This window comes from Balearica regulorum, chromosome 12, assembly GCF_011004875.1.
Source record: "Balearica regulorum gibbericeps isolate bBalReg1 chromosome 12, bBalReg1.pri, whole genome shotgun sequence".
NCBI lineage: Eukaryota > Metazoa > Chordata > Aves > Gruiformes > Gruidae > Balearica > Balearica regulorum.
Window position 1 is genome coordinate 7,656,772 of NC_046195.1, and position 68,813 is coordinate 7,725,584.

The following is a 68,813-nucleotide window of genomic DNA, read 5'->3' on the forward strand; positions in this document are numbered from 1 at the left end:
CCTTGTGGAATATTTGCTGCCTTTTCCACTATTTCAAAGAGTGTTGCTAATCATCTTGATTAAGGCTAGCTTCATCTTCATATATGCTGGCAAAAAAGAGTTATCTACTTTGCTTCTGACCCCTTAGTGGTAATGGCTGATGGCACACATTTTTGAGTAAGGAATAATTCACAGGCTGGCTGCCTTTAATTGTGTTTTGATGATATGGTGAAATTCCCAGAAGCGTAGTGATGAGATTGAGATATGAGAACATTTTAGGGATGTGGTGAGTATGAATGCATTCGTGTTTGTGAGGTGTTACTACCCTGTGGTGCTGGAAACCATACTAAGTCAAATGATACATTGGTATTCATAGTTTCATTATTTAATCTTTTTATTTTGACATATTTACAGAGAATTGGGGATATATTGGAATACCGATGGTCATAAATCAGTCAAGGAAATGTTGGGATTCTGTTGTATTTAATATGTGATTAAGTTATTCTTGAGCTTCTGCATTTTCTGAGGCTCTTGCATTTGAATTTTGTGGTTTTTTAAAGGCAACAAATCAATGTGAAGCTGAAGTGTACTCTATTTTATTTTTCCTATTTCTTTCTATATTTTTAAAGGTCTTTTTCTTTCTTCCATTGATTAGTGTACCCAATGGCAGATTTTGCCAGTAGCCTGCAGTTTGATCAAGTTGTTTCACTTTGTAAACAGAAAAGTCCTTCTACTCATGTTGTCTGTTTAGTCTTAGTGAGAATTATGTAAGATTTAGGTACCCTTGCAAGATGAAATGCCAGACCTCGCTTACAAGTCAGCTCTTTATCATAATTAAAGGAAGAAACTGTATCATACTGTTTTATGAAGACATTTTGAATGCTAAGTAAAGAAAGCTTCAATTGTTTTACTTTTTAATTACATTGTAGCATGGAGGTTAAATTAGAGAAATTTTAAAATTCCTATGCTTATACTTAACATTTCAGTTACATATATTCCAGTTTATACGACTATTTAATGATGACAAGTTTGTATATATTCATATATTCCTTTTTATATATATACATACACATACACAGATCCATCAATAACGTATGACAGTTAAAACATTCAGCTTTATGATCTGTGGGAAATCTGTTGCTTCACTGTTGGCAGCCTTGTAATAAATGACTCAATTGTTTATAGTTGACACTGCTGTGTGCTGTAAAGCATACAAATATATGCATTATGTTACATCAAGTGATTTAGCAATTTTTCTTTCTGAGCTTTAGTCTTAGAAGGAGTCTAGCATCTCAGGGACTGCATTTGTGAATATACTCCTGCAACCTCTCACCATGAAATGGGAAATGCTTCACTTTTCTTTTTCATAGTTTCTTTTCAACTAGCACAAAAAGTGTTATCTGTAGTCCCAGTGAGTGAGAAGAATCTTCAGTCTCCTTGTGTAACTTCTGCAAAGTAAATCAGTGCTTCAGCTATCTGTTTCAGATTGAGGGAAGTGAGATGGGGAAGATATTTAGCTAATTCAAAGATTATTTTATTGCTAATTTTACCTAAATATAAATATTTAGCAAGTCATGCATTACTTATTAAGAATGAGATCGTTTGTTTTGTGTGTAATTTTTAACTTTAATACAATTAATCATCACACACAATATAGAGATCATTAAGAATAAAATAAGTGTGAATTCTTCAGTATTGGTATGGGAGGCTAACAGTAGTTGCTTTAGCATTCAGCAAGAGAAAGAGTAAGATTGTTGGAGATGCTTGATGATTTGTTTCGAAAATGAGGGAGAAATCTCAACTGGTTTCAGACATACCAAGAGAAGCATATTTTTTCCTGTTTTTCTTCACCAGAGAGTAGTCTAAAAGGTACTTATAATGACCACTTGGAAAGTTTCCTGTCACTTTTGTATTTGTAACAATTATATTCTATCCTTGCATCCCAGGTTATCCTTTATGCTGACTATAAAAATTAATTTCATTCAAGTCCAGATGCTTCTATGGGGAACCATAATGTAGGAGAGGAAAGAAAAACTTGATTTCCAATTAAGGCTGCAGAGAGAATTTAGGTAGACAGAATGTAATTATACAGATTGGAATGTGTCCAGTGTTCCAGGTCTAACAGCTCTATAATGAAATAAAATTCTTTTGTTTACAAATATTTTATTCTCGTGAGCGCATCCTACACTCACTTCCAATCAATTTCAGTATTACCCAAAAGAAGCAAATGACAGCTTGGTGCTGTGAGTAGGGGTTGCATTGTAGGGGCTCTCTTTTATTGATTTGTTCTAGGCTTTTTACCTCCTGAACCATGAGATCTAATTTATCAAATTTCATTTTTCTGTTTTTTCATATTCATCCCTATAGTAGATGAAATCTTACTCTGCTGATCAAAAACAGTTCGTTCATTACAAGGAAGACAGGTCTGAATTATTTTAATTTTTTTTTTTTTCTCTCTCTCTCTCATAGGGGGTATTAGGAAGACAGAAATACCACCAGTTTGGTCTTTGCCTTCTGTTGCAATAAACTAGTCTTGATTTAAATCCATTTCTCATTCCTTACTGAGTTTCCCAAAAACTAATCCTGAAGGTCACTCTGTTTCACCTGTTGAAATATTTCTGGTTAGGATATGGGGATCTTTATCTGGAAAAGTAAGTGCAGTGTGGGGTTTTGGGGCAGAAGTAAGAAATTAATTAGTCATCATTATGTTTTAATGAGCTCAATCTGTTCTTGAGGGAGATTCTTTCTTGTATATTCTTGTACACATGACAATGGGGGTTGGGGGGAGAAGTGTTTACTATAGTGATAGGGTGATAAGAGTCCTATGACTGTTGATACCCATTGAGTAAATAGCTTGATTATCCAGATAGCATTTGTGATGGATGTGAACCCACTCTCAGTGCTTGAGATTAACTTAGTCTGAAGTGCTGTGCCCAGATAGATCTTACTTCAAGGAAACTTGCACTCAGATTTGAAGATGATGATTAGTGTAGCTCACCCTTGAAATGGTCCAAACAAGAACACTGTGTCTTTATTATTTTGCACTGTGAATACTTTGTTTAGGCAGCATTTTTGAAAAGTGCTTAAGTAAGCCAGACACCAAAAATTCATTGACCTTTAGTAGCAAAGAAACATCTAATTCTTTTAGGCAGATATAAAAATCAGTTTACAACAAGCCGTTGCAAAAATGAAATGTATTTCTAACCTAGGCAACTAAAACCAAAGCTTCAGCCTTGGAATATCAGCAACTAAGTTTTATTTGGGGAAAAAACACCCCACCAAAACCCACAAACTGTGGATTTGATGCTTACAGCTTATGCCTTCCCATATTTTCCTTCCTGCAGATAAGCTATATGGCATCTTATCCATAACCAAAGGCAAATATTAGCTGATTTCTACAGTTGGTAAAAATTCACAATAACAAAAGTGTACAGAGTAATACATTTTCTTTGCACTTCATTTACCCATTTGGGAAGCTCTCCATTTTCTGGATATATCTTGCCCAAACACAAGTTACTGTCTTCAATGCAAAGTTTCCTGGACAAAATATTCATGGACTGTGACATACAGAAGGTAAGGCTGTGTGGTCAGGTGACCCGTATGGCCTTAAACACTGTGACTTGGAGCCTATCACTCTGATACTGCCATTATAATCCTGAGTTGTGTTTTTACCACACTTGATATGAATCATGTGTGTTTAAAAAATACAAAGCACAAATAAATCTTCCTATCTACAGTTCCTTATCTACCTCTAAAAGGAAAATGCAAGCAAACTTGTTTGTACTGCTGAAAATCCATTAATTTCAGCCATACCTTTATCTACCCAATTACAAGAAAATTGCAGCTTACTGAACAACTGCTGCAGAGAAGAGCTAGAGTCTGTTAAATATTTAAGTACCTGAAAAGAATCTTTTGCTGAAAATTATTCCATGGCTATAAAATGCATCATTTTTAATTTTCCATAGTAAGAAGTAGTCATGCAACAGATTCCTCTCATTTTTTACTGCAGGCACTTGAGATTTTAAAAAAAGGTAGTGTAGAAGATTAAAAGGTATCAGTAACTCAGCTCTATAGCAATGATCCTTGGAAAAGAAAGTCCACACATTGTGGCCCAAGCAAAGACTGTGCTGTTTTAGAGGGTGCTGAGATGCAGAATTCCACACTCAGTTAACTCTTGAAACACTTGATGATTGGCTGCTTCTCTGATGGTGATACATCACTCCTTTAGGAAAGAAACACTTGCAGTGGAAAAAGGGTTAAGAGAGTGTGTGTGGGTGTTTTCTTTTGAAAAAATAACTGCAGCATAGCATATCTGCACTTAGGAGATTGCCACATCAATTTATCTACATTAATACAGCCTGCCTTCACCTTGCGCTCTGTGTCCTCAAGAGAGTCTTCATAGAACTCCATCATCTATGTATGAGTAGGAACTTGAAAGCATTGACTTTTGCTTCTGCTCAGGACAGACACAGACAGGCTGGATCTGGAACTTGGGAGCTGTAAGAACTTTTCCATGGTTAACAGGCTTATGAAGAGGGGAGCAGAGCCTGTTACTGTGGTGTCTTTTTGATTATCCCTGATTTTGCTTTGTTGATTCAGACAAAAGGATGTTGTAATTTAAAGCATATGATTATTATTAGTATTTCTTTCTCAAGTCTTTTGAATATATTTCATAAATGTACTTAATAATGAGTCTCCATAACATACTCTTCTATGTTTAGTATCCAAAAAGGTAAGGTCTTTTCTTCATTTGTGTGGAGCCTGGGTCTTCACAAACTGTTGGCATTGCTGGTATAAGAAGGAGAAAACAAATGTGACCCAAAAGCATACCCCATGATGCCAAGTCTCCAGTGGTAACTATTGGCTGGTTTCCCATGCTCCATTTATGCATTTAGATTATCAAGCCAGTAAACACAGCAGTAGGAAAGCAGCAGGCACAGGTAGGCTTCTTATCCATTTCTGCCTGAGGAAATTATCTTTATATGAAACTGACAAAAAAAAAAAAAAGTCTCATACATGGCTATACACCTTCAAATAATTCTTCTTAATTCTTCTTAATAATTCTGTAAATTCTTCTGTAAATAATTAATCTCCCCAAGCTTCCAGGAGTCATGGAATAACTATAAAATGAAGGTGGTGTTACATCATCATTAATTTATATTTCCCTAATCACAAAAATTTGTATCTGTAGATGGTGGCTTAGTTAATTATATCTGATGATTATTGTACGAGCTTTATATTATTTGGGAATAGTGTATAACCACGTAGACAAGTAGGTTGATGATCTTTGTAACTTTTCTCATGATTAGTTATAGCTGTGGTGGTGGTGATGGTTTTGTCTTTTTTTAATGTACCATTAAATGTCATCTTGAACATACATTCAAAGGTTATTTTCCTGAAGGCATGATAGGTGTGGATGTTTCTGTGAAGTTAATACCTGGATCCACCCTTTTACTTTTATTTCATTCAGTAGCATATATTCAGCCTGACTGAGATTTCTGTAGATCTGCAGAATTCAGATCCTGGGGTTTCAGTAGGATGTCACTCCCTTGTGTGTTCTTTCTTATTCTCTCTTTTTCTCGTGTTTCCTTCTTCTAGTCCCTTAGTGTAGAAATTAAGTCTAAATGAAGTACTCCTTCGTAAGACCTTTTCAGAGGAATGTTATCACATATCCTTCCTTCCTTCCTGCTTGGAAGACTGACAGAAAGAGAAGTAGCGAGGAAAACAAAGACATCACCCAAACTCTGACGCATGTGCGTAATAGGAAGATGGCAACAGAAAGCATTAAGCCTATGCTTAGTCATTCATAGGATCTCCACAGTAGATGTGCAATTGAATTAAATTTTTTTTCTGCCTACCAAACATAAAAATCTGATCAAGCTGCATACTTTCTTGTTCATGTTCTCCACAGCAACTGCTGCATGAACTGACATTATGAGCCAACTTTTGTCATCTTACAAATGGCTCCAATGGTTTGAACCATTGCATGCACTCAGAATGAAGTTGTTGTGTAATAAGTTACCTTTTCTTACACAGAGATGGATCCAAACACCATTCGACTCAACAGGAGCCTAATGCTAAATGCATTAATAGCTTTAGCAAATTTCATCTCAAACCCATAGTCAATTTTATAACGCTACTGCAGTTTAAGTTCTGTCTTGTGCCCTCTAATCCTTTTACCAGTTTTATTCCTCATCTTTGAACTAACTTCCTTCTTCAAAATAGGTCTGTCACTTCAGAGCCACTACACATTTTGTTTAAGCTGCTTGCAAAATTTTTAATTAGGAAAGTATAAGAACCAAATCCCTCCACAGATTTTTACTTGGCTTGCTTTTTTCATCTGTTATTTAAGATTATGCAATTTTCCAGGGAAATACCCTTTTGAAAGACAGAATGAGGTTAGCAATACAAACTTCGTAGTGGGTTTGGAGAACATCTAAAAAATAAATTTCCAAAAAAGTCTCAAGATAATACTACTTTATACTCCTTGTAGTACCCATCATGAGTTTGAAAGAAGGTAATTATTTTGTCTAGAAAGTTCCTATGATGATACTGAAAATATGATAAAATTATGCCATTTTAATGGGAAAATGCACATGTATATAGCTATAGTCAGTCAATATATAAGCTATAAAGTGAATTGAATGCATTTTCAGAACTATATTTACAAATTTACAGAGCAGTGTGTAATACTGTTTTTTCAAAGTGACCACATAAGTCTCTTTCTAATTTATTTTCTCAATAGTAATGGTTTTAAAGAAATTAAAGACCTGCATCATTATCTTCTTGCTGTTCCTAAGTGCAGACCGTTTCCAGGCTTAAGGCTTTTCTTGTCAAGGCATTTTTAAACTGACACATTTAATATAAATATATATCCCTTCTTTTCCAATTGCCTGGAAAGCTTCAGAAACAGAACTTCTCAGATAACCTAAAGAAGTTGAAGTCCATAGACAGATACTGTGTTTTCACTGAGTTTTGGAATGAATTCTGAATTCTTTAATGGATCCTGAGGATGGGAACTTGTGATAAACTGCAAGCATTGGGTGCTTACAAACTGATAATTTTAATCCCAAAGACACAAATTTTGGAAGGGGAAAACTTTTACATCCAAGGAATTTTGCATTTCACTAATTACAAAATCCAGATATTACTCTGCTGTAAATACTACAGGCATGGATACAAGAGGAGTATGTTAGAAATTTGCAAAACATATAAAAGCTTGTTCAGGATGATCTAAAAAGCTTCTGTAAACTATGGAATTATGTGAATAGATTTGTACCTTGGAAATGTTCACTGTATTTTTCTTACGTGAGGAAAATAATAACAATGGGAGGTTTTAAGTTGCCAGGTCACATAGGTACCATTTAACCAACTGTTAAATTGCCAGAACAGAAAACTGTCATTAAGACAGCAATGAAATGAACAGGACTGTGGACAGAATAATAGTGGCTTTTTTGAAGACCTGCTGACTTCACAAGTTAAATTATTTATCACTGTCTTGTTGATTTGAGATAATTACTGGAACAGCAGGGAGGGTTGGTTGGGGGCAAAGGGTTTCATAGTAAGCTTGACAACCTACCCAAGAAGATTGTCTCCCTTATCTGTTGGTATCTCTCAGTCTTAACGTTTGAGATCCTGTGGTTAAGTTTTTAATCAAAGACCTATACTAACATCTTAATCCTGCTCCACAATTCTTTCACAGTTGAAGTTTTGTCATTAATTTTAGTAGAGAACCCTGATGTTTTCTTGGAAGGCACAATGATAGATATAGTAATAGGACTCAGCTAAGTCATAAGAAAATTCCTGCAATGAGAAAATAAGGAAAAGGAGAATTATGGGAGCAGATTGGGTCATATTATAGTGTTTAGTCTGTCATTTAATTTGAAATTCATGTACTTTCCCACCCATTTTTTTAAACATCCTTCATAACTTCAGCACACTGGCTCCAGGCATGTCTTGTTATATGCTGCCTATTTGGTTGTGCAATTCTTTTCTGAGAGCTGAAAGCTGAATCTGCCATTTCACTTGCTTCGGTACTAGGGGTGCTTCACAGATGTATTACTCCAACAAGGACTGCCGGCAGCTGTGAATCATAAAAATGGATAATGCAGCTGTAGGTGCAGGCAGAATTGTAAGCAGAGTGTTAAAATAATAGTTATTTATTAAAATAAAATTTGTATGTGCATAGTAACAACTTTTTCTATACTATAAATAATTCGTATGTTGACAAAAACCAGTTCTATAGGTTTTAAGTATCTTCTTGATGCTAATATTTCAGATACATAGTTCACAGGCATTTTCAGGTTAATAACGCCATACTGCACCACCCTTGTGATGTTTCTTTTGCGTGCAGCGTATGGCATTCCACTTGGAAATGGTACAATGGCATCATTTTTTAATGCACAGTCTGTATTTTTACTCGAAGGTATTTCAGAATATGGAGCACCTCTCCTATGAGGACAGGCTGGGAGAGTTGGGATTGTTCAGCCTGGAGAAAAGGGGGCTCCGGCGAGATCTAATTGCAGCTTACCAGTACCTGAAGGGGGGCGACAGGAAAGATGGTGAGGGACTGTTTGTCAGGGAGTGTAGGGACAGGACAAGGGGTGATGGGTTCAAGCTGAAGGAGGGTCGATTTAGATGAGATGTTAGAAAGAAATTCTTTACTGTGAGGGTGGTGAGGCACTGGAACAGGTTGCCCAGAGCGGTTGTGGAGGCCCCATCCCTGGAAGTGTTTAAGATCAGGTTGGATGGGGCTTTGGGCAACGTGGTGTAGTGGAGGGTATCCCTGCCTGCAGCAGGGGGGTTGGACCTAGATGATCTTTGAGGTCCCTTCCAACCCAAACCATTCTATGATTCTAATACCCCCAATCTGCATCTTTTCCTGGTGAAATCAGATGGTTTCCCCAAATTTTTTTTAACTGAGTAAATTTCAGGCATATGTCAATTTAGCTTACAGTAATAAATTACTATCATAAAAACAGCTATTTAGAATGCAGTAGCATCTGGAAGCCAGTCAGTATCTCTGCTAAATGTATTATACTGTATCTCTTCTCTGGAAGCAAGAGCACTCCTACTCACTTACTCTTCCTGTAAACAACGTGCTTAGAGTTACAAGAGCCTTACATGAAGTCAAACTCAATCCCTTTCTTTTGTATGATGGTATAGACACTCTAGTTTTATTAGTACACATAATATATTTTATTAGGCTATTATCAGAGATTAAAAGTGTTTTCCCAGAGAGAAAGTAGGAGGTTGGATAGCCCAGCAGCTGCTATTTTAAATATAGATGCCAGTAACTCGTACAAGAAATATGAGGAGCTAATAAATACCACCAGGAACCATTTGTGGGTTTCTTACAAACCTGTAAGTACCAATCATGTTAGGTTATATAAGGCAATCAATTGCTGTGAAGCCACAGGAGGAAGAGGAGGTATGCCAGGTTAGAGGATGAATCCTTATCACTTGTGAAAAAGATCTTGTCTGTGCTCACTGCAGGACTGTAAGGAGGGACAGGATGTATCTCTTCCCCAAAACCCACCAACACAGGCACTGACAATAATTCTTTACAAACCGATAGCAAGTGTTGCTCAGGCTTGTAGGACTTTTTCTCCCTAAGCATATCCTCCATCCAGTAGGACATTTGTCATCATACTGATTTGTGGCCTCTGCAGAATCAGCAGCCTGTCACTTTGCCTTGCAAGTTAGACAAGCTTTTCAGTAAAATGAGAAAGAATAGCTTATTTAATGAGTTTTAGGCACAGTCATATGGGCAATAATTGAAACAAATGTTGTGAATAAAACCCAAAAAGACCTTCTGATAGTTTCAGGGATTTTTTTTCCAAAAATGTTGTGCTTATTTTCATGGGGCAATCCTGTCTTTCTATTCACAAGCTCAATTGTAACTCTTCAGCAAGTTGTGATCATCAAGGTTGTTGGCTGAACATTTTTGCAGATACAGTATTTCAGGAGGTGGCATATCTGTTTCTAAAACCCCCCTCTTTACCGTACTCCTTCATTATCTTTCTCCCCTTCTCCTTCCTACTAAGATGAACTCTTGGAAACCTATTGAAATCTAGAAATCCATCATGTGCTCTTGAAAGTTTGACCCTTAATTGGACATCAGTTTTGTTAAACTTGTGGTCTTCACAGTATTGGGAACTTTTGACAGAAACTATGTATAAGTACTATATCCATGTAAGTTAAAAAACTCCAGATATCATACAGGCCACTGGTCCTGCTGTTTCTAAGGCCAGGCTGTCTACACCATAGTCAGTTCTCATATATCTAACTTCTGAGGGCTTCTAAGTCACTCTTCATGTCCCCTGCAAAGTCACTTGTCTTTCCCAATGAGCACCACCCCATTTCCCTCTTTCCCCGTTCTTTAGAGCAAAACACACCCATTCTGGTCTTGACCAGCTAGTTTTTAGGCTTTCTTCATTTCAGAGCAGCTCACAAGAATAAGCAGCCTCATGATGAGCAGCTTTTTAAAGCAAAGCTTTTTTTTTTTTTCATCTGCAGTAGTCTGGGGTCTCTTTAGGGTAATTCAAGCGATGTGTGTACATTATGTAAATAATAGCTAGTCTTCCTCTCTGCTCTACTTCATATTCATTCTACTTCATATTTAAAGCCAGCATCATGACCCTGAAGACTGATCTTTATTCTGGGACATAGTGTGAGTGGATCAAGTGAGAAGCAAGGTAGAAATGTAGCAGGACAAAGCTGAGGTAGAAAGCGGTGTGTTTCAAATAGGTGCCAAATGCCACAGGTTCTGCCTGTATTTTGAACTCAGGAAAGATGGCACTCTCTTAACATGCGTGTCGTCTCCTGAAACCAAAAAGGTACACATAGAAGCACAGAGTCATTTAGGTTGGAAAAAATGCTTAAGATCATAGAGTCCAACCATAAATGTGACACTGCACAAATGACAATTGAGTGACAGGGCTGTTGGGAGAGTGGCTTATTTAGGGTTTTGTTGCTGGGTTTGTTAAAACTTTTATAGTTTAGACAAAAAAATTAACAAAATCAACAAAACCAAAAAAAAAGGAGAAAGATTTTGTTCAATATTTAGGTTGTATTTAGTAACAGAAATTGAATGGCTAAATTTGCCTTGGCTCTGGTTCTTGCCCTAGACTCTACAGCCAGTGAATTACAGGTAAACAAAATTTGCTCACATCTTATCTAGAATATTTCCTTTTTCTGGCATGGTTGTATGTGCATGTTTCCCTTTACTCCAAATAAATAAATAAAAATTGTACATAAAGCTTTACAAATACACAATGATAGAGTATTCTTCATCTGTGTTGACAGTCTTGTTAGCTGGATAGGCAAAGAGGAACAACTCTTGGAGAAAGGGTTGAACTTCTTCCCTGTGAAGTTTTGCCTTTGCTAAAGTTCTGCCTAGTCTTTTCCACTTCCTTGCAGATTATTGGCTTGTATCACATGGCAATATGAATCACTTTGTGTGCGTGCAGACCAGCATTTCTACGCTCACACATCTTCAGCAGCTTTCTGACTCAGCAAGAGCTCGTGCTCTGCTCTGTAACAGAATAGCAGACAGTCCTCTGCAATGTGGGAATTGAAAACTTACTGCCTTGCAGTTTCCTTTGAACTACTCTTGCGCTGAAAAATACATCTCACTTCACCAGCTTCTTTAAGTACATCTGCTTTTCTAGCTTTGGTCTGCTGTCACATATGTTGGGTTCTAGCTACTCACTACTAAGTGATTTCATCACTTAGGCTAGAGGAGAGTTTAAAAATAAAAAAATCCTGTAACACTTTGGGCTATAATCTATTGCATTCACTCATGCTACCAAAGTTAAGCAAAGAATATATGCTTGGGGGCATAGGTGTGTGTATCAGGTAACATGAAGGAAGAGTTTCATTCTTAAAGTGTTTTATTTTTTGTCAAGCGAATGGGAAAATGAATGCTGCTACTGTCTGTAGAGCAGTAGTATGGAGTACTTGTAACCTCATGATGCTCCCTAACACAGATCATTTTTTCGATTCAGTTATGCAGTTTATGGCGTTATGGAAAGACTATTGAAGTTTCCATACTAACTCTGTTCAAGAGAAAACATTCACCACTCTCACTGGAGATGAAGGTCCTTTATGAAAATTGTCAGTAATGAAAGCTCTTTGACCAAACACACTGCATACTAATGAGAAAACTGAGACATGAAAAGTTCCATCTCTGATATCTCAAAGAACTGGAGAATAAATTATGTTATTTTGGAGCCCAAATGGTCTAATTAGGTGTATGTATCAAAGGTGACAAATATTGTAATTCAGAAAGTGTTCTGGTTTTATGCAAAAAGTTCTGACATAGTTTAGCACTGAGAAAACATCTTTCTGTTGCTGTTATTACTCTGCCTGCTGTGCAAAGACATGATACCACTATTCCTGAGGCCTTTGGAGCAAGGGGCAGAAGAGTTTGAACTTGCAGAAGTTGCAAAACGAAGGTGTGTTTTGTGTATGATATTGGGATAAATCTCCTGTCATTTACACTGATGTAGGGTTACTGTTAAAATATAAAGCCAGTGCCTGGAGACGTAAAACTCAGAATTTGCACTGTGCAGATTTTGTATTGCTGCAAGTAGACAGGACATTTTCCAGTGTGCTAGGGAAAGTGCATGAGAATAATGGGCTTTTATTACTGTATTTAGTGGGCATGAATCCAGTCTTTCAGAACTGAGGTTGGACACTTTAGATCTCTGCAGTGCCATTCATTACACCTTGGTTCCCGTTGGGCGCACAGAACAACCCATTAAATGATTGCAAATGAGCAGTGAGCTTTTTTAAAAGACAGGCTGTAGTGTGCTAGGGATAAAAGCTGTGCTGGCCATAGGAGTTTTCACTTATACCCCATTCAGCCCACACAGCTTGCTTCAAAATTTCAGCAAGAATGTTGTTACCCCCTTCCTATTTATCAACTGGCATACGAAAAGCCCTCGCATATTACTGCAGCTGAAAAACTACTGGAAAGCTATGAATTCCAGGGTATTTTTAGCAATAGAAAGCATACTGGTTTTGAGCTAACATACTCATTTTCACTGCATACATTTTTCAGAATATTTTGCAAGTGTTTATTTACATCTTTGAGTATGTTTTGTTTGAACACTGTCTCCCTGAAGAAATAGACTTTGTATGTACATGTAGAAATAAGGCGGAAGGCAGTGAGATGTTCTCTGAGTTAGATAAAAGGGACAAGAGGGCTTCAAGCTATGAACAGGTCTAGACCTCTGCATATGTATGTCATTAAAAGCAGTGCAGTTCAGATCAGTTGTCACAAATGACAACCGCACGTGTATGTTAAGGACCAAAACTGAGTGTGTCCATCTGTGACTGGTCTGTCCCCAGTCAGTGTGGGCCTGCCCTCTCTCAGCCCACATCTGGCACAAGCAGCACAGGCTGTCACTCAGCTGCCAGCGGTCAAAGAAATTTTCCTATGGCTGTCTGGGCTTTGGTGTATGGGTTTGGTACTGATGATGTATGTCACAGCTCTCTGTTGATGATAATATCAAACCTGCCCCCCCTTATTCTCTGCCAGTCCTTCATATGTGATGGAGCATATTCCTTCTAGGGTGCAACTTGGCACAATAATGTCAACTTCTGTAACTAGAGTCTCTCTTGAGTCAAGAGTTAAATGTACATATTCTTCCTGAATATTTCCTGTAACATTTCTTCTGATCAAAATAGTCTGCTAATTAGGTTTTACTTGGCCAGAAATTGGAAGGAGGACAGGAAGCAACGAATGTGTGGTGTCAGCAAAAGCAGTCTCAAACAGGAATTCTTGTACAGTAACAAAGTTGTTATGGAAATGTTTCACAGCTGTATGTAATCCATGTGTACAGAGAGGTAAGATAGTATTGTCTGAGGGATGTTGTACTTATCTTGCTCTGGGATGGAGATTTTTGGCTTCTAAACCTAATGCAAATTTACTATAAGTATTTAATATTTGGCTTATTCTTAATTCATTTGCACGCCTACCATGAACCAGAGTAATACATAAATGATAACTGTGAGGTTTTTTTTGGACTGAATGTGGTCCCGGTCCCAGACTTCTGGACTCAATAGAAAGACTTCTCTGCTTTTACAGGCACTGAGGCACTGGGTTATAGCCTGAACTGTTTAGTTAAGAGGAAAACCTCTATGGATAGTATTCTCATATATGCATTATATCATGTTATGGCTGTTAAATTTGTGTTGGGTTTTGGTTTTGGATTTTTTAAAGGTAAAAATATGCAGATAGTTCAAATTATTTTGGAGTTTAAACTGCTATTCCTGCATAGCTTTATTACAGGGACAAGTCACTGCAGCTCTGCAAACCCAGTGATTTACTAGTGATATCTTTACAGTGAGGGTATAGATAAGACATTGATGCTAAGTTTTGGACTTCAAAACTTTCATGTTCTGTTAATAAACTGCAATTTTGAATGTGTTCATTGGAGCGTGGGAGATTGTTGTTAATTTTCTCTCTATGCCATCATCTGCAAATTGCTTAATAGCACAAATAAATGTTACATAAACATTAAGGTTTTCTTTTAAGCAGCAGAAGCAATGTCAAAAAAGGTAATTATGAAAGGCTTTCATTTGTGGTTGTAGTCCTGTTAAGATCCTGTTTGATTACCAGATGTGCTGTAATGTGCAGATTCTGTTCACAGCCTTTTAAGATTTACTGCTATTTTAATATCATGAGGTTAGACTAAGAAATCAGTTTTGTTGAAGCAAAAACATATTCTGATGATTCTTACAGGATTAAAACTGAATGGCTGATACTGTTCCTCTCTATAGCCACAAGACCTAGTACTCTGATGGACATTGCAACCCACAGGGCAAGGACATTGGATCCGTTCATGTATAAACTCCTAAACCATAGCAGCTTTCAGTCTGGATATTAACCAACCAGCTGCCTGAGAGTGGTAGCAGAGAGCAGTCCAATTTTAATCCTCATTCACAAGCACTTCAGACATGGAAAGCTTACACACAGTGCCAGGAAACTGCCTGGTGTGTGCTGAAACCTGTCTGACCGTGTTGAAGTGTAACAGTAAGTCCGAGGTACTATGTCCCGCTTCTCAGCACTCTAGAAGAGAGAGTAGGCATGTTGGCTTGGCAGAGTAGGCAGCCATCACCGTGAACCTCACCTGAATATCTGATACTGTGACCTCTGGCATCTCTTAACCAAAGAGAGTAACAATTACATGCTTGTATGACTTGGTGTGTTGACCTTGACCAAACTGGTCTTCACCAGCTTGTGGAAGCAATAAGAGAATAGTCTTGTGTTCAGCAACCCTTGATTTTTACTACTGGCACATTCTCAGCAGAATGTTGTAAAGCTAGAAGGCTTTTCAGGAAGCTGTTTCAGCATGCGGGCAGTACAACTCATCTGTCTGCAAAAAACTACACTGACATGTTTTTTCCCCATCTGGGGGATATTCTGCTGAGAGTAGCCAACAAACAAAATTTGCAGCTGGCAAAACAACAGTTTATTCAGCTGGTATGTATTTGTTTTTTCTCTCTTGTTTCTCTCTTCTGTGTTAAACTTCAAGAAGTAAATTAATACTGGCATTGAGGCTAGTCCAAGACTTGTATGGTATTTCAGTCCTACTCGATTAATTTTGATTGCTTATGTAAGGCTGAAGTAATGTATGTTTGGTGTGGGACTGGTTTGCTAGGAGGATATGAATGTATTTTTAATTATCAAAGACCTTTATCATTCCAGACTGATATATCCAAAGACATTTTTCTTTCTTTTGCAGCTATTTGTGTTTTCTACTGCTTGTGTTTGTTTCCGTCTTAGCAAAATGAGAAAGAATCAAAAGTTTATTGATCTAAATCTTTTATTTGTACTGGACTGAAAAGGTATTGAATTGCTTATATGACAATCAGTACCTGACAGATGTAACATCTCTTTCTAATGCCCTTTATGCAATGTTTCTTAATGTAAAAAATAGTATAACAAAAGGAAAGAAAATCTGGAACTTTGGTTTACCTTCTTTTCTTGTTAAAGAAGGTGAAAAGTTGAATTGTCACCCGTGAACTGAGTTACATCTGGAAGCTAGCGAAAATGTAGAGAATTTAAAGAAACCTTTAAAGAAAAGTCTTACATAGTATTATCAATTCCTATATAAAATAATTTAATATTTTAAATACTGTTTAAATAATTTATCTGTATTTAAAACTAATCCTTTAAAATTTTGTGTCTGGAACTTTTTTTGGCGCTAACACTTAAATATTTTTTTTTAAATATTAAAAAGTCTTTTAAATATTCAATACAATTCAATATAAAAACAGAAAAAGTAATATACATTGTTCACACATAGTATTGTACATGACAGCTGAGCTCTAGAGTGAGCTTTTGAATTTGTCAGACAAGTCATAGCTTAGTTGTGGTGAACCACTTGCTTATCCTCTCTTGATTCTTAAGATTGTAACAGATCCTTACCATCAATATGTAGTCTTCAATATTATATACACACACTTTATACAGTATTTAATTTCCATCTCTATGCCCAGAATTGTAAATAAATATTTTTCCCAGCACTTAGATCAAAATATTGTTTAGCGCATACACAAATATATTGGACGCACACAAACTGTCAAGAAACATTAATTTTGCTCAGCTCAGTTCTAGGAAAATTTTACTCATAGATGCAAAATAACATAACTGAGAAGTTGTCAATGTTGTATTTAAAATTTATAATAATCTTATTACCAAATGTTTACAGGTTGTATTAACAGTAGGAAAATTAGGATTCACTTGTCCCCTTGGTGTGTTTTCATTAATCCTGCCAATGATAAAGGCAGCAGTGTCGGCATGATGCTGGTGTCTTACAGCTACGTTGTCTAACACCTGGTATTCGCAGACAGTATTACAAACTTTGACAGTGTTACAGACTTTTGCAGGACTTCACTAAAAGCCAAATACTACTGTCAAATTGTAAATTGCTTTCTCCATCCTTCTGTAAAGAACTCTTGTATTTAGCAAGATGATTTCTACAGATACTGTAAATGGATTCTGGTGGAAAGAGGGGTACTCTCATGCTTCCTATATTACATGTCATGTATTATGATTGCAGTAGTTGTGTCCCATTGTACAAGGTAGTCCCCAAAAGTCTTCATTTCTTCTTGAAAAATTCTTCTCCAAGAGGACCCCAAAACTTTACAAAGACTAAATGGAGCACTCCACATAGCTACTTAGGGATACTTGCAGAAGGAGAAAATACCAATGCAAATCAACATTAGCATCAGGAAGCCTAGTCTAGAAACATTACTCAGAAGAGCAGCACATGCCACCTGATATATGTAGTTATTCACAAATGAACAAAACTCACATTTCAGATTTTGGACTCATAGTTTCCTGTTCATAGGCAATCTACAAACTAGAAACTATTTGCAGGAATTATTGTGTGGCTAATTCTTAATTATTGTTCCTCATAACTTCTTCACAGATACATCTGAGACATGGTTTCAAGATGAGCTTTCAAGAACGATTTCAATACTTTGCTCATGTCTTTGCAGTGTGAGATTCTGAATGAACTTTCAGAAAGACAGAAATCACAAACTGTGAGAAATATCCTGCCTTCCTTTCACTCCTCCTGCCCTCTTCTCTGGCATGAAGGTGCTTGAGCAAGGTGTTCGTTCAGGTGATGGACTGTACCTGTGGTGACTCTGGGCTTGTTTTACATGAAATTTGTTTGTCCTGCTTTCAGGGGAGCAGACTCTGAAAAGGAAATTGTTACCTAGGGAGAATAAGCACTTCAGTCACTTTATTTTAATCCAGCTTAAGAGATGAACCAGAGGCCTTGAGTTTATTTCAAAGTAAAAACATGGTACAACAACAGCCCTCAATTCATGTCTCTGAAGACCTCAGCCAAAACATCGGGATTCTGTAGGATAAAGCAGGCAGCCAATGCTAAAGTAATCCTCCCCCACATCTTTTACCGCTTCTATCACTGGTCAGGAATACTGGTGTGCCAGCAAGAGACTAATTCTCGGGTGGTTTGAATATACGAAGTTTCAGGTCCTGGTATTCTCAGCTTAGTCCTTTTCATTAAGACATCGAAGTCACATGAAAACTAAGCATATTTTCTTGGGAGAATTTCAGAATCAGAAATGAAGTGATGAACTATTAGTTTTGCCTTTGCAAATGTCTGTCTAGACTTAAGAGACTTTGTATTTACGCCTTAACCTTTCCTTGGACATATGTGCAGTGTGTACATACAAATATATGTTTATACAGTTCATAGTTTATATCAGGCCCAAGAAAGTTTTATTGTTCGTTAGTGCTCTTTGGATGATAAATTGAGCAGAAAAGGTGCAGTTTTCTTGTAAAGACATGTTATGACGACTAAACAGAAGGAGGTCTATAAAAGGCTAAGCATACAACAGATGAAACATTTAATTTTTAAATTAAACCCTTGATCTCAGGATTTAATGGCTTCTTTTTGCTTTAGAGTCTTCGTTTATGCTTAAGCCTGTACAAGACACCGAGTTACTTTTTCCACATAGGAACCCAGTTAACAGTAGAGAGACAAGTGGGGGGGGGGCAGGGTTTAAACAAGTGACGATAAAGGCATCATAAATACGTCATTTTCTTTTTGATAGTTAAAAAGGTCATCAGTTGAAAGAATGTCTTTCTGAGGAGAAGGAAGAAGTAGTAAACACTGCAAAAATTACTGCGAAGGCTGTTTAAGTATTCAGACCAAACTTCTAGGTCAAACCCAGAAGGATATAGAAGGACAAGTTATGTGGTGCATGATCTTAACTTTTAGGTTTCTGGTGTCTCAGGCAAATTCAGAATCCTGTAAAGTCACATATCCTCTATGTAAAATGCATGGAGGGAGTTATGGGTCTGACTGGTTATGAGTCATCTGGAGAGCTACATACCACAACTCAGTAAGAAGCAGTAAGTGAAAAGCAAACTATTTCTCCCTTTTATCTCTGCTCTTTGAGCTTCCATCTATTTGGATTGAATCCTCTCCTAAACATAAGTGTTTACGATCACTCATTCAAACAGTTAATTCTATCTTTTATAACATAGTCTGGAAGAAGAGACATTTCTGGCATTGCCTACCTGTTATTTTGTAATAGCCAGTTCAAAAACATGTAATAGGTGGTGGTGCAATTCCCTGTCATTCTGAAGGGACTTGCAGCCACTTCACACTCCCACAGAAGAGTGCTCAGAGGAGCTGTACACAGGCAGCCCTGGGAGAAATCCTTGGCTTCCCTTCTGAAATGGTGCCACTTTTCTGAAAGGAACCCAGTACCAGAGAGAAGGGCAAAAGAAAGTGGACAATGAGAAGCAGTATACTCATTAAAAACAAGCGATCAAACAAAAACCACACTCTTACTTGCTACATATCATACTTCAGAGAATCAGACTGTAGTTAGGAGTTAAGCAAAATCTTTAGACACAGCCTCTACAAAGTTTGGTGCTGACATTAAAATACCAATTGTACAAATAATTGTGAAGACCGAAAAAGCCATCAAGCAGAGCCGATCTACTACAGAAGCTGCAAACTTCCATTCATTGCAAATGGCTTCCTCTTCATCCTGGTCTCTGAATCGGTTTGCAATGTACCTGACCTCTTCCAAGATCTTAGCCAAATCTGAGTCACCTTCAGAGGGGTGGCCACTGTGCAGCAGGTTTTCTTCATCTGTTGGTGAGCAGGTCATCCGCCCACAGATCACCCCTGAATCAGTGGTAGGTGTGCAGTGAACCCCTTCCAGCCCCCGAAACCCAATGTATAGCATATTCCCATTACTGGATTGCTGTCCACTCACAGTGTTCATCTCCACACTTGATAGGCTACATCGACGCTGTTTATGTTGACAGGCAGGACGCACTTTATCTTCCCCTGGTCTTTTCATCCTCAGAAACCAAGCACACCAGTTGAGAAGGATGATCCTTGTCTGAAAGAAAATTTTTGAGAATAAGCATCTCTTCACACAGCCACTGTGTTTGGGCACGTACTGGTATTTTTGCAGCCTGGGTGACTGTCTGGTCCATGGTGTCTGCTTAGTCTGCACAGGAGTTCTAAGAAATGGTGCCAGAGTTTCCCAACTGATTAACTTGCCAGTCACTGAGGCCGCCTTATTCTAGCAGGGCTGCTGATGGCCTCAGGCTGACAATCACTATTGGGATTCCCCCCTCCTCTGATGGGAGTTTCCATAGTGTTGATTTTTCCTTACACTTCAACAGCGATATGGCAGCCTTTTCTACCTTTACTAGAAACTGTGAATTAAAAAAACCCCAGTTACTGAAGAAGAGTTACCTTTTAATAGTCTTAATAGCGCTGCTTTAGATTGTAGTTGATAAATTACAATTCTTTCACTCATATTTGTGCTCTAATATTAAATTCATATAACATTACTGTTTGGAGGGGGCTGCTAAAACAGATGCTAGACTGGACTGGACCACCAAGCTTTACAATATTTTGGCTCTGTTCTCACGTTGCTTTCATGACAGTTGATTGCAGATGAGGATTTTCAGAGCAAGTTTCGCTTCCTCTTTAACAAGTGCTTTTTAGGCTATTGATGTTTCTGTATGCACAACAGCTAAATACGTAGCACCTGCACAGTTGCACCTTGAGGCTAGTGTATTTCATGCATTTATAATCTCCATCAGCACCTTTTTCTTTCTTTCTATGTGTTTCACTTCTGACATCTGCAGCTTATTTGAAAATCACCTTCATTTATATATTTAGGTTTTAGCAAATCCCTACGGTGCTTCTAGCTGTTGTGAACAAGGTTCTGAATACAGAAGCAAGTTGAGGTATATTCATTCTCTTTCACTCACACACACTCTCTCTCTGAGAAGCCAACCGCACAAAAGATATCTGGACATCTCATTTCTGGTGAAACTACTTTTCAAAACAAAACAGTTAGGAAGGATTTATATGTTTTTAACAGTAAGAAGTAAACATAGGTCACTACCTACTCTATCACATCCCTGATCTGGACATTTATGCAATGGATAATGAATGAAAATCAAACCTTACCCATTTAGGCATTTTCCCCCCATCTGGATCATGATGATGGTATTGTAGAACAATAACAGTGACAACAACAGAAAGACCAACAATAATCATAGTGCTGGCAAAATACTGAGCTGCAAAATAAACAGATAATTACAGCAATATACTTTGGCTGATACTGCTTTGTAGTTATTATAAGGGGTGTTTATATACATGCATACGTAGTGTTGAGTTTTTTCCTGTGTAGTGATACATGTGCTACTTTAGGTACTTATGAAAGATTTCTCAAAAGCAGAAAGAGCAGCCGATATTTTGAGAGGATGGCCAGCTTTTAGTAATTGTCTTTGTGGAACTAAGCACCTGCCTTTCCTAAGCAACCTTGAAAAAAGCTGTCCTCTTAGTTTTCTTTCACCAGTATTGTAGAGACTGGCTAGTACTTCTTTTGAAAAGTTTCTGTTTGAGCAATTACAATGGGAAGATTTAATCATGTTTAGCTCTGTATTCCTAATGTCTGGCCAACTGTGTCCAAACTGCAACAACTTCTTCCATGGAAAACTGACTTCCTTACACTTTCCCAAAATACACATAGGTTCTCTATTTTGTTCAGAGCAGAGAGCACAGAAGTTGTATAGGGGATCACACCCCTCAGAGCCTCTCATCAATTGGCAACATTTTTCTAATTCAATTGCAGTAGGACATTGTATAGGTGGTAATCTGCCTTACTGCTGGCCTTCATGTAAAGTCACTGCACCTCATTTGACAAAAAAATAAGAGTGAATAAAAGCTGTAGTTAGCTTACCGATTAAGGGCACAGAATCAGATGTTGCTGGCATAATTTCAGCCACAAGTAACATGAAGACAGTGAGAGACAATAAAACTGTTATACCTGAAAGATAAACATGAAGTATGACATTAAATCAGTAGCTTGTAATTACAAGGCAGTAAGAAGCAGAAAATGAATCTGAAGGGGTGCTCTTAGCAAGATGCATTCGCACTGTTACCCTCGCACCAGCACCTTAATGGTACTCCTATCCTTTCTTCTACTACCTCAAGTTCAGGGTAGCAGTGCTGCCAAACTAGTACCAATGCTTGCGCAGATGTGTATATTTTGAGATCCTTGTAACTGTTCAGCTTTTATCACCGTTTGCTAATTGGCTGAGGTAAATCAAAGTAATTCTTGCTGCTTGTTTGCTTTAGAAACATGATGTGATTTTGAGAATTTGAGCATATGACAGTTGATTAATTGGTGTGGAAGCTACAGGTGGTGTAATGCATAATATTCCTGAAATACAGATTTTCTGTCTTGGACAGACTGATATCTTTTGATATTAGCTGTTGGGTTCTGCACGTGGCTGTGCCCAAGCAGATTTGATTTTTGGAGTTTGACTTCTGTTGCTCAGTGATGAGTTCCCACCTTTCTTGAGCAAGGCTTAGCTCTTTTCTCAGGACTAGTCTTAAACAATAAGGAGTCATTGTCAGGTGGAAAAGGATTTAGGATCATAGAATTAATTTTAAAATATGGGGAGGGACTTCTTGATTAGGGAGGCTACTACTCAATTAAGCCATGTTCTAGAGAAATGTCGATTTGCTTCTGCATTTTAACCTCTATGTTCGCTTAGCAGAAGCCAGTGCATTTGCAGTTTTGTATGGGGCAAAAAGTTTCATTACATATTTAACCTCCATCTTAACAATCAAGTACTGAAAGTCATCAGATTTGTTTCACAAACGAATACTTCAGTTAAAGTTCAGTATAGAAATTAGAATAGTAGCAGTTAGAATTAATTTTTCTGAGAAGGCACCTTAAGTCTTAATACAACTCACTATTAAAAGGAAATATTAAGAAGAATTCCATGTTAAAGTGTTCAAGTGCATATTTGTAAACTTAAGGTTTACTCAGTGAATGTGGGATTTTTCTTCAGCAAATAAATGTCAAAAAATGAAACCCTGCTTCTTAAGGAAAGTAGTCAGAATTGTCATGCTGCTGCTTGGTTGGCTGGAATTTCTCCATTTCACAACCTCAGTGTACCCGAAGCTGAGAGCAAGGGTTAAACATCACACAGCTTTAGCATCAAACAGTAAAAATGGCTCATGAGCCAGAATAGGGCACACAAACTCTTCCTCCTTGCCTGCTAAGACTGTTTAAAAAACTTTTAAAAGGACAACTTCTTTTGGTTTGGTCATATTTACAATACCCTATTAAGGATTTACCTAGTGAGATCTTTTCTCCTGAGTCTGCTGGAAGCAGAAAAACTAACAAAGCAAGTGCTGATATCAGTACACAAGGAATAAGAAGATTGAGTCCGTAATAGAGGGTCCTACGTCTCATAGTTACTGTGAATGTTACATCTGGGTAGGGTTCTTTACAACATTCATAAAAACTCTCAGTTCTCTTCCCAGGAACGCCTGTGTAGGAGGAAAAAGGAAGAAAACCAGAAATTAATGTGAATAAACTGTATATTATGTAGTGATTATTTTTAAAAAGGATAAATGTAGCTTTCTAAGTTTTACTATAGGTAAAACTACTTCTTTAAGCTTAATTCCCAATTAAGTAATTTTTGTCAGATAATAAAGGAAAATCAGATAAAAGATACCTTCTGAATTCAAGCAGCAATTTCGTCACCTACTTTTTCATGTTGATTTTCATCTTACATCTGGTCTCAGAGTTTCAAATGCCACTAGCTAGATCATTTATTAATTTAATCTCTGTCTTCATTTCCCAATCATTATTCCATCCATTTCAGCAGTGGAGACAGGGCTGCAAGTTCACAATGTAAATAAGAAATCAAGAGCTCACCTACTAAATCCCACTCTCCATTTGAAATATAGCCAGATATATCTGCTTCTTGCATTTGTAAGTCCAGGGACCAGCCCCCGTAAGTCCAGGATCCAAACTTCAGGTTACACTTCTGAACGTCAAATGGAAACCAGCGCACATCTATGTAGCATGAGCTTTTAAATATGCCTAGATTGGATTTTAAACAAGAATACTTAATTTAAATGCTTCTTGCACAGAATTTCATGTACCTTTTGTAACCAGACATTGTTCTACATTGTGCCCTCTGTTTTTTACTTGTAAAGCATATTTAATCTCAGTTGTGTCTTGACATGTAAATAGCAAAAGTCAGTCATAGAAAAGGGAAAGAACTGCACCATTAATATATTGATGTTATAAACTATTTTTTGAACTACATTTCCATTTTGGCACACAGTGGGAGAATATTTAGAGAAGAGCTCAGATTTCTAGATGCTGTATTTCATAAAGAAATGAAGTAGAATATGCAAACTGTTTCTCCTATTTCTTTTACTGAATTAAATAAAAAAATCCTGAAAGATTATTTGCTGTCTTATTAGATTTACATGATCTTGATTTATTCAGGAAAGCTAGCATCTTATTTTTCACTTGTTGAGTCAGGCCCTGGCATTTAGCAGCTTTCAGAACTGAATTGAAACCCCACCCACAAAATGGAACATCTTAAATCAAAAGAACAACATGCAAACCCCTGAAATCCTCTTGGGATCTTAGATGGAAAAACTAAATTGTCTGGAAGGCACTTGGCGCTATTGCTCTAGTTTCTAAAATTCAGACTCTAGGAAGAGTTAATTCTAAGAATCATGCTAATTGAGTCTGAGAACAGAAACAGTACTCCACTGCTATACATCCAGAGAGTCAGTGATATATTTCTGGTATCAGATAAATATCAAACACTGACAACTTTCAGACCAAAAATTGTTTTGATGAAGCATCCAGTGAATCACTTCAAATAGAAGATACATCTAAGATGCTACTAAGCATCTTATTGTAAAATTAGCATATTAATAGAAAAAACAGATAATTAATGAAATAATTTTTTATTAAGAGGCATTACCATGGATTTAATAAACAATATCTTTTTATATTAATGGCTTTTATTGTTTTATCTTCTTTTATACTTCCACACTTCTGAAATAGTGCGTTATAAAATAAGAATTTCCATAATTGCAATTTAAAAAAATCTATCTTGTATGGTGGTTTTAATACAAAAGTATTAACCACGTAACTCATTATGCATCTAGGCTTAAATCTATGAGATGATGCTAGCTAGATAAATAAAATATCAGAGAATTTATGTCAAATTTGAAACCACACCATACATAAGTAGTCTGAGTTATCAAAATTTATGACATGAAAACAGCCTACCTGGTGGCAGATATTGGCAATGTCCTGAAGAATTGACTAAAACATTAGTGTGAAATGTAGCATCAAATCTTTCGTCAGCACTAGAATAGGGAAGAAACAAAATGGGTTATATGCTCTTTGACTGGCTGGAGAATATGTGAGACAAATCTGTTCTTCATAAAAGGATTATTTCTCACCAAAAACTTGACAGCTTTTCTTCTGTCACAAGTCTCCTGTGGCCTCGGAGTAACTGGCCTGACACTATTGGATTTGTTCCTGATTAACAACTGTAACTGAAGGTGAACCACCTCATTCTCAGTGCTCACCTATCCCACTACGTTCATTACAGTGCCTTGGATCTATTGATTTTCATTTGGCAAGTAAGCACTTTCAAAAAACTTCTCAAGAAACTGTACAGGGAAATCTGTTCTCTTCCCGTCTACATTAACAGAAGCTATTGAATACTGAGGAGATGGATACTCCAGTGTCTCATCCTGCCCTTTTGCAGGGGTGAACATTATTACTACATGTCATACATAAGACTGTTTAATGCAGCTCCAGCCTTCATTATCTACTTCAGAACCCACAACCTGGGTTCAGCAGAAAAAAGAAACCTTGTTAGAGGTGTCAGTGTAGTGGTGCTGGCCAGGACTGCCCTGGTGTGCCACTATTACAAGCCTCTAGAAGAGAATCATAATGTTACTCGGAGAGTGCTTCAAATTATGAATTGGCAGCTACTGCCAGGGAGTATCTCAACTACATCTGACACTATGACCCAGGAATTTACTAGGCATTAAAATTTTAAGAACTTCTAGATGATGAAAAAAAGACTCTTTCCCATGAAAAGTTTAGTGAGTTTGCTGACTTAAATCACTGTATGAAAGATGATTAGATGACTTAGCATTGCAATGGATATATACTCATACAGGTTGTGCCCGATGTCATGGTTCCCATTTACTACTACAGGTTTTTGTTCTAAGCTATTATAGATTCTGACCTATCCGTCCTTTAAAGTTTGGGACCTAGGTATTCAAGAAATTGTTATAGTTATTGAAACTGGTGCCTAGATTAACTTGCACAGAATGTACTGGGGAGGTACTAGCAACTGCTGTGTTGAGTTCACGACTGATGGCTGTTGGCCCTGATTATAGGCATAGGCTCCTTTCTCAGGCTTTCATTTGTGCAGGGGATAAGCAAAATGAGACACAGGCTACTGTACTTTGTTGTGTTGTTTGTAGTTTCCAAACAGTCACCTTGTGGGGATGGGTTGGCACACAAGGCAAATACGATGCCAGCTGCTCTGGGGCAGGGCAAAGGAGGTCGCACGAGCCTCAGGGTCTGGCTTCTCGCTACAGTCAGTGCCTTCCTTGATCTAAGAACCTGCATTGTCTCTAGGGTGACTTGAACGTGACAAGTCTCTGATGTCTCTTTGCCTATTAGTAGTTTAGTATCTTGTAATTTTCATAATGATTGGAAATAAAATTCTTAGCCTCCTAGGCTAGATTCTGTTCCCTTCCTCTTGAGCAGAGGGCAGTTAAGCACCAGAGTGTTGCTTCTAAGACCTTGCTGCTGTTTCTGGTAATTGGCAAAAATAAAATTTCCAAAAGGACACAAGTGATCAAGGAATCTAGGTTTCATTGCCATGTAACTTTGCCTTTCTTAAGACACATTCTTAAAAAAATTTCAAGAGGTTCTCTGACTCAAATATGAAATTCTTTTTTCTGACAAAGGAGCATATGTGTTTTTCTACACTGTGCTTCTAATTGTTTTTTGAAATGCAGTGCTTCAATTGGGAATGCACCAAGTAGCTAAGCCTTTGCTTGATGAGACTTTGCAGTCAAATCTAATGATAGAAAACCATTTCTGCTTCATTTCTTCTTCAGGGTATAACCACTTGAAAGCAGATATTGACTGCAGTACATTGAGATGACAAAGCTGTACCTAGCAGATATAATCCCACTGGTACCTATCTGGAGAATCTCAGGTTCATAAAACTGGAAAAATGAAATTGTTAAAATGAGACATAACTACCAGAATTTTTGTTATTCTACAAAGTACTGAGCACTGTGTGGCCATTTGGAAAATAATACCACCAGAAATGAGCACTTTTAGTAAGTCTGGTAAAACTAACAAAGTAGAAGAGAGCCATACATGACACTAACACAGTCAATCCTGGTATTTGTACATAGGCCAAGATTTTCTTCCCTCAGAAAAACTACAGATGAACTGGCCCTGCTCTCTTCACAATAGACTAGTTGTAAAATTTAATACAGCTGCCACAAGTTTCTCTGTGCTAGGCCGGAGCAAGATGCATAAGGACTCGAGACATAGTGAAACATGTATTCATTAAAATGAAAAATGAATTTATAGTCCATTAATTTCTTTGTAACTGCAGATGCATGTCCCTAGTAAAGTATATAGAAATTGAAAGCATTTATCTCAAAATAGCATGTCACTATAAGACAACATGATAACATTCCCAATGCAATTTCATACAGGAATAAGAATTTGTTTTAAATATCTTTAAACTCTGAATAAGATTTTGGATTACATATGTGTTCGAAATAGAAACACTGTAGAATAATAACTTCATGACCATGCCATAGTTAACAATCCCAAGATTCAAAATCCTATATTAACAGAAAACTTGTGTTTTCAGTTTTTCAGGTTATTTAGTTACCCTTCTCATTCTATAGTGTGCTTCATTTACAGTTAGCATGTATGCATTAATATTACTAATTTCTAAAAAAAATACCCTTTCATTTTGGATATACTTAAATATTGAAGTATAAATCCTCAGACACACTGAAAGTCTCTCTCAGATATGTGATATATGTGAGGTAGAATATTGTCGTAATTCATTCTTTTGGAAACCTCTAAACTGCTGTTGTAGAGTACCAATTTCATGGCATACACACCGTGTTATTCAGCAGAACAGAAATGAATGTGTAATTCATCGGATTCTCCCAAGAACATTGTCATTTATGGAATCAAGGTAGCTAGGAATAAATGCTCAAAAGAACAAATTTGTATTGAAAAATACATTAAGCAAGATTAAAGTTGCAAAAATACCTGTCCAGGTTGCATGCTGCTCCATTTTGTGTACAGAGCATTTGAAAGGTTTTTTTAGGCTTGTGTATGGATAACTGAAGCTCTAATTGCCATGCTCAAACCAGAAACAAGAAGTAATCTTGACAGGGAGATACTGTAAGTATGGTGAACTCCAGTGGAGATGACCTCAAATCATTTAGTATTAATTGTACCTTTGAGAGAATACTGTGGCATGCTGTAAGCAAAGCAGTAGTGTAGGCCCTAGAGAGTACTAAGTGGCTGACAAATGCTGTCACTGGGTGCTGTTATCACATCACTACAACTCAACAACACCTGTGACAGTGACATTGATCATAAAGGTGATCATCAAATGGCAAAAGGGAGGATAACTGCAGCTGACATATTGGGTACAGCTATTCTCTAAGTTTTATTGCAATAAAAAGCACCTCCTCAAGTGGGGATGGGGAATCGGGTTGATAAACACAGCAGGGTTGTCTTCTTAGTAGATGTATGGCAGAGAAACAGAGGAAAAAAAGCCATCAGGAAGACAAAAGCTTCATGTCATCTGCACGGGCAAAAAAATAACAATGTACCCTGGCTACCACAAAAGAGCCAGTGCAACATGTACAAAGCAGATGTAAGGTCTTTCCAGTGCCTGGGGAACAGCACACAGGCCCACAACAACTGCAGAAAAAGGCAAGTTGTTAAAGAGCAGACAGCTCTCAGTGCTTTTTTATCTTTTTAAACTAAAGAAATTCCACAATGCAAACTACCATACAACAGTGGAGCCAAAGAATTTCTCAATGTCAGCCAAAGGTTCTGCAGTGGATTGATGGCAATCTGTCTGGCCTTGAAATAAGCCCAGCTCAGATAGTTTGGTGAGGAAAGCAGCAAATATGAAGAGAGAGTGACACCAAAACTGGACATGGGAAAATGCAAACATACTTACTGGCATTTACCTATCCTGCCTCTAGTGAAACCCAGACTAAAACTAGACAAGCAGTCAAAAGTCAGATTTGAGTTCACAAGTAAATTTAAACCAAACAAATAATTTAAGAGGAAATTGTCACTACCTGTGCCATTAAACACTGCCGGGAAAACTTAGTTTTCTAATCATCTCACAAAACCTAACTAGAATTGGTGGTAGAGAGGATGTCATTTACAAAATATTTGCAAATATGACCTTCTGTTGTGTAAACAGGAAACTGGTATTTTCCAGTATTCCAAAAACGTTTTGGAAAAGTATTTCAAAACCTAGGCATTTTGATGAGATGATTATATCATTTGCCTTGCCTTATCTTTGCAATTTGACAGGGTGCTAGATAATCTCATCTAGGCCCCCTTTCCCACGAAAGGTTGGACCAGTTGATCTTTCAAGGTCCCTTCCAACCTGGGCTATTCTGTGATTCTCTAATTCTATGATCTTCTCTCCTTCCCCACATGAAAAAAGTGCGTCTACCTGTTATAGAGAAGAATATCTGGCTTCCAAATCAGTCCATCAGGAAAACGGACATTCTTCACTCCTGGATATTCAGACACGTTCCACTGTAGATAATGATCTGTCCAATACTAAGACATACACACAAAAAGTAAGTTAGGTCATCTCATCCACTGGTTTACTGTAGTTCTCTAGGGACTGGGTAGCCTGAAACAATAGGTGTTCTCTTGGTAAAGAGATACTTCAGGCAGTGAAATGTTTGGAAAGGGTGAATTAGGCCACCTAGAGCTCAATGAAAAGCAGAAAAATCTCATTTTCAATTCACACTGCAGTGCACATAACAGCCTATAAAAGAAGATTTGGAGTGCTTGTATTTTATTGTTCATGCTGTCTCAGGTGCCATTTTGGGATACAACAGATTTTCTTTTACAATTCATACATTAACTTCAATTATGTTTATCTTCATAGACAACTTTGTTTTCTATTATTGGAAATGCTCAGGTTGTCATAATTTGATTATAGACATGAGGTAGAGCAGCCAACAGTCACCGCTGTCAGGGAGAACACCTGAAATGGCAGAACGGTTAACACTAACATAGAAGGTCTTAGCCGCTCCTGCGGCCTGAAGTTAGGCAGCCTTGGGGGCAGATGCTCAGCAGCATTGCACTGTCCCACAAGCTTCCTTCCTGGCTGGCACTCCCTGCACGGGAGGCATTTGCCCTAGGGGCTAGCTGTGCTCCTCTCAGCTGGTCCTTGACTGCCAGTATAGGCAGAGACTCCGTCGCAGTCAAACCAGCAGGGGTTTGATCTGTGTTTAGCGTTGCTAAATCCCAAATAGTCATTGAAATGTCTGGTCATAAACAAAAGCATTGCCCCACACTGCAGGCAGCTGAGTGCCGTGGCAGACCTAGCAAGCTGGTTACCTCCCTAAGAAACACTACCATGAGCTACTGTATTTTCCTGAAACTGAGGTTGAACTTTACCCCTTGCTAACCAGATGACACAAGGGTGGTTACTGTTGCGTGCAAAAGGTATAAATAAGAAATTAATTTCATTTCACAACATTTATTTTTTCTTATAATTTCTATGCTTCATTATACTGTGCCTCTCTCCCTCCCCATATCATGTTATTTACATTAATTTCACATAGCTGTAGGCATTGCATAACTTACAGTGAAAACTTCTCCAGATTTACAGTGCTGTTGCAATGCCAAATATTAGTCTTTTAAATGTACACTTTGAAATGGATGAATAAATGTACAATACTTATCTCTTCAACAATCTAGTCGCCCTTGTCAAAATCTTTGGCAGACATTAAGGTCAGAAAAAATTTCCAGTGGGTATTGTGGAGGTAATGTTATTGATCATTCTCATGGGGTATTCACATCAAATTGTTCTATATAATTCCTTGCATTACTGTCACAGGCAAGTTTCACTTTGATGCACCAAACAAGTCCCCAGTCAGCCTCATGCTGCAGGTATTACAATTCATTCCTGTACCTCCTGAATGGTGTTTGTAAATGACCGTTTTGCTGCATGAAACACCTCTAATAGCATTCATTGCACATCTTTTGTAAAGCTTTTACTATACAATTTCTTGGCTGGTGCTTCCGTATTTATCTCATTCAGTTTTTACTATGAATTTGTAGTGCCTTGTCACCTGGACAAATGATCTGAGTTGTGCATTGCTTTTTCCTTTTGCTTTACAGATAGTAGTTTTTTAACAGACATCTTAAATCAGAATAGGTGATTGGCTTTGTTCATAGTTTTTTCTTTTCACTGCCTGCTCCATTCGCACTTCTCTAATTAAACTGTGTGTATTGCTCTTGCTTATCTATACACAGCTTCTATAAGCTAATCAACTGCTTCTCATGTTTTTTTCAGAAATTTTACATCAATTTTTACAGTAAATTGTTTTACACAAACTTCCCAATAGACAAATGTCACTGTATTTTTTACCACTTCATCTTTCCTGAATGTAGAAATACCAAGATCCTCGTGATACCTCTATTTTTCATGAAGTCCAGCACTGTAAACAAATAGGATGTGTGGTTTTGAGGCATTTTAACCTGTGGGCTTTGTTGGCCTTGGGCGGCTCACTCTCAGGAGCTGACAGAACAGGTCGCTTTCTGAGTAGCGGTTGCGGGGCTGGGGCTGGCAGGCTGCAGGCAGCTGCTGCAAGTCTCGCTGCTCACCAGCTTGGTTGTGTGCAGCAGGGTCTCCTATTCGTTTCCATCTGAACTGCATTACAATAATTTATATTAATATATCCAATAATTTCTTATTCTAACTTCTCTTTGGAGTTATCATGGCCAATACAATGTAGCATAACATGACACCGAATGATGTAAAGACAGTCAAAGGGTGATAGAAAGCTTAATATTAAAGTCTGTATTAGAGATAATGTTAAGCAGATTGTCTGGTTGCTGGTTAGCCATGTGTGCAATGTGCTTACCCATCCAGCTATCCAGCTGGACACGAGCTGCCTCAGCTTCAACTTTAGAGCTACAATCTCCACTGCAGCTGAAGTACGTTTGATGCGGATTAAAACAGCAAACAGCTCAGGGTACTTGGGCTAGTATTAATCTGTGTGACTAGGCAAGGCTCCTGCTGTAACTTAGATGAAGTTTAAGATTTTGATACTGAAAAGTATTGCCATGGAGATAGTGGTCAGGATCAAAGAGTCTGCACATATAAATACTCGATTTATGTTCCCCTTTCTCCCAGGTTAGTTTTTATATTTAAGTATTTCAGTGATGATTAGGTAAAATATATCTTTGACTACACACACACACATATCAAGAAAGGGAGTGGAGAAGGAAATTTAGGCAAAAACATACTTCAGACTATTTAGCATAATAAAATGACATATGTTTGCCTTAAGCATGCTTTGAATCTGTCTAGTATACCGTAAATAGACAGTTAATACACAAACACATTTATTTTTCTTTTTTTTTTTTAATGTGTACACAGGCCATGAAGAGTGCCTACATTTTTGTGGTAATCAGGTGGTCTTAACGTGCTCCACATACAGTATGTGCTAAAGTGAATAAATAAAAAGAAATACAATATATATAAAAGAATCAGGAATTTCCTTAGGGGAAAAAAAAAACCCAAGCTTGAAAAGGATGAGGATGCTGTGGGATAAAAGAGAAAGAAAATAAATGATAGCTTCTTGGGTATGAATTGTCATCTGTTTTCCTGGTAAGAAATCATAGCAACTGTTGTCATTGTACGTCAAAGCCAAAAACATATTATATTTGACAGTTTCAATCTTACTGTGCAACAAGCCTGTAAAATAACATAAGCTAAATGCTTCTTCCATGTCAACTTTTCTTTGTGAATAAATGGAATAGCCATGCTATGCTTTGCAGGTCATCAAAATAGTCTTTCATTTGTTTCCTAAGGCCCACCACAATGTAAGAGAGGTGCTTTATAAAAAATGTTACAATAAAATAAAAAGAATACATTTAAACTGAATAAGCTCATTAAAGAAACGGAAAGGTGTAAAGTTTCTGTGGAAGCAGCATGCTTCTTTTGAGTAATAAAACTCATCTGTAAATTTTACTTAACCCAAACAGTTCAGTTTCTGTAATACAGATGGAAATTAAACTAATGGCAAATTCTCATCCTAGCTGCTATAGTAGGGAGAAAGCTCCCCATATCACCCCATCTTTGTAAAGCACACACTTATGGTAGAAATGTTTTGTGGAAGCATTAGGAGCCTACAGTAGTCAGCATGGTAAGAAGCATCTTATTAATTCTAAGTCTTAGTATTAAACTAATGAAAAAAATAACCAAGTCACAATAAATCTGTGTAGGCTCCTTTGCTTAGGAGCAGCTCTCTCACTAGTTAACCTTACAGAGAAAAGAAATTCAAAATATTCTCACAAAGTTCTTGAATATTCTATTATAGGTCCCATTTATTAAAAAGTGAGTGAAACTTACTACTGCCCAGCAATGCCTGCCGTGAGTTAATGGGGGCAAAGTTCTCTGCTCTGCTATCTAGTGAGGGCAGTAGGTATGGTTAAGTAATAAGAGGGGACATGAAATTCTGTGACAACTGTAGCAACTAAACATTTCAACAAAAGGTAAAATAAAGCTACTGTTTGAATACCCTATGTGGGCAAAACAAACTGGGAAACCAGGACAAAGTATTCTGTTCCCAGGTGAACATTATGAAACTGCCCTGATGTTCCAATACCTGTTTTAGTCGTGTAACTGAGATACAGTGACATAAAAAACCTCTCATGTTCACAGTTAACTTCTGATGACAGCCTATGTTTAAACAACAACATTTTGAACAACATGGGAACAGCATGGCTATTTTAATTAAAATCCTCTTGCAGTTTCTTGAGGAGATAGACAGCAAAGCAAGTAGGATGGCAGAGACATTCAGTGGCATTCAGACAGTGGCAGCAGCTCTCAGGAAATAATGTACCTCTTTGGAATAATTTTCCCCCTGTATCAGAGGTACCATCTGGTGATTTTCAGAGTGCTGATCAGGACAGCTATTAGAGATGAAATGCATTTCTTGCATGTATAGTTCTCTCTCACAATCAAATGATTTACCACAACATAATGGATTTGTTGAAATGGGTGACAAGGCACTTGCACCTACAGTTACTCTACCTGGGACTCATAGGACACCGGTATCAAGAGTTTAGGGTGATAAATCAACTACAATGAGTTAGTAAGATGTAGTGACTCAAATTCTTAAAAGTTTTCAGAAATACCTGACACAACATCAAGACCTAAATCTCAGCTTTACAGTTTTCCATTTGGCTTAGCTTTGTCCACTATGCAGCAAAATACAGAACAAAAGCTTAAATTTTCCTAAAATTCAACACCCTCACCAGATTAAACTCAAAGACCAAAGGGGGAAAAAACCATACTTGGTTTCAAAACTCACCATTTGTAGCCAGATGTTTGTTGTTAATACTTGATTCTTTTCATCCTGAGAGGAAGGAGAAGGGGAGGAAGAAGACAAAAAAAAACCCCACAGCTTAGTACCAAACAGTTAAAACAATACTGGTAAATATCTTTGACTCTTATGAAATAGCCAGTTGTACTAAGGTACCTTTTAAGCAAAGGGAATCATTGCCTCGACCTTACTGCAACTGAAGTTTTCACAGGTACTTTTTAATGTATTTCATATTACCACAGTCAATCAGACTGTTTCCTGAGGGTATCCTTCTGCCAGACTCTTCCCTGGGGCTCATTCTTTAATCAAGAATCTCAAAAGGCAAAGCAGATTACAATAGGGGTTGCCTGTTTCCCCTCTGTTAGGAGCAGCCTTCTCAATAATTAACTTTACACACCAGACATATGCAGGTAATAGAAAAAATATTGAACAAAGAAAGTGTAACTAAGCTCAGATGATGTGTGTTGAGGCCATATTGAGTGGCTTCTTAACAGGCACGTAGCACCACTGATATTGGTGGAACTATACAAAAAGTGTTGCATCATCTAAACTACAAAACTGTTGTCAAGGCAGAACATTATTCTTCTGCCGGGAACAAGTCCAATTTGAAGGCCTTTCCCCTTGCCTCCTGTGACTATTTGATGTAAATTCAGGTAACACAGTAGGCATCTTAATGCTGCAGTTAATTAAAGAGTTTAATTCTTCACTCCTCAGACACAGGAAAACATTGGTGACCTTATTTCTGTAGAGGTACTGTATCAGTATCCACCTGGATTGTGTGAATCTAATGGAATATACTATATATATACTCAGTATCACACATTCTCCAAACTGAACACACAATCTCTGTCCCAACACCAAAGTTTCACTTACAGTCTAAGGAGGTGTCATAGCAAGTTTCTGTCACCTGTACAGCAGCAACCATCAGAGTTGCTCATACATCTAGACTTCTGAACTTAAGTCTGTCACTCTTGAACTTAAATGTTGCTCCTAAATGCCCAATAATGGCAAAAAAAAAAAAGTTTAATTACATTTCATTTTAAAAAAGGTTTCTTTTTTTGATAATACTCTTTACTAAAGGTCAATACTCTTTACTCTTTTGCTGTTGTTTGGTGGACTTATAACTGAACAAAAGTCCTGAGAGACCTTTAACTGAAGCCATTTTGGAGCAGCACAATAATAAAAGGTTACACAGCACGTAAAATCAAATACAGTGCAAGAGACAATGGTATTTTTAAAGCAAGTGAAGCCTTTTGAGGAGCAGCATCAGTAAATGTATGCCAATGTTACTAGGTCATGTATAATCACAACACACAGACAAATAACAAGATTTTAAGTAAAGATGGGTATTGTGCATGAATAAAGTCTGCTCTCAAATGCCCATTTGTATCTTCCTTAAAAATTACAAGTAAAATAAAAAATATAAGGAAGTACAGACTACAGCTAGTGATTCAGCAGTTTTCCTTTCTATTTTCTGCTTAATTACCTCCGTTAACCTTACTTTTTGAAAACTATCTCAAGTGAACAACTCATTTAAATGGCATTCTGGGGAAACAGGTCTCGTTAACCCATTGGTTTCAGGAACACATTATTAAGCTGCATTGAATTAGCATGCTGAAGGCATTGCTGAAGATGTCAGCCAGGCAAAGCAGTAATTAATTTGCAATAGCAGCTGTTATTCTCTAGCCGTACAAACATGAATTTAGTGCCTCTCTCAAAAACCTGCTTATAGTGTTCGAGCACAACAAAACTAGTTTGCATGGGATCTTTAATTCATGAATGAAGAAACAGTCCTTAAGAGATCATTCATATCACCATGAACTGAAGTATATTGACAAGTGTTGCAAATTAAGGACATGTAAAACCTGTATATGTTTCTATTCATCATAGCCATTTTTAGGTCAGATGTCAATACCACCGATGATAACACTGTTAGAATTCTGATACCATTTTCTCAAAGCTCTGTGTGCTGTCCCAGATGAATGTGACAAGTTCCTATAATGCAATGTTCCATCTATTGTACTTGAGCAAAGCTGAAAGCACCACTGCGGTGTGGTTTCTCTGCAGGGCAGACAGTAGTGTTGCTTTGCACAGGCGTGGCTGGCTACTCAAAGGTACAGAGCAATTCAGAATCCATTATATTGTGGGAAGCTTGTTTCAGGACTATTAGCTGAATGGCATGTACTCCTGCATGGTTAAATTCTGAGTTAAACTCACATTTTATTCCCAGTGTGATCTCTTTCCACACATGAATGGCCCCAGCCTTACATTAGTGATGTTTCAAAAATTCCCTTTTCAGTAGCAGGAAAAGATTTTACTAAAGCTGGAGTGCCACTGATGCTTAAGCTAATGATATGCAGTGGGGATTTATTTTGAAGCCCTGAGCCCACAGCGTAGTCAGATGAGCTATTTTAGGAGTACCAGAAAGGAGCTCTACTATCAACCAGCACACCTCTCGGAACCAGGCTAGAGCACCATCACTGAGCAGTCAAACTAGCAGAGCTGAGAGGGACTGTAGACTTTTAATCCAGCTGTGCTGCTGGAAGAATGATTCAGCTGCCGGCCACATTGCCAGGCAGCTGGGCACATGGCAGAGCCATCGCAAGTTTGCCTGCAGGAGACTCTGCAGACGTATTCTGAAAGCCAAGAGTTATTCTGAAATGTGATCTTTCACTCAAACCTTGCTCAAAGAGGGTATCCTGAGAGTAATAACTCAGAAGTAACTTGTGCAGTGAAGACAAGCCCTAAGTGAAGATGTACCATGCTGTTTTCCTGGAGTTTCTTTCTGTTATTTTAAGCGTTTAGAGCCTGAAAGAGTATATTTGAACAAAATAACTCCCACTTGGATCACTATATTTAAGGTTCCATCAGTGTTTGAATCATAAATCCCATCATTACTCCTCACCTATAAAAACATTGTTGCATGCTGAGACTTGGTTTATAGCAATTTTTTTTTATAGCATTTGTTGGAGTAAATGGCTTCCAACATTTTAGTCATTATTGGATTGACTCACCCATCACTAGAGGAAAGATTCTGATTTTAGAGGGTTTGTCCCTCTCCATGATCCCAAAAGGAGCTGATGTAAGGTGGGGCAGGAGACATCCTGCAGGGTTTGTCCCGGCTAGGGGAGTTTTTTTGGACGCTGTTTGAAAAGTATTACAGCAAACTACATTAAAACTGGTTTTTCATCAGAGTTATGCAGTATTTCCCCATAATATGATGGGTGGGCTTGAAATGCTTTGTAGAACTTCATCAGTTTTTGTCACTTTGCAATATTTTGTAAACACTTACAGAAAAAGTGTTGAACACAAAAGCAAGGCAGTTCCTATTCCAAACCTCTTCTACTATAAAGAGGCAAAGAAAAAGGACTTCACTGTATATTCTGAGATACTGGGAAAATTAGTCCACGAATGAGACCAGAAACTACATCATGTTGTAGTTTGGATTGGTGTGGTTTTTTTCTTATATCAGCTATTTTATGTTACTTGCTCTTCAGATAGTACTGGCCAAGTAGCACAGCTAATGAAGAGCTAGGTTCCATTCATGCAGTGGGAGGTGGATGGGAGGCTACTTTGCTCTACTTGATTCCTGACTGTAGTCATGATCTGTGAGGGCAGATGGCAAATTGCTACTGGACTGCTTATCATAGTATTTTATGGCAGTGTAGTTAATGAAGGGAAAGTAGCTGACATCAGGAAGACTTGAGTGGTCCTTCATTCACTTTTGAAGGTACAGGTAACAATTTCTGCAAGTTTTTGAAAGGAATTGCACTGTCTCCATTCTTCCAGTTCCCATCTCTGGTTTTGTCTGTCTTTTCAATTTAAAAAGTCTATCAGACTGTCTTCACCCACCTTTGAAAACACAGTATCAGATTCTCACATTATCCTTCTCTTACCCTATGTTCAACAGAATATATAAAAGAGATGAAAATTTGATGATGCTTTGTGAAGGGCATTAGCCTGGACATTACAGACTTTGTAAGGAACATTATCTGCTGATTTTGAAAGGGATGTCAGCACATCTAGTATCCACACTAGAAAAGCTATGCAACAAAAAGCAAGCGGAAAAAGAAGTAACATAAGCCTGCATGCCTACAGACTGGCATGCAGACAGTGACATGCAGCACCTAGCAAGAAACACATACTTCCCAGAAGACTTGTATAAAGGGATGTCTTGACTAAAATCTATTAGCTGTAATTCTTGCACTTCAAATCCAGATTCTTTATTTTTACTTGGTTGAATCTCACCTAACTTACAGAAAAAGTAATGTCTCTTTGAAGCGGGCTTCAATTACCATGAACCTTAATAAAAGAGTTTGCAGAAACATTTTAACACATCCCTTGTTATAGCAATAATGCTAGGTTCCTGATCAGTACCTTGTAACAAGACTGAAGTTAATAATTGTAGTCTGAAGTTAAAAATGGGCTGGCAGCCAGCGAGAGACATGTAAGGCACTCTCTATATAGATTTTCATTTTTATTTGCTTGAATGTCATCCTACTGAAACCAGCAGGTTAATCAATTCATTAGCTCTTATCTCATTGTCTCAGCACTTGCTCATTACACATCCTTAACATCTGATCCACAATGTCAAATTACTAGCACCTAATGACTTTTTTCCCCACATAATTTAAAATGCTGTTATGTTTAATTTTTGCTTCACACAGCTTGGGGTTTTCTTCCTCTTCCTTTTTAGAGTCATGTACTGAGGTCACTAAACTATATAAAGTGAAAAAGCCTGAATTCTTATAGGATTAGTACTGAGAGAACGTGCTGGAGGGCGAGTTATGCAGTCATAAAATGGCCAGTTGACAAAAGATTGATGCTACAGCCATACTTTAGGCAGCCATAGTGACATGATGAATCTGAGCTCCTCAAAACTTATGGGGAGTAGAGAAGGGGCTGGACTCCTCCATTCCTGCACATTGTGCTCGTGCACACCAGCACCCTGTGTGGCTAACCTCCAGGAAAGGCCAGAGTAGCATGCGGTCTCCAGCTTCACCCACCTGGAACCCATCAGGAAACACCATAGTGACCTCACATGCTTTGTAACACTAAGTCAACATGGGCAACTATTGCAATTATTCTCACCTCATGTGCCAAAGTTAATGCTAAACTTTTGCATTAAAGGTGGCTCAAGGCTTCTTAGTGGTGCAGGCAAAATTGAATTTTGTTACCTAAATTAGGTAACAAAGTTACCTAAAAAGTTACCTAAAAAAAGCCAACCTGAAGCTTCTGCAAGGATGCTGAAATGAAAACTGCAGCTGCTTGCCAAGGACTACCCTTAGTCATCCATGGGTGGGGGCTGTAGCTGCAGCAAGTCTTGATCTTGAACAATGTAGTAGATGGTGCAGAGTCAGGCTGCCCCATAATGGGTGCACATTTGTTACCCCTGAAGCCTAAGGCACCACCTACATTGCACCTGCAAAATGCAAGATTAATTAAAATGCAAATTGGGATGGAATTAAAGAATGTTTGGGGGTTTTGCATAGGAATAAAAAGCTGCATGGGGATTTAGCAATGTAAACCAGGGGGTTTTAGGCAACATAAAGATGAAGAAAAAGGCAGTGTACAGGATTTGTGAGATCAAAGAGATTTGAACTCCTGATGCTTCTTCCCTACCTGACTTCCCTTTCACCAGAAAAGGAACAGGTTAGTGCAACTACTCTTCACTTCTCCAGTAGTCAGCAATATACCTTTTTATCATAGTAAAATGTTTTTGACTCAGCTTACAGCACATATTTACAATTATGCAGAAAATGCTGTATAAACAGGCTTTATCAATTTAATAGTAATAATGATAATAATCATACAGGATCCAGCATGTGAGGCTCAACACCAGGAACAGGCTACAGAATGTTTCTGATTTCTTGAAAATAGATGCCAAAAGTGCAAAATAATTCAATAAAAAGTCAGAAGTGGAAAATACAAATTTTCATTGTTTCAGTGCATTTTCCTTGAGACCACTTCAAACTTAAACATGCACTGATATTTGGTGTTCTGGCTTTTGCCATATCAGTGAGGTTTTTTTATATAAAAAGAGAGCTCTAACATCTATGACTTAATCTTGTAGTGGTACAGCATGCTGCTGGGAAGCAACACTCCTTCAAAATTATAGCAACCATTGCAAATTCTTTAAACACAGTTCAAGATTATGTGGTTTACTACACAGCCCAGTCAGCACGGTGTGCCAATTCTGCATGACGTGGCCTTGGGCTTGTGCTTGCCTTAGGCCAGCTCCCTTTACATCAGCTGCTAACTTGCCCTGATTCAGTTGGTGCTAAAAACCTCCTGAAAGTTGGTCTTCATTATTTCATACTCAGCCACTCCATGCTGCTAGTGACCTTAGTGAAAGCTGAAGGCATTTAGGACATCACCCTTTCTTCTTTTCCACATTCTGCTTCAAAGCCAAATTCAGCCCTGGGGCACCTTGACTGCTAGGATGATATGTTACTCTGTGACTTTCTCACCTTCCAGCTCAGACTCTCTCTCGCTCTTTCAAACCTTTAGGGATCAGGTATTGCAGCCGTGCTCGGGCTTTAGCTAAATATCTCCAGTAGCATTGTGGTGAGTTTTGCAGTTATATCTCTGAAATCCAGCCTGAAAATGTCTTCCTTACCTTGTGTGCTTTTTGATTTAATTTCTTCTAGCTTTTTTTAATCAAAGAATTAAATTCTTAAGGCAACCCAAAATGTGAGTAGTTAATTAAAGGGAAATTTGAAAAGAAAACTTCTTTTCTATTGATCTCTTAGGTTTATTAGATTTGTGATGGATGGCATATGAATTGCTCTTCATACTGTATGTGCTGAAGGTTTTTGTGAAATAGAGAACTGCTCTGTGGAATTGCTCCTGACTGAGGAAAGCAGAGTTTTGTTGCTGGAGATAACACAGACTGGCACAGATTGCTGCCAGTATCCGTTTTTATTTTTTAAGAAGGCTGACTTTGGACTGTAAATTCAAAGAGGAGCAAAGCAATAAATGGCTATTCTGGGACTAACTGAAATACTTGAAGTTATATGGGAAACAGACAGAGTTTCCCTGTAAGGAGACCCTTTCCTCATTCCCACCCCTAGCGCCCACTTTCATTTGTGATACAGTGAGTAAAGTTTATTGAAGTACCCTAAATCTCTAGACAGGAACAATGCAGGGCAAATCTGTGGCATATTCCCAACACAACCTGCTGTCCTAAGCACTCTCCATAATCTTGAAGGACAGAGTGGCAGTGCCAATCCCAGATGCAGTGACAGTTCCTTTGGTTTCTATTTGAATTAAAAAATCAGCCTTTTCACATCATCTGCTGAAGGGTGCAGCAGAGCCAAACAAGAACCTATGCTAGAATGTACAGCTGCGAAGGAGAATGCAGCTGAAGAGTATTTGTGAAAGAGCTGAATCATCCAATGCAAAGTGTTTGGGCTAATGACTGGTGTATATATTGGCCCAATTTTATAAACAAATTTATAAATATTTGTAGGAGAGGGCCACTGTTAATCCAGTGATGTTTCCTGCATGAGACAGGTGGGATTAAGGTTTGAGTCTGCACTCTCATTCTGTTTATTTATTCTTGTTTTGTTTCAGAACCATGGCCTACATTCAGTGATTCCTCTGTCTGGCCATATTTACTAGAACTCTCTCCTGTACAAATTAAGGAGTGGGCCACACTTACTAGAAATAATGCTGGATAAACCAAACATTCCAACTTCAGCTTCCTCTCTTTAGCAGACAGCACTCTGTGACAGCCAAGACCTCATCTTGCTATTGCTTCAATTCTGTGCAGCTTTTCACCTTCAAAACATCACCTATCTTTGTAAATGTTTACTTAATCAGAGTGTAATGTTTAAAGTTCAAGATATGGAAGATTTATTTCAAAGCAATACGTACTTATGTCATCTTCCTTTGAAATGCACACATCCAGGCTGGCCTACATATATATGTGTAATGTCATTTTCTTTATTAACCGGGCTGTGGAGTAAAACAGTGCCAGCACTACTTGAAGCTAGCCAGCTGTACAGCTACGCTGTACTGGGTCTAACTTTTGGGTATTACTCTTACAGCGTATGATACTTAGTATTTGTAGAGCATTTTCCTGTCTCGACAGTTTGTAAGTGAGTCCCATCAGGAACACGTGAAATTGTTCAAACTACTTATTATCTTTTGGGGGGGGGGGGTAATGAATTGTTATAAGTGTGATTAAATTAGTAGAAAATCAACAAATGTTTTTAAAAAAAATTACTTTGTAAATCTTCCTTCTAACTTATAAGCACATTATTTTCAGCAAATTAAACACAAGGAAAACGGTGCCTAGCTACAAATAACAACGCAACAGCGCCAAATGAATATTTACAGCACTGCTACAAAACTATTATATAGCATTACAGATTTCAGCACTGCTATAAATATCCTTAGCAGTACAGTCTTTGCACACAGCTATACAGCTCAACGTGTAGCAGCTTAGACTGCCACATCTGCTGACATTAGTTCCAGATGTTTTTATGTGGTAACAAGGACAAGCAGAAAAGACAGTTCCTGCTGAGGAACAGAGCAGAAATAACGCAGAGGGTTACCACAAATGGAAACAGGCATCTGCTGTTGGGTGCAGAGGGCTCCTGGGACAGGGTATGCAGAGGCACAGGCTTTAGCCATGCTGAAGCCCATTACGGTGAGCTCGTGGTTTCATGTAGTGGAAACCACAATAGGATGGTCTGCAAGTCACTGGGTAACGCTGGTGAGAAATGGCATCCAGCAGCTGGGAGGAAGGGAATGGGAGAGGAGGAAAGGAAATCTCCTGGTGTGAGTGGTGGAGAGATGTCCTGAGCACTAGACCAGCTACAGTTTTGTTCTGTGTTAACACTTGAGCCCGCACATATTTAATACAAGGTTTGCTATGAGCTTACCCACAGTTACAACTCAGACTTAGTGACTGTAGACCTTGACCTATGTGTAAGTCTAAAAAAATACGGAGATTTTCAGGTCTGTGTTCTGCATGGGTATTGAAGCCTGGAGTTCACCTTTCCCATGCACTCTTCAGGTGCACAAGGAGACAAAAGAGTGAGGAAGTAAACCTGAATACAACAGACAAGCATGCTTCTGCTAATAGCTAAAATTCTGTGATAGTTTTAAAGGTTTCTAGAGTTAAAATGCTAAAATGCATTCTGTGCTGCTGGGATAGGAGTAGATGCTCATTTTTGGCCTTTTAAATAAAAATTAGAAAAATGTAATTTGAATTTTACCTGGGTTAAGGTTGAGTTTGGAGTGCGAGAGGAGGAGTCTGATTGCTTTGCTTAACTTAATTCAAGTGAAATTCTGAGGGGGGTTGTTTGGTTGTTGTTTTTTCCTAGTTGTACCGTGTGTGCTATATTTTCCAAGTCTGAAAAACTCCAGTGGTTTCTCCACACCAACTACTCTCATGTGCCTTTGCAAGAAGCATTTGCTCTCTCCCCACCTACTTTATCTTGCTTTAAAAGATAGGCAGAGTTTGCTCACAACATACACGGGACTTCCCAGGTGGATACAAATCTTACACAGCAGAAGAGCTGCTGGAGAAAGAGCATAGAAGAGCCATCTTAACTCTGGGCAGAGCATTTGCGTGAGGAGGCTTATTAAAATGTGGGAATGAGTTTCTCTTCCATATATACTCTGACAAAGTCTAACAGTCGTGCTTGCCATTGACTGCAATAGGGTTTTGTCCTAGCAATGGGCTTGAGATGTATTTTCACTGAGTTTCACAGAAAAGAAGCGGAGATTATAAATATGTGTAAGAGCCTCATGATGTACCATTTCTGTTACCATGGGGACATAATTGTAATAGCAGTATTTTTTCTTTTTTTTTTTCAGTACATCATTGTTAACAAGAGATTGTGTTTAGATTTGAACACATTCATCTTTGCAAAGACAAGCAGGGATCAGGTGTATGAAATGAGCAGAGTACAGCATAGCTAATAACATACTTCACAACTGGTGTGGAAAAATATTCTTTTGAAGAGCAAGAGGGGGAGGTTGCATTTTTTCAAGTTATCGTATGAATTCCCATGATTCACTGTTGTAGGTTTCAGTCAGTTCAATTATTAAATACAGCATAGAGCTTAAAGTGCAGTTACACTTACTGCAAGCGTGCAAAGTAATAACTGTGTTCTGTTGTTTTATTTACAAAGAACTTGATTCCATTGTATTCCATGGCAGACTCCCATTGAGAGGATTGAACCGTGAATTACTGTTAAATACTGGCTCTAGGTGCTGATTAGCATTGTCAGTCTGACACAGATAGGCAGATTTGGTAGTTCCAAATGCATGTTGGGATCTGGGAACTACCAAGCATTCCACAGGCTAAGAGGGAATAATAGAGCCCCCATAGCCCCACTCCTTAGTGTTAAAACTAGAGGGAATCAAAGCTTTTGAACTTGATTTATTTGCCTGCAGGTTAGCTGCAAAACATAGAAGTTGAAAGGTCAGATTGTTACACCTGGATGTAATGCCAGGACAGCATTGTATCAAAGGATTTGACTCTCTTTTCAGTCTTGCTGATCAACCTTAAGTCATATTTGACTTTTTATTAAGCCTTTCTCCTAAAAATGTTCAGAAGTCATATGGAAATGCTATTATAGCATATATATTTAGCAAACTAAACTGAAAGGAAAGCAGGTGATGTCTTCAAGGAGACAAGAGAAAGTTATGGGAGAACAAGGAGTTGAACACAAAGTTGTCTCTTCCTCTCCCTTTGTGTGATCAGAGCACACAGCTCCAGCACCAGCCTGCTGCTGGCATTCTTCTGTTTTTGTGGATAACAGCAACAGAAATTTCCACACCTGACCAGGGCATGTTGTCCATGTTTTAGCATCAATTCACATGCTGAAACTGCAGAACCTTTGAGGAACACCAGAACCATGGAGATAGAAGCATCTGACTAGGACACAACCATGAGGAATAGCTCTGTCTACTACAAATGGACATAGTTAAAGCTAGCTTCAGAGGACCAGTTAGCAAAGTGCCATTACTCTTCCCAGACAGTCTAACTATACTATCTTATCTCCATCTTTCAAATCCCTGTGATACGTAACACAATCCATTATCCTCAATGTATTGGGGTCTCTGTTCAATCTAGGATAGAGCACTGACATCACCATGGCAATTAAAAAGTTCCCTCAAGAAGGGTATAGTACCAAATACATTGCTTATCCTGCCAAACACCTCTGCAGCTCTTGACACAGAAGTATTACAAAACTACCTTAAATCAGGAAGAGAGGATGAATCAGCATTACAGAAATTCTAGTTATTCCTTACTCTACATCCTCTGAGGGACAGGTTTGAGAGTCCTCTTTTACAGGGTCTTCATTTTGAACTTTCCCTAAATATCCATATGGTCCCCACTTCTTTTTAATGCCTGTAAAGAATCACTGACAAAGGTACTGAGAAACCATGAACTTGGCTGAGAGGAATATATTGATGAAAATCAACTGTGTGTCTCTCTCTTCACAAATGCAACAAACGTCATGACTGAAATGTCAGAACACCTACACAGTCCTTCAGGCTGCTGTTTTCTGCAACACAAAAGAGCAAACTCTCTCCTATGAAAAGAACACCTCTGTCTGCTGGAGTCAGAGGTGGAGTGAACACTCCAAAATCTATAAAAATGTTTATTTGAATTTCTTCAGCTCAGTGAGTGGTTCAGTCAAACTTCCCAGTGCTCATTATTTTTTCTGTCTTTATTCTTGCATTTGCCTGCTTCTTTCCTCTCAAATACTTAACCAACAGAACTGTGTAGTTATTGAGAGTAATTATGGGGATGCCAACCACAGAAATATGTTAATACTCATGGCTGAACACAGAAAACAAGCCAATAAAAGTCCAAAGTAGTAGTGCTGTATAATTAAACATGTGCGTAGGTCCACCAACTCTGCACATGGTTATCGATTGTCTTCCCTTCAGGCTACTCCATCATGAGGATCATGTAAGCAATATGGAGGTGTCATTATAGGCTCTGCAAATACGGCTTCACATCACTACCAGAGGATTTTGGAGACATTCAATTAAAAATTCAAAGTAAATTAGTTACCACATTAAAAATACATTATTTAAGTAATTAAAAGTCTAAGTGAAGTTTAAAAGATTTCTTTTTCTATATAAGCGCTTGTACATATATTCTTCCTGCTGCCAACCCATTGTGAGTTCTTCTTTTTTTTGCCTTTTTTGTAACTCAGAGATTTATTTAGATTGGGAACAGTTGGATTGTTTAGTACTCTATTCAGGCGAACATGGTGAGGAGTTCAGGAGAAACTGAAGAATTCACATCTGTATCATCTAAATTTGAAGTAATTAACATTTGAATGTTTCTATGTTAATATACGCTGTTCATAGATAGAAAAGTGTTTGCTTACAATCCATTGACAATACTTTGTTCAACTGCTGTCAGCACTATTAGATTTGTAAATTACTGAAAACTTTTTATAGTGTGTGCTTTTCTGAGAGAAAAGCAGGCACTTTATCTGCACAGCTCTGACAATACAGCCGTAAAATGAAACAGAGAACAGAAACAGAATACCACCTACTTGATTGTTCAAGAGCCATGGCCAAGCAGGACTACCACTTAAAAATATTAAAACACAACCGGTAATCTCATCTAGTCCCCAAGCTCCTCTGGTAACACAGGTGCTCCTGGGGATGGTGTTAGAGGTTAGGGGCATTGCTTTGGCAGCACTTCCTGGCTTCCCTTGCCACCATTCCTGATATTGCTGCAGCTCCTTTCCTACCAACTGGTGGACCCACACAGATCACGTTACAGGAGCGGGGCAGAGGCCGTGATGGTTAGGTGTGGGTTGCTTGTCCCCAAGTAATTCATCCAGCCCACGGCACTTCCAGAAGCCTTCCCAGAAAAGAAATAGGTATGAACTTGGGTATTAAGTAGTGACCTGATGTATTGTCTGGTACTTGAATATGACAGAAATATCGCCATTTTAAGTGTATATATTCTCTAAAAAAAAAAAAAAAGAGAGGAACAATTCTGTATATTACAGGGAGCATATTCCTTTCAGTCTTCAAATTTACGTGAATTAAAAGCTTTGTATAAGAACAAGTATTAGTTAGCCAGACCTGACTCCCAGAAAGTATCTCTTGTGCTGTAGCTTTGTTTTATTAGCTGATTACTGAGGATTAGTAATAATTACTAGATGATGTGACTTTGCAAATTCTGTTGTTCTAGTCAGAAGTCCTGTGTAAAATGTGAAAGCTTTATGTTCTGGTCCCTGTACTCTACAGCAATCTGTCACAACAGAATCTATTTTCTAGGGCCTCGATGATACTTTTCACAGTAAAGATGAAAATCCCCTTCATTGCAAGTGCCATACCAGTAGATGTCTACCCACTTTTTAAGTTAATGGGGCATCCATACCAATGTAGTTAGAAAACAAAGAAATGAAGTACTGAGCTTTTATGATTCATGCTGATTATTTATATCACAAAGGATGAGAAAAATGTTCAAGAAGCTGCTCTGCTTTACTCATATTAAAAACCAAACAAACAGAAAAAACCCAACTGATTTGTATTACAATTCCAAAGACCTCTCCTGTGGAAGCAGAAAGCAGAACAAATGTTCTGATGTTCACATACAATGAACATCTCTAATGTTCTCCAGTTAACTATTATCAGGAGGTTTTTTATAGCCTTTAGTTAGTCCTTTTTTTCCTTCCTGCAAACTCCCTTAAATTAGTTTAAATTCATTGCTTCCCATTCCATCCTACAGAATATAGACTGTGTTTAAAATATTTTTCCAGATCTAATGCTATATAAGACGACTAGGTAAAAGAAAGAAGCTGAAGGAAAAAATAGTCCAAAAAGCCGGAAGATATTTGGAAGCACAGAAAAAATGGACTAATATCACAGAAATAAGGTTGCAGTTTCTCTTAGTATATCAGTATCTCACCACAGTAGGGTAGGGAGAGGTGTTGTCCGCTTGTTAAAATAGATCCATTTTCAGAATATTTTAGACTGTTATTTGAAAAGATCTGTTCTTCATATTTCATGAGGAAGCAGAGTACTGTTTTCTGTTATAATCCAGTAACTTTTGTAGGTATTAAACTAACTAAAAATATCGGAAAGCATATCCCAGCACTGTACCAGTTTTCTAAACTCTCAGAAATAAATCATGCTAGAACAGAAATGGCTCCAAGATGAAAGTGAAAATAGTTACTCTTTTTAGCATGGAGGGAATAAAGATCAAGCAGCAAAGTGAGAGGAAAATAAAGGTTGGAGAGACTTTCTAATGTACACAAATGAATGCTAAAAATTAAAAGAATAACGCAGATTTGATGAGCTTCTGCCACAACCATTGTCTGCAAAGAGGCTGCTGAGGTTTGATAAACAGCTTAGGAACTTCTTTAGCACCATTTCTCAATGAGTCTCTTGATTTGGTTGCTTTATCCATCTTTCCAGATTTTTTTTTTTTTTTTTTTTTTTTTTTGTGGGGGAGATGTTTGTTTTATAGTCTCTTTCTTTACAGAAACTGTTCTGCTTCTTTGAATGACAGCATAATTTTCTTTTTAAAATTTCAAGATATTTCACATTACTATCTTGCCTGGTGGGTCCAGGGTATTTGATCGGAAATACTGAGTTGCAGATTCTTATGCAGAGGCTTTGCTAAGCACTGTATGTAAGTCACTGAAGTCAACAGTATCACTTACACTTTGTAAAATGAAACAAGGACGAAAGCCCTTGAATATATAAATCTAAGTCATGCAAGTAACCAAGGGCAATGTAGGATGAGCAAACTTTGACTGAAGTTTGCATGCTTTCATATTTCCTTTGGTCTGCACAAGCAAATTGAACAGCCTAAAGCAACAGGATTTCTCTTGAGATTCTGCTGCTGCTTACTACATACAAACAACTATTCAGCACTTTCATTTTCCCTAACTAGAAATTAAAAAAAAGAAACAGGAGAAACTGGAAAATAAGTGAAAATTGTTGTGTAGTAAATAATTTCATTAGCTAGTAACTGTCTGGAGGAACCATGAAAGATTCCTGACTAAATGGTGTTACACAACATAAGAACTTGAATATTCATGTAGATGAATAACTAAATGCAACTTTCTTAAAAAATTACTAAATGTTGATTCTTCTGCTAGAAAAAAAAAATAAAATAATTTATAATTGGAGTTGACCAAAATGGACACATATTCATCAAAATGTTTGTCACCCTAAGTCTTGCTACAGAAGTTACAAGATAAGATAGTATTGATCCAGCATTTTCCCAAGTTCAGCAACTTGGCTCAGAGAGATGGAACTAGCTTGGGGTTTTGCTAAATATATGACAGATTTTAAGTGAAGAACCACCACGGGTAGAGGTTTGTGAGCAGTTTAAGCTAACCTAAATCCAAACTAAGTACAGGTCATCTAGAAAAATGACGACTCAAAAAATTGATACAGCTAACTGCTCAGTCCCAGAGACACTGGTGCAAGCCAAAGGGGCAGGAACATGAGGCCAGAAGTTAGTGAGATCATCTCTTTCAGCAGCAGAGTGCTGACATCAACTTAGGACACTCACTAAATGGTGCCCCAAGTTCCACATAGAAAGTGGTATAAATTCTAAATACAAACCACAAAGCCCCAGAACACAGTAATGTTTTCAACAGCTGCAGAGTAAAATTGCTGAAATTCCTTAGAAAAATCTAAGATGACATATTAATGAAAATTAATATCAGAAAGCCATTGGTCTGATCCCAACGCAGTAATTCTTCTAGTCTTAACTTTAGCATTTTTATGCAAAAGTTTTATTTGACATTGTCTTGTACACTTCAGCAGTTATTGTGACATGAATGATTCTGATATTAAAAGAATCTAGTCTATCAAAATATAATTAGGTTGTAAATATTTTGGAACAAAGATTATCTTTTCAGCTGTGTTTACATATTATCTAGCACAGGGAGAGTCTGACTGTGACTACAGATTATAGTTGATGGAATGATAAAAATAACACAAATATCTGCCCTCATACAGAGGCAGTACTGACCTGTCTTTGGTTCCAGTTAAGGAAGCACTTAGGCATCAAATTGTACTCATTCGATCCAACCAAAGCCTCCAGCAGACGGATTATTTCCCATGCACCCAAATATTTCTTAAAATATAGTACCCAAAATTCCATGCAATTTAGGCTTTGGGAAAAACAAAACAAAACAAAAAACCATGCATCAAATTGGGTCAAACCAGTCCTTTTACAAGAAGACAATGTTAAATTCTAGTTTTGCCCTCAGTATTTTCTAAGCCCCTCTCAAACTTATGTCATCTTCAAATTTACTAAAAATATTACTTCTTCTGTCTTCCAGGTGAAATGAAATGAAAACACTGAGTCAGGATAGGTTCCTGGGAAATCTCATAATGTAAATCTCACCATTTGGACAGTGCACCATTGACAACTACACTAAGATTTTCTAACCAGTTCTGCCATGTAGGTTTACCAAGGCTTTATTCTCTATTTTTTTGCTGAGAGTGTTATTCAAAAAGGCTTTAGTAAAGCCAAAATACATACCTTGCTGCAAACAGTCAAGAAATCTGGTGTACTTCACCAAAAGTATCTTCATGCCATGTAGCCAATTTTGTTGAAGAAGGAAAGGTGCCTCATTTATCTCAAAGTGTTTTTTTAGTGTTGTTCCCAAGTTGGAACATAGGAAGTTATGCTTAGATGTTAGGAAAGCAAGACTACCATGATGATAGTTGAATACTGAAACAGGTTGCCCAGGGAGGTTGTGGAATTTCTCTCCATGGAAGTGTTCAGTACTTGACTGGACACAGTCCCAAGTAACTTGATCTATTTAGACATATTTGGAGCAGGAGGGTGGACTAGATGACCTCTGGAGGCCCCTTCCAAACTAAAATAAGACTGTAGGATTCTTCTACTTGTTTAGATAGCAGTAAAAATTGAGTTTAAACCGTCACTGTATATCTCAACGTATTCCAGTTCTTCATGTCTGTGTCTCTAAGCAGTAATTTGCAGTGTAAATGTATGATCATTTTGCATTCATTTCTAAGGTTTCATCTTCTGACTTTTGGGGATGGAATTCCCTCAGATACATTTCTCTTAACTCTGTTAACTTACAGTAGATACAAATATGTCTGTTGTAAAAATGTCAGGCTAGGCACAAAATTAATGCCTTTGTGATCGCTATATTTGTTTTTCCAAGCCATTCACTATTCTGCGTGAGATGCAGCCAAGTACGGACAGCACTGCTGCTGTGTCTATTCTGTGTCTATTCTAAACCAAGAAGCAGTGACTGAATATTTTCCTCTGATGCTGTTATTAGGATGGATGTTACAAGAGAAAATAAGAATGTTAGAAGGTGTTTGCCTCCACATAGTCTTTAAAAAAGTGGCGGCTGTTATTTTATCCAGTATGGAAATTATATCAGCGTATTTCAAGAATCTGTTTCTCAAAAATGCATATGCTGGATGTTTTTTCTAAGCGTAAAGTTAGGTTCCTACTCCTTGCCAACACTGAAATACTAGACAGGCAGAGGCCAAAGACTAGCTTTTTGTGCACGTAGTGGGGTTTCCATGAGGTGAGATGTAGAGAAAAATAAGTGACCTTGGCCAACATACATTACAATACAGACAATACATTAGCCCGTCTTCTTCTCCTGCCACTAAAGTATGCAGATACCCTTAGTATTTGTTTGTTAAGATTTTCCTTCTATGCTTACTCTTAAATTTTGTTTAGTTTTCTTAAGTCAGCTATTTCCAAACATTTTCTGATTCGGATCCAGAGAGATGTTTATCAGCCTATTTGTTCAATATAAATTGCTTTCCCACAAGGAGTTTTGAAACAAGATTTCAGCAAATCAGAGAGGAATTAGGTTTTTTTCATTTCTTTCATCAAATTGCTCAGCATTTCTCATTTCCAGAAAATTGAAACAAACAATTATAAAAAGCAAAAGAAACATCTTATTCCATCTTCTGATACTATAACTCAAATGTCTTTGAAGAGCACTTCTGGCCAGTTGGCTGTCTCCACTTTGTTTTCACTTCAGGATGATTTAATTGCAAGATTGTTTGCAAAGGTTTAAGAGCAGTGATTTTTCTATTAAGGAATACGGGAATAAAGCAAACTGAAAGATACCTAGGATCTCTCTCTTGAAAATTCTTATTAACTTGACACAGAAGCTTTTTTTTAAGTCTACTCCTTTCCAACCTCTTTCTTTTCTTTTTGCCCTCCATCCTCTTCCACCTAAATTCCATCTTTCTTCCAAACTCCTTTGCTGTCTCTCAGGTCTACCATGCATTCCCACTTCTCTAGGCACTCCCCCGCTTTCCTAGCTCTCCTCTTCAATCATGTGTCCACAAACTGCATTTTTCTCATGCTGCCACTGTTTCCCCTCCCCATTTAGCAATACCTTGTAGAATTTACTATGCCAGCTTGCATTCTCATTAGACAATTCATTAACTCTGTTTTCTAGTGGACTGAACTAAGTTGGGGCAATCGGCACTTACAGGTCCCTCATTATATAGTCCTGATACTAGCATGCATATTAATATGCAATACCAATAAAAAGAAAAACATATCTGTAAGCATAGGATAGAAATAATTGCTACTTTTAGAAGGAAAGGGTTAAGCTAAAAATACACAGTAGGAAATATCCACTGTCTTTGGAAAAGGTTTCATATACTGTCTCCCCTTTCCTATCAGCAAAGTCCGAGTGGAATGGAAGAGACTTCAAGTAAGGAACAGCAGCAGCCAGAATCTAGCCTGGCTCTCTGTTCTGGCAGGGATTTGACAGATCTGCTCCGGATAGGTCTAACTCCCAGTACAGCTTGTATCAGCTGAGAAGCCATTAAAGTGAATATATAAACTACAGGAAAGTATGATGGTGACATGTTTTGTTTCTAGCTTGTTAAACCAGTAATTGTTATTGCAAGTAGCTGTCATTCCCACCAGCATTTGCTTCATGTTGACAATGAAGAAAACTCATTTGTTTCATAGTGTGAAGCTTAATTTACTTCATGGTTGGTTTCTTTCTTTGCCTGTCAATCCCAGATCTCTGAGGAAGAAATGCAGTCAGTTTTATAGCAGGCAGAATGAGCTGTAACTAAACTGCCAGTACAAAAACTATGGCTTCTTACTGATTATGAAGGGATTTTTTTTGGAAGGCACATAGGATCAAAAACTCCCTTTTGAATCATATTAGCCAAGACTGCAAGTGATTCACTAGACACAGAGTGGCTAGTGATCTGCGGATATCTGCCCTTCAGTTTGTATGGGTTTTAATTAAACTTGACAACTCTGGAAGAAATTAACTCTATGAAGTTGACTGCCTGCTGGCCTTTAGCCATTTGTTTCTCCAACAGCCAGCTGTTCGTACTATAACCATAACCATGTCAAGGACATGGTTACAGCCATGTCAGGAGTGTGAGGAAGAGACAGCCCCACTATTAACTCATAGAAATGCAAATGACACCTTTATAGTACAGATGAAATTTAAGTAGGAAAAAAGTCTCATGGGCATTCAGCTTATTCTATTCAAGAAATGTTTTTCATGACATAAACAAGGCTTCTGTAAGCTATGTCATCAGTAGGAGGGTTTGGCCATACAACAAACCTCTCCCAGGGTGGTTAATAGTTTAAAACACGTTAGCTTAACATATTCAAGCCAAATATGTCTATATAGAATGACATCAGAAGTGCAGTTTCTGAAAGCTGGGGAAAAAATTGGTCTGTTCACAGCCCTGTTTTATTTTGGATCAAAATGCCTTTTCGAACTCTCCTGTTCTGAAATAAGTCTGAAATGAATTGTATGTAGTGTAGTGCTAACAGTAAGAAAACTAACCAAACAACAATTCCCCTGCTCCTCCCCAGCATCAGGGCTTTTATCCTGGTCATCAAAATAAAGCAAGCACTAGAGAAATGTTTCCTGAACACACAGTTGTACAGAGAGTTGTACCAAAATCCTTTGGAGGGGACCATACTGTCCAGTACCAAAGCAAAAGTTCCTCCGGGAGCTGTGAGAAGGCACATATGCAGCAGAAGGTCACTCCTCAAAAGGGAGTTACAGAAGAAGGCCTTGTAAATTAAGTCCATGGTTGGGAAGGGGTTTTATTGAAGCCTGGTTTAAGATTCAGATGAAGCATCGTGTACTGTGTTGAGTTCTGCAGAGATACATTAAAATGTGGAATTTTGCTCAGTTCGAGCAGGCCTTGAACAGACTGGCTAAGCTTTCCTGAACATATTGGCCTATTACTATCAAAGATAAAAATGTCACTAAAACCAGAGATACACAGAATGTATAGCTACAACTGGAGACTCCAGCCAACAGGAGCTGCTGCAGAAGCCACTAAGGGGCCTGATACACTGGAAAGAGGAGCTCCATCACACAGATGGTGTGGAGCCAAGAGAACTGAGTGGTTATTTCTCCCCTGTCCTCCACATTCCCTTGCTGTGCATGGCAAAAGACCTGTGAAGGTGTGAGCCAGCAAAAATAGCTGCAGCAGTAGCCCAGATGGGGACCTTCAAGCATTCAGACCTTTGAAGCACTGTCTGTCCCATGCTGCCCTTCATTCTCTTCACTTCGGTTTCCTTCTCTTACTTTCCTCTGACCTGTCCTGTCCTCACGACTCCCACTGCCCATCGAATGCCTCTTTGTGTCACCTTGACGCATTCTAAAGGAATCCAATTTGAAGATGAATCATGAAATTAATATATCCCTTATTAACATAGTAGCATTCATTCCTTTTGTGGTGTTCCTTGCTTTCACGCTTTTTCTCTTGTCTCTGATTGTCCCAAGGCATTCTTGCTTCCTTGTCTATTTAGACTGAGTCTTTGTACCAGGAGTCACCTACTACTTGTGTCTGCAGAGTGTTCAGCATGAGGAGATCTCATTTTTCAAAATCTCTAAGCCCACCCATAATAGGCATCATTATTAACAAAATCATGCCCACACACAGTTAGTAGGATGTTAGTGTCATCTGTTATATCAGCCCAGTGGTACAGGCTTTTATCTCACATCAAAGTTTTGGTCCAATCCCTATTTTGGCTGTCCTCTCCTAGCTCTCAAGTGCCCGTGCAGTACAGCCACAGTCTGCGTCGAGTTTAATCTGCCAGCACCTTTTGAAATTGTTGCACTCTGCATAACTCATATTCTTCCCTCTCCATCGTTCAAAGAATATATGACTCCATGTAGCTTCTGTTCTGCTCATTGGTATCACATATATTAAAACTCAACTGCTGTAGACAAGGATGGGACTGACATATTTTGCTTGTTGGCTTTAGTGGTACTGACACTGAAACAGCTCACTGACTACAACTGCCTACTCCCACTTTAGTAAATATCACACTGGAAATACACATCCTAGTTTTTACCTTAGGTCTAATAAATCTAAAACTTGCAAAAACATGCATAGAAACTACGAGCATTTAAGCCTGCAGAGTTGTGCGTGTGTGCGTGCGTGTGTGTGCGCTGACCTTTAGATACTAAATGAGCAGTGTCTGGATTTTGGCAATTGGCAGCTTGTAAGGGAACAGAAAGCAAGCCACTTGTCATGAATAATCCCAGCTTTCCTTTTTTTAATTTTGTTGTGTCCGAACGTTAAGTATCTGATGGAAAGATAATGGCATTTTGAGGTTAACTAGTAGTTTTAAGTAATTAACTTCTTTATTAGTGGCCATAGCTAGTTGAATTGAGTAAAAATAAATACTGAAAACCCACTTACATGTAGAGTTTGATCTCTGTGCCACTGTGACAGAGTGAAGCTTGAATTACTCACATATGAACCCAAGAGATCCTACAGTCCATTTTACAAGCCTGACAAGCACTCGCAGGAATATCTATTGATATACCAAACAAATGCGGTTGCAAATAGAGCAATTAAAATTTAAGCATACAGAATGTAGCAGTCTTGTCTAAATAAGATAAGAAATAATATAACTTGGATTTTGGCCAGGACACCCCCTCCCTCTCCAACCCCCTATCTCCAAAATAAGTAGTTCTTTAGTGACCACCAGAAATCAAGAACTTTGTTTTTGCATACCCCCCACCCAGACTACACTTCTTGTTGGTTCTAAGTACAGTTAAGGATCCAAAAGGCAAAGTATGCAGTTTGAGCTTCACTTTAAATATTTCATACCACTAAGAAGGTTGGGAAATATTGACAAGAGATCTAAGAAAGAGGCAGACTTTACTTTTAAGTTTACTTCTTTAAAAAGGCAGTCAAAATTTGGCATTGTGTCTTGAATTATTTGTGCTTTCCAATATCTTGCAGACTTTCTTTGTTATCACAGATCTCCATTCTGGGAAGGAAAAATCCATCCTCTTAAAGAAATAGTTTCCTAGAAGGTTACAGACTCACCACATCCATGATCTGCATGAGGCTGAGAGTGAAATAGACAGTGAGTGGCTGGGAATCATTTGCAACCGGTCGCTCCAGAGGGTTGTAATTTTTCAGCAGCTCCTTATAAAGCTTCCTTTGGAACTCTCCTTGCAGGGACTCTTCGAGCACAGGAATAAATAGGTAAATAATTAGGATTCTACATCAGAAAGCAAAGCTAGGACATATGCTCTTTTCCTGCTATCAGATATTATATATCTATTATTTTACCTGCTGCATTCTCAGAAAAATGCCACTGTAATTCATATAGCTACTCCAGCAAAATCTTATCGCAAATGTATCACTCTTCCATTCATCCCAGCCTGTAAGGGGGATTCGCTCTTTGATCATTTCTTGGCTGGCCAGAAGTGATAAATTCTAAATGCTAATGGTGCTTTGTCAACATATGCACCCTTTGGTCCAGCAGCAAGCAGTGATGAAGAGGAAATACACTACCCGTATTTTGACACCTGTCCTGGCATAGCTATAACCAGAAAAGCAGAGCACAGATACGGCAGAGGGCATCAGCAAGACAGTGGGAGAAAAATGGCCACAGGTTAGACGGATTCCTGCTCTCAGACTGCTTCGGACTGAGAACTCTTTAGGGCAAGTATTCTCCACTTTGCTCTCTGTTCATGCAGCTACGAATAAAGTGGGCATATGGGGTTCCTGGCAGAGATGATAGGCACTACGTTAATATACGTGATAATATTGAGGGATTTCTGTCCTTTTATGCCTCAAATCCAGGGAGGGTCTTTATTCTGCCATTGTCTATGGAGGGAGAGGGAGAAGGTCCACATGGATGGAGCAGAGTAGACCAGGGACAGAGGCAGTTTCAGAATGGAAGGAAATCTGGGTCAGGGTAGGAACAGGTCCTCTGGATGCGAGCCCTCCCTGTCCCTACTCCAGGCGGACTTTCCTCTCCCCTCTTATTTTCTGGTCCTGAACTCCACCACAAAAAGCCACAGCCTCTGCCCTGAAGCAACTACCATTTAAGTGCCTTGGCGGAGTTCGTTCCCCTATTCCCATTGCTCTGTCCATCTCCCACGTCCCTTCCCGGCAGCTCCCAGCGCTGGCAAGCCCACAGAGCGGCCCGGGACCCGCCGTGCCGCGGAGGATCCAGGACAGCTTGCCCCTGCCCTCCCGTCCGCCCCTGCCGCATGCCGCCCCGGCTCCCGGCGCCTGCCCGCGGAGCTGGCGCTGCCCGGAGCTGGCAGCCCGCAGGAGCACGGCGTTCACTCACCGCGCACAAGCCCCGCCGCCGCGAGCAGCCACACCGCCAGCTCCTGGAGGCCCATTCCGGGAGACGCGGCGCGGCCGGGGAGGGTGACAGCAGCAGCGGCTTCTTCCGCCGCCAAGCCTCGTCAGCCCCAAGCGGCGCGGGCAGGGGCCGAGCAAGGCTGCGGAGCGGGCCGCGCCGCGGATCCGGGCCGCTGAGAGCCGCCGACGCCCCGGGGACCTCCGGCAGCTCGGCCCCTTCCTGCGCCCGCACCGGAGCTCGCCTTACGGCGCTGCCGGCTCAGGCGGAGCGGAGGAATGCTGACGGCCCGCCTCCGTGTCCTGCCTCTCCGCCTGATGGATTTCCCTCCCTTCCCTAATCCTTGAGCGTCCCCGGGCCGCAGGGGAGGGAGCGGAGCCGCTCGCAGGCGGCTACCGAGCCGGAGTGGTGCAGCGCGCTGGGCAAAGCGGCCCCGGCATTATAGAGAGGAGAGCGGGGGGCAGCCCCATCCCCTGCTGGGCAGCCGCACCCCGCCCGCATCCCGCAGCCCTCCCCGCCCGAGCCCTGCCAGCTGACGCCCTCCCGCAGCAGCCGGGGCTACGGCGAGGCGCGGGGTGCCAGCCCATCCCGCCCGCGGGACGGGGTCACGAAGGCTGCTCCGGACGGAGGGGGAGCCAGCCTTGCCCGCGCTCGCCGAAAAGCCAAAGGGCATCAAATCCCTGAGGGCCACGGAGATGCCCTCCCAGTGCCCCTCACCTCGTCAGTCCAAGCGTTCAGTTATTCTCCTTTGCCATCAGCAGCGGTTGCTGCTGTGAAAGGCATGGATTAGCCCAAAGGGCAGCAGAGTGCCCCGGGCAGGATAGCCACTGCCTGGGGGTGGTGGGGCAGCTGGAGGGGAAGGCAACTAGGGTGGGGATCCAGGGCAGGGCCAGTCCCTGCTTGCCTTAGCCAGGAATTTGTCTTTGGTCACATTTTGGGGAGGAGCGAGATGGGCAAAATGATGTTGCACACATGGCTGTTAAATCCGCAGCAGAGATGCAGGGCTGGGGGCTCAGGTGGTAGATGTTTTGTCTGGATATGGGAAAAACTGAGGGATGTTGTGTTTAGTGCTTGACAAACACGTGACTGAGTAAAACGATGCCTGAGCTCCTGGCTGGTGTAGGTATAAAGCACCACAGTTGGAAAGCAGGCCTAGAAAATTGGATGCATTTTGTTGTTTGTCTGGTACCCATTTGCAACTTTAAGCACATTTTTGACACCATGCATGGGTTATTTCTTCTACTCCAAATCCCCGCCCTTCAGATCCATTTGCTGCATTAAATTAATGCACTAGGCAGCTGCATTTAAGGGAGAATGGTATTGAAGAGTGTCCTCATTTGCAAGGAGCAACCAAATGCTTGTTTTTCAAATAACCCAGCAAACACCAGTTTATTAGTCCATGTTCATTCTCAGCTTTAAAAATCCAGATAATCTGTTTTGGCTGAAGCACTGACCTAATTTATGTAGCCACTGTTTAAATATTTTTAAATGCTGAGCACTGGACCAGATGAAACTGGGGGCAACTCAAGTAGCCCAGCACATTGGTGCATCATGTGTTCCAGCCGTAACATGCAGGAGGATTGAAACATTCCCCTTTTCAAAGGAGCCAACATGCCAAACAGCTTTACCAAGGGGTGGTAGAAACCAGCAAGTGGCAGTGGTAACTCTCCAAAAGCCAAGACATAGCTGATGTAGGGGCGTATACTGTCAAGGTTATTCTTAGGTATTTTTTTTATAGTCCATCTACGTTGAGTTTATTATTTCTCTTTTTTTTTTCTTTTTTCTTTTTTCTTTTTTTTTTTGTTTTGTGGTGGTGTGAGATCTGGACCTTTTTGTACCAGCTAGCAGAGAGAACTTGCTAAGGGAGCTCTGTTATTCACAGAGAAACCAAGTGTTAGTATCCCCTTGTACTTCAGCCCTCCCATGGCAGTGCTTTTAGTACCTGGATTTTTGCCTTGTCTCATTTTGGGAAGGAAACTGATTTTCTTTCCTCCTGCTCCTGTTATCCACTGCTGTTTTGGCACAGGTGCCCCAGATCTTTCTGGATGTACAGTAAACAGCATAAATTGTTCAGGCAAGAAATCTGGAGAGGAAATCTACAGTTCATGGCTGACCTCTACTGTTGGCTCATTTTTTTGCTCTGCACATTGCTTTGTGGACAACTGCCTCACCCTGAAGTGAAGGCCGGGTCAGCAGTGAAAGCAGTGTAGAAGCATGCACGGCCCAAGATCCTCAGGGCTCTGTTATGAGACTCAAAAGGTAAACCCTTCAGGGGATGGTGCTGAAACACCAAGTTCCAGTAGTATAAGTACTGAAAGAATAATTCGTAACTATTTCTTTGATAAATCTTGAGGGGTTTTTTGTTTGTGGTGGTCTCATTTGTTTTTGATGTTAGCAAATTAAATTTTATAGGCACTTCAGAAATTCTCCTCTTTAGATATTCTTTAATAGCAATCAGCAGCCCAACTCCTTGATTAAACTGTGGTCAATCAGGTGCATTCCTTCCAAAGGGTTTACCTTTCTAGTCAAAGATTCTGGTGTGAATGAACACAAATGGCAGGGAAGGGGTTACATTTGCTTTCTGCAGACATCCTGGCTAATAAAAGTTAATTTCACAAATAGTTATATGGGCTGATTGGCTAGATGCTAGCAAAGAAAGATTAACAAACACTATACTGAAGTCCTCTAAAAGCCTTCATTTATGGCATAAGTTATCTTTGTAAAAATCTATTATTTGCAACTTAAAAGCAAGCTGTACAGTCTGTGGCCAGCAGAGAGACTTTTCTTTGCCTCCAATACCCACCAGAGGTAAGACCCCCACTTCTCTGAGCTTTAATTCTTCTCTCTGTTGTATGCTATCCAGCCAGGTGATTTGGAGGGAGCTGTTTCCTCTGCCTGGATAATAACTTTTTAGACACAATGATGAATGCAAGTTCATTTTACAATTACAGCCTGTAGAAACTATTGTGAGTCTCCCAGCCCACCTCCCCCAGTTGGGTGTTTGCCAGAATATAAACAAGCCCTTAATATCAGTTTGTTTCTCATATACATCGGACATAATTAGACATGGCCAATTGTGTGCCTGTCTATTGTGAATACCCAATATATTCATGGAGATAACAGTATGCACAGATCATATATCTTCACATGACAGTCAGGCATAAGAAAATGTTTGTGGCAATAGTATGTATCTATCTAAGGCATAAGAAAATGTGGCAATAGTATGTATCTGATACCAGCATGCTGTCTATTGTTCCTTTATCTGGTAAGCAAAGTAGTACATATAGCCTTATACAAAAGGCCAAAGTCCTCACTCGAGTACTATTTCAGATCTATTTTGAGAGTCTGAGTGAGGCACAGAGCTATTAGAGAAACAGCTACAGGATTCTGAATTAATGTGTCTATAGAAAAGACTCTCATCGTAATTGTAAGATGGTTGTTTATACCCAGAGAGTACCTTCCTAGTTTCATTTATAAGGCTCATCTCATACATTGATCAGTCAAAACAACCAAGGACTGAAGAACATTCAGAATGACTCGTGCAGTCATTACAAGTAATTACATTGTTACCTTTTTTATTCTTATTATTATTTTCAGGTAGCCTTAGTAATTGCATCTTATGCTATTAGTTATTCTCTGTTGTTTATTTTGCATAACTAGTAGTCTCGGTGATGGAGAATGTATATGTGATGACCTTGATTTTTTTCTGTAAAATGTCCTGAAACAATATATTGCTTCTTCCTTGCCAAGAGGTAGCAGGTAGTTTTGATGTTGAGTTTTTCTATTGAAGGACAAATTAATGATCTGAAATCTGGTTAATTTTGTGATTAAACTTTATATTCTATATGTCAAATCTTGAACAGAGGATCAGAAAGATAATCTCTTCCCAAATTCTTAGCTCCTACACTAGTATGTGATTTCCAGAAAATTATCCACTCCCCAAATGATCTTCTTTTGGGAAGGATAAAGAAGAGCACAAACTATTCTGTTGATTAAAAATAACAAAGCTGCTGCTCTCCCAGAGAGCATTTCTGAACAGTGGTCAGATATGAAGAATAAGGATTTGTAAAATTTGCCCAATAAATTTGCGTAACTAATGAATAGGGCCCGTGGTCATTTCTGTAATGCAGACATCTTTCAAAATGAATTCTTGTCTTTTATTACTGTTAGCATACACTCACATTGAAGTGCGAGCATAGTTATTAAACAACAGTGGTAACACCACTGTGGTATTGTGAATACAGTATCTCAAATGAAATAACTGCAGAGATTTCTCAGCGTATCTACCCTACAGGCGCTTTTCTCTGTCAAAACTCACACGTTTTCATTGACATCATGCTTAGCACATTTCCACTTCGATTTCTGCATAAGGAATTACTTGTTCCTGTCATTTCAGCCTCTGTCAGGTCCTTCTGAGTCATTTTGTAATTCCAGGGCTTGGCATTGGTTTCTCACTGACACAGAATTCACAGCATTACAGAGTCACTTTGCCATCTTTTTTCATGAGTGTGAACAACAGAAAGTTGGCAAAACTGCTTTTCTTCACCCTGCTTAATTTTAAATAACTGCATAATTTTGGGTTCACAAGCTAATTAAAGTTGACAAGAAATCTGCATTTTAGGCCTGCAGCTTTAACAGATCCTCATCTATAAACATCTGAAGATCAGCCTTATTGTCCTAAAGCAACACACTAGAAATTTTTCTTTGCTGTAAAAATTACCATCTGCTACAATTTAAATAACTAACATGAATTCCACAAAAATGGTCATTTGATCTGTACAGACTGTGCTAATAAGGCCTTTGACCATAAAGCTAAGCTCTAATCCTTTCAAAGACAGAAATGTTTGAAACATGACTTTTTTTTTCCTGGCGATGCTAAATAATGTTGTATCAAAACTGACAGCAAATTAATTTAAACTTTGGAGTTATAGTTGAGGCAGGGGATATGAAACAGATCAGTCTTACAAAGCTAAATTTCTACAGGTAAGATTTCTAAAAATAAAAGTGCACTCTTCTGCTAGAGAATACTTTAGAATTCTAATGGTTAAGTTTCGGTTCATCAAATACATACATTTTTAATATGACTGAGGGGAGAAAGAATTTATTTTTTTCTCATGTCTCTGCATTTTGTCTTGGAATGCATGGATTGCAAATTACGGCTCTATTTCTTACATTGCATAAAACCAGTATTCCCTAATATTCCCTCCCAGCTTCTCCTGCAAAGTCTCAGTATCACTCCTAAAGTAAATCAGCCCAGTCCATGTAGGATTTATTTTAACTAATCACTGGTGAAGGTGGAGTTGATATTTTTCGAACATATGGAATGACAAACATCATGTATCGTCTTCTATTTTAAATGAGATCTTATCCTTTCTCTATAATTGCATCCTTTATACAAGCACAGCGCACTGGTATTGACAACAGGCTACAAAGGGGCAAATGCCATGGTGAGTTGCTAGAGACAGGAGAGGAATTCATCGCGCTCAGCTCGGTGGAATGACAGCAAGTCATGGCTCAGTGAAAAATGCTGTTTGTCTCCAAACGGCTGGTGACAGCTCCCTCAAGGAAAGCGTCGCAAATGGTGGCATTCACAGAATGGAAATAAAAATGAATTATATTTGTTGTCAGAATACAGCATATTTGGAGGCCATGAATCCTTCAGAGACAGGGAGATTTTCAAAATGAGGTTCCTCACTGGACTCAAAGGAACTCTCAAAGCAGCTACCTGATTGTTTCACCAACGAAGAGCTGTGGACCTCCTGAGGGAAGAACTGAAACTACTCTAAATACATGTTTTGGTGGAAAATTCACTACAAATAATTCAAACCACTAGATGTGATCTATTTCATCTGCATCCCCTAGACAGAGAAATACAGACCTTGGTACTGTGTGTCCCAAGTACTGAAGAAGACCGGTTGTGGCTGTGCCATATTCAGGAATGCAGGCCAGGTTTTTCCACATGGGCAGCACAGCAGAGAGCAGACCCTGGTCTGACTTTTTGGACGTGGCAAATGTAGGCAGCAGAAAGCGCCTGCTGGCTCCTAGCTTTGCCAAGTGTGTGGGAGTAGTGGGTCCCTCTTCCAGCTAGACTTCTGATGTTATTGTTCGTGACAAGGTGACTGGGACTTTTCCCGGTTCGTTCCTGGTTTAAAAGAAGACTGGCCAGTCTACTCATTACACCAGCTGCAAAGCCAGTGACTGTAAGTGGGTGTACTAAGTGTCAGTAGCATAAATCATGAAGCAGAGGAGTACACTCTGGCTGTCGTAAATGAAAGCGAAAAAGCAAGCCTAAAGCCCTGTGCATCAGCCCCAGGACCTGGCACTTGACTAAAATGGGGCCTTGCTGAACAGCTAGTGCCAGAGAGCTGGGTTGATCACCAGAGTGGGGATGGCGTATTTGTGTGAATGGATGTCTTATAATCAGATATTTAAGTAATACACAGAAAATATAGCCCTCAGTCATATGTGATTCATCTCCTCAGCACTGAAGAACCTTGACAGAATAAATGACTGACTAATAGTCCCAGCACAGATACCTGAAGTCACCATTTTATGAGCAACCCATGTCATAGCAATGAAAATAGACACATGCACAGAGGAAAGACTTTTCCAGTAATAAACATGCCTTTGATTTTAGTGACAGTTCTCAAAATAAAACTTCCCTGTTTTCTAGTCAGATCAAAAGGGTTTTGTTAGTCATGAGTGAATGCAAATTGCTTTCAATGTGTTTTTCTTGAACTAGATTTAAAAGACCACAGTTAGTTTATACAGTTATTATGGACAATTTTTTTCTAAAACTTCTTTTAATATGACAGGATAAAAAAAAGGAGAATGGGGCCATAAAGTAGAGAGAAGAAGGAACTGCCTGGGTTTTTCAGTGATTTTACTTAGGTTGGAGGATTTTTCAAGCTTGGATAAGCTTTCAGGTATTTCTTTTAGCATTTGTTTTGCAGGAGAAATTTTAGACCACTGGTTGTTTTTAATGACTAATTATAAGAAAAAAAGATACGATAAAAATAAAGTAAAAACCTGATCTAAAATTTATCTACCAATTAGACCAACATATTTGGAATGTCTTCTTACATTCAGAGATAATTTTGCTTCACTCAGCACTAGGACTTTACTTTGCATGTCTTGCTAGCTAGCGCAGATACAAGAAGCCAAATCCCTCATTTTATAACTATTGGTATTGAATTTGATCCATTTGGTATGTTATTAGAGCATGAGAAAAATTATCACGGTTACCTGAGCCAGGCAAATAAAGCAAGAAATTTATGGGAGCCTATTGAAAGCTTTCTATTTTTGTATTTCAAGTTGATTTTTTTAACTAGAGATGTTTGGATACCCACACTACTTTTAATGAGACTAAACTTTCAGAGATTTGTCTATTTTTGCTCTATACATATAATGTGTACTTAACTAAGACAGTGTTCCCACTTTTGCTAATTTACATAAGTGAATCTTAATTTTTAATTGAAGCTATTACTCCTAATAAATCCTCTGGGATGCCTAAATGAAAATGCCATGGGTCTCTTTAATGGCTGTAATTCAAGGCTATCTTTTTATCATGGTCAAAACTGTTATTCTGGATTCCCACTTAATTATGAAGGTAATGCAATGTGTCAGGTCTGAGGCAGCAATGATATTGCTAATGCCAGGATGGCTTGTAAGTAGCTGAGATGGCTTGAATATTTAAAGTAATAATTTAATTTATCAGTTTGCTGATGCATTGTCTGTGGTGCTGATTTTTATAACCCAAACATTTAAATGTTTTCATATGATGATGATCAGAAGATAGAATATGTTAATAATAGTACAGTTTTCAAAAGCACTGCAGTGATTTAGAGCCTATGTCATACTTTTTAAAGAGATTCTGATCACCTGGGAGCTTAAGTCTTATGGGAACCCAATGAGTTTATATGCCTAAGAGCGGGTTTTCTAAGCAGGCAGCTGCATTTTATTCTTAGGAATAAAATAAATAATAAATCACCAGAATGTTTTTGACAATTTTACCCTATCATTTAATATTTAAAGTTTAAATATTGTGTAACAAGCTCATTTAAACTGTTGATTTTGAAAGTTGTGAATGTCACAGCCCAGAAATCCCCAATTAAATGTGTTACAAGAACCCAATTTCCCCAAATTTCTCTCAGAGAATGGAGATCAGCTGGAGGTGTCTTATGTAGGCCAAGCACAGGTGCCAGCTTTCTGCCGAGTGCTGTAGGGTGTTTTGTGAGAGACGACTGGTGACTGACTTGTCAGCGTGATCCTGGTAGTTCACTGAACAGCAGTTTGGCAGTCACATGCTTTTCCTCACTGCTGACCTGGTTTGAAGTTGAGTCACTCCAGTAAATCATTCTGCTTCTCTAATGGGTTCTGAGCTGCTCTAGGTTTTCTGCTGCTTTTTTATCCCCTTGTAGCAGTTTGTTTGACTTGTCCATTACATTGCCAGATTCAGCCCCAAATTCCAGATTCATTGTATCATTTTTCTAGTTTTTAGGAGGAAGTGGCAGGATTCCTTTGAGGAGGAGGAGGAAATAGAGTTGGTTTGTGAACGTGGAAGTACCCACATGATAAAGAGCAGGATGCTGATAGGGTTCCCACGTGAGGAAGACTGACAAGGTTTTAAAATTAAGGATAGGAACAGGAGAGATAGAGGTGCCTTCTACAGAGCATTGGCTTTATTAGAGTGGTAGCTCTTTCCTTTACATGTATATAAAAAATATATATATGATTTTTTTTTTTCTTTTTTAATTGAACTGGTATTTGCTTAGCCAGTATGGCTTGCCTTTAGTGGAAGGACTATCTGAATTTTGGATGAAATTTTAATGTGACATTTGCTCTGTTAAGGAAGTGAGTAATTGTAGAACTGCTGGTTTTGGTTTGGTTTTTTTTTCTCTTTCCTTTTTAATGAAGTCTGGGGATTCATAGAGCATCTTATTGTTGGTGCTAGCACATATTCAGGTTAATTATTTAAGAAATGTATTTCTGTAATTCATAATCCACTGAGGACTGGACCTATCAATACATTATTTTTCAATGCATCCAATTTCTTCAATAGGGACTGCATAGATCATGAAGAAAATAAGAACATCACTGTTGAACTGATGGGGCTGAGACACCAAGTTGGAAGAAGATGACAGCCAGGTAAGTTTTGAATTTTTCTCTTTGAACATCTTGCTAGAGCCACATGATTCTAGGGAGTCTTCCTTTAGGAAAATTCCATCAGATTCAAACAAACTAGGAATGAAATATGGTAAAATATTCAGCAGAGCTCTGCTTCTGAATCTCTACTTTCTTAGGCCTGAAATGCTTCACTGCATCTTTCTAGTGTTACCTTGAACTATGTAATTTAACTGAAAGTCCATTGCTTTAATGACCAGGAGCTAACAAAAGGAACCCAGATTCATGCAAAGCTGCAGTACTAACCTGCAAGGTTCGCAGTTTCATTCAGGTGCCTAGTAGGTACACATGGAAAACTAGGAATGGACTGTGTGAAGCGTAGGTTGTGGGTAGGGAGCCACTCAAGGCAAAGTGGTGAAGAAATACCGGGAACGCATGCAGGGCTTAAATGTGTTTCTCTCTCCACGTGTGCCAAAGACATCAATGTCCTATCTGTCTAGAGTACCTTATAGAAAAGAATTCAAAATTCATTAGGAAAAATGAGTATGATCATTTAAATTGATGCTTGTATCACTGGTGGAATTGAGTCTTGATTACAAGGCCATGTTTATGTATATGACATAAACCATCACTTATTAAAGTAAATGATGCCATTGCTAAGACAGTAATATCTTTTGTGTTATTTCAAACTGCAGATTATCCTATGTAGAATCATTTTTTGTGACATTTCTGAGGGACTTCTGTAAGGTTTAGGGATCTGGGACAGAAGCATTTTCATTCCTGAATACTCTTTTTTGTAAGACAGACCAAAGAACCTGTTCTTCTGATAGGTAAAAAAACCCAGTTACTGTCTTTAAAAACCATTCTTTCCCCTGGGAGCCAGAAGATTTCCTTGTCATAAGGTTTTTTGTTGGGGTTTTTTAACATAGTGCTATTTATAAAAATTCTTGAAGTGAATCACTGAAATCTGAGCTTTGAAATTCTTTGTAAATAGTAGCAATGAAACTTGCCTAAAGTGTAAACGAGCAGCAATTTAAGTATTAACTATCAGTTGATATTTCACAATGCTTCCCACGTACTCATTTATAAAACACTCAAGCTGCAAGTTTGTATAAATAGCATTTCTCTACTGCTGTGGTAGAATTGAAAGTTTGATGTTTGAGGAAGGTTAACACTGGTAAGTGGGAACTAGTAACAACTGTTACCTACTTGCTGTGTCATAGCTTTCCTGTGTAACCTTGAGAGATGACTTAAATTTTTGGTGTGCCATTTCCTCTAACTTGTATTGTTATAATCCCTATCTAACAAGGATATTGTAAAACTGGTAATTATTTTATTATACAACAGAATGGTATTGGTGTGCTTAGATGTAACTAATGTGCAGGAAGAATGTCTGTTTACAAAGGGTCCTTCAGCTTCTGGGAATTTGAAACCATTGGGTTTAGTAGTGGGTGAATTAAAGATGATAGATAACCAGACTCCATTAATATATTAATTTAATTGCCTTGAGTGAAGGAAAAAAGTCAGCACAGAAGGAAAGACCATTACTTGTCTGGAACACTATCTTGCATTGGGTTTGG

At 38.7% G+C, this 68,813-nt stretch overlaps 1 protein-coding gene across 3 annotated transcripts; it reads right to left on the reverse strand.

Annotated features, from left to right (window-relative positions):
• Positions 1 to 16,588: 16,588 nt before the first annotated feature.
• CHRFAM7A (CHRNA7 (exons 5-10) and FAM7A (exons A-E) fusion) lies at positions 16,589 to 58,584 on the reverse strand. 3 transcript variants are annotated; one of them, XM_075764290.1, is made up of 11 exons: positions 58,096 to 58,582; positions 56,835 to 56,974; positions 34,512 to 34,556; positions 29,621 to 29,730; positions 25,132 to 25,211; positions 23,749 to 23,916; positions 23,163 to 23,357; positions 21,754 to 21,840; positions 20,979 to 21,088; positions 19,762 to 19,890; positions 16,589 to 19,221 (listed from the first exon to the last, which is right to left on the reverse strand). In XM_075764290.1, exons 1-11 carry the CDS (start codon positions 58,148 to 58,150, stop codon positions 19,048 to 19,050), a joined length of 1,293 nt encoding a protein of 430 aa, XP_075620405.1. In that variant the 5' UTR covers positions 58,151 to 58,582; the 3' UTR covers positions 16,589 to 19,047. The 3 variants fall into 3 exon arrangements, with proteins under 3 accessions (XP_075620405.1, XP_075620403.1, XP_075620404.1); XM_075764288.1 differs by having other exon boundaries at positions 19,078 to 19,890; positions 58,096 to 58,580; XM_075764289.1 differs by lacking the exon at positions 34,512 to 34,556 and having other exon boundaries at positions 19,078 to 19,890; positions 58,096 to 58,584.
• Between the last annotated feature and the right edge of the window lie 10,229 nt (positions 58,585 to 68,813).

What these genes read in the sequence shown, in the direction of transcription:
- CHRFAM7A (XM_075764288.1), bottom strand. Translation starts at nt 58,150, where the DNA reads ATGGGCCTCCAGGAGCTGGCGGTGTGGCTGCTCGCGGCGGCGGGGCTT. An exon ending in TCATGCAGATCATGGATGTG is followed by an intron (nt 34,557 to 56,834) that starts GTGAGTCTGTAA and finishes CCTTCCTCTCAG; the next exon opens with GATGAAAAGAATCAAGTATT. An exon ending in AGGAGAAAAGATCTCACTAG is followed by an intron (nt 21,841 to 23,162) that starts GTAAATCCTTAA and finishes TTTATCTTTCAG; the next exon opens with GTATAACAGTTTTATTGTCT.